Raw genomic sequence first — 72,089 nt, 5'->3', positions numbered from 1 at the left:
TGTGACAAAAGAAGGGAAAATTGTTTCTGTAATAGGTTCATTGGAACTGGTAGCTAAGGGTAAGAAATTTGCAGAAGATGATGATTCGGAGTTTAAACTCTCTAATTGCGAACTTTCTAAAGAAGAGCTCGCAATGATGGTGTCCAACCCAAAGAGGTTCCCAAAGAAGAACCTCAAAAGGAACAAGAACCGAAACCGGCAAGGAAGCTATAGCTCTGAGAAAGTAAAAGAGGTAGGCAAAATGGATGTGGAAATTGTTGTTGTACTACGAAGGAAGCCCTCTGTTCTGCCTAAAGAAGTTCCAGAAGGTTTTAAGAAGTTGAAACCTGGGAAGATACACAAGGAAGGATGGTATGTGGTATTTTAGGTGCGAGAATGAAACGATGCAGACTTTCATAACACATGTTTCTTCCTCCCTGATAAACATTTGTACACTACCTCTTGCCTGGAGTATATTTTGTACATGGTCAACAAATACAAGGGCAACAACAAGGGAGACAAAAAGTGTTTTTTGGATATGATTCAATGGTACATCCAGGTTCGCAAGGTTCTGCTAAGCGTCATTCCGAAAGTTTTTGAAGTGCGGAAGCGAACTCAGCCTTGATGGACTCTTGCCTCAATTGATGCAAATGGGGAGATTGTTGGGTATATGTGTTGCGTCATTGTGATTATTTATTTAGTCTATTTTGTAAACGGGCTTGGGCTTGTCCACCCGTCATTTATTATTAGGGTTGTAGTATTTAAGGTGCATGCATGCACCATGTTTTGTAACTTTAGAAATAGTCTTGTAACTCTACACGCCTCTACAGTAGCAATTCTTCATCGAGTTCTTCTGAGGTTGTGGATTATAATCATTCAACATATTTTGATCTATTTACCTTATTCTTATTCTTTACCTATTTGAATCTATTCGATCTAACTAGGATTTAATCCTATCATAAATCCAAACCATTCATTCATTATCCTAAAAGACGATCAGAGAAAAATCATAAACAATCATTACGGAATAAATCTCCAGGGGATGCAGTGCGATCAAGCCAGGCTCTTCCTTTTGAAATCGGAAGTACCTGAAAATGTTTAAACCACAAAACCATATGCACGAACCTTAGTGAGTTTCCCCCAAAATAGCACATGCCATACATACATTGCCATGAGCTACCCCCATGGTCTTACATACAAGTGTTATGAGCTACCCCTATGGTCTTTTCCCAAAAATGTCATGGGTTGCCCCCGTGGTCTTAACATCTAGGTGTCATGGTTGCCCTCATGGTCTTTCATGCAAATACCATCGGATACCCCCATAGTCTTTCATACAAATTCTACGGGCTACCCATATGGGCTTTCATATAGTGCTATGGGCTGCCCCCGAGGTCTTCCATGCAAGTATCACAAAGACAACTAGCATCCTATATAACATAATCTAGTGGGCTGAAATTGGTGCCTTCGACCCATGAGTACAGTGATAAGACTCACAAAAACCGAGCCTTTATCCAATGGGGATACTTTTCTGGCGTTTTTTTGAAGATCCATCTGCGATCGAGAACCCTTGAAGGCACTGAGGAACTCTAATCTTCAATCTTTTGAAGAATCAAAGCAACTAGGTTAATCATTCCACTTAGCTTTAGGAATTAAGTATGTTTAGCCTAGTTAAACATGTTTTTATGTTTGTTTTTACTGCAACTATGAGCTAAATACGTTTTTGTTTCTGTTTGGGGAATACCAAGGAACTCCTATGGTTTAATTCTTAGCTTTTGATTGATTGTTTATTGGTGATTTATTAAATTAAGTTTGTTAAAGAACCTTATGCATTAATCACAACTATTTTCTGTTAATTGGAACACAATTAAGCTGTATGAACATCTCTTAGTTGTTAACCTCATATGTCTATGTGAACACTTACCATATCTTAGGAATAATGATTATGAAACTAAGATTAACAAGACACTAGGAAGATTAATGTGTGAGCTTGTTTGAGAAACCATCAAACAAGAGGTTAATTGAACCACTAATTTGATTAACCACTACAAATCTTATTTAATCCAAATTATTAATCTAGGGAATTAATTAGTTTAAACACTTGATCACTGCTTGAATTAATTAATTGTCTAAGGGTTAGGAGTAATGAACATGAACCTAACCACTATAATTGGTAGCCAATAACAATTAATTTATCATAAATACAAAATAACCATAAGAGTGAATTGGTTGAACCTAAATAGAAACATCTTTATCAAATTTGGTGAATTAGTTGTTTGCTTTAGTTACTTAGTTAATTAAGTGTTTTCGTGGCGTGTTTAAGTTTCTAGTCTTGCAAAACTAGAGAAAAACCTTTTACTTTCATTAATTGCCTAGTTAAAATTAGCCATTAGTTTAATTTTTTGTTCCCTGAGTTCGATACCCTACTTATTCAACTATACCACTAAAAGACAGGTTCACCGCCTTTGTGTGCTAAATTTATTAATAAAAAGTAGGAATAAAACAAGTGCATTTTACACACATCAAGTTTTTGGCGCCGTTGCCGGGGAGCGGTTCTAAATAATTAATCTAATCCCTAATTTTTTCGATCCTTTGTGTGAGTTTACTGGCACAAAGTTAATTTATTGCAATTTAGTAGTTAGAAATTAGGTTTTAGCATCTGTTTTAGTTTTAATATTAAGTTTATAATTTCTTCAAAATTACACTATTACTCGCCAAGTGCAGTCGCACCTACTCGGCGAGTACAAGTGTATTTGGCAGATTAATTTTCGATTTTTTAGTACACTTTTTTGTTCTTTTTACGTTTTTATCTTGTTTATTTCAGGACTTTCATGACCAGAGGATCAAACACCCCGCTAGTACCCCCGTTTGAAGATCCCGAATCCGCATTGAAAAGGAACAAAGGAAAGGACGTAGAGAGCTCGAGTACACCAAAGAAGTCACCTTTGTCCAATTTGAAGACTGTTTTTGGGAAAAAGAAGAGCAACAAATCAGGAGCATCCGGCGCTTCTTTAGTAATCGACGAACCGGTTAAGGAAGATATTGAGTACGAGACCGACGAAGAAGAGGAGCCTACATACGAGCACAAATCCGATTCTGAGGAAGAGTTAGCTATTACTATGGCTAACATTGATGAAATCCCCATGGGGGAATGGAAGAAGAGGATGCACGACGACACTGGCCCGGGACTTGTGCAACCCGCAATTCCTGCAACTGTTACTTTTGAGCTCAAGGGTCATATCCTAGCTTTATTTAAAGAAATACCTTTTTATGGAAAAGACCACGAAGATGCCTACAAGCATTTGGATGAAGTCAATGATGTAGCTGACTATTTCATTGTTCCAAATGTGCCTCGCGAGACTCAGCTACTTCGCATGCTTCCGGTGACATTCAAAGGTGCTGCAAAAGACTGACTCAAGTCACTTCCTCCCGGATCAGTCACCACATGGGCCAAGATGAAGGAAGAATTCATTGATCACTTTTGCCCACCCTCCAAGATAGCCAAGTTGAAGAAGGCCATTGCTAACTTTGAACAACAAGCTAGAGAGTCGCTATATGAAGCTTGGGAGAGATACAAGAGCTTACTAAGAAACTGCCCACACCATGACCTAAACAACCAGCAAGAAGTCTCCATCTTCTATGATGGAGTCAATGTCACAACTAGGCAGTTACTTGACTCGCAAGGCCCGCTCACAAAGAAGCCACCCCCGGTGATCAAAGAATTGATTGAAGAATTCTCTAAACACTCTAGAGAATACCACAACCCTAGACATGATGTCACTAGGGGAGCCGCATATGCAGCTACTGAAGACCTATCCGCGGTCATGGCTATGCTAAAAACCATGGATAGGAGGATGGATAAAATGGATCAAACGATCCATGCTATTCGGGTGGGTTGTGAAAACTGCAATGGACCTCACCTCACTAGAGACTGTGATTTAGATGAGAATGGCAACACGAAGGTGCAAGCTTGTTACTCAAGTGGAGACCGATATGATGAAGACTGGCGCAAACAAAAGAAAGAGTGGCTCCCATATGAAGAGTACAAGAAGGCCAAGGAGGAAAGGTTTAGGCAAAAAGGGAGAGGTTTCTACCAAAAGGAAGAGCCAGTACAAGAGAGAAAGCCAAGATTGGAAGAAATTCTCACAAAATTTGTAGCCGCTTCAGAAAAAAGACATAGTGATCATGATGCTGCCATTCAAGAAACAAGGACCATGCTAAGGAACCAGTAAGCATCTATACACAATATAGAAACACAGCTTGGGCAACTTGCTCAACAAATCAACCAAAGGTCATCGGGCGCTAGCAAAACTGAAAATAACCCACGAGGCGCGCACATAAACATAATCACAACAAGAAGTGGGAAAATAATCACTCCCCTGGCACCTATTCAGACTGAGGCATCTAAGGAATCACAGAAGGAGGAGGCAGAAAAGCAAGCAAAAAAGCAAAACTTACAATCTGACAGCCCTACTCTCCGAGTACCACGTATGGACTCGGCGAGTACACCACCAAATTCAAAAGAGTAGGTCCCTAAAAAGCTTTACCAGCCTCCAATGCCATACCCAGCCCGAGCTAAGAAGGAGAAGCAAGAAGAGGAGTATCAGAAGTTTCTAGATCATATCAAGACTCTTCAAATCAACATACCCTTCATTGAAGCCGTCATGCAAATGCCCAAATATGCAAAGTTCCTTAAGGAACTTCTCACTAATAGAAGGAAGATGGAAGAAGTGAAGAAGGTAGTCCTCAATGAAAACTGCTCAGCTGCTATGCTAAATAAGCTACCGAAGAAGAAGGGTGACCCGGGGAGTTTGACTTTACCTTGCCAATTTGGCAACTTGGCTACTATTCATGCCTTAGCCGATTCGGGAGCAAGTGTGAACCTAATGCCATATTCATTCTTTAAGAAGCTGGATCTCCCGGAACCAAGGCCAATTCGCATGGCAATTCACTTGGCAAAGAAGACAGTCACCTTTCCAAGAGGCATATGCGAAGACATACTAGTCAAGGTGGACAAATTCGTCTTTCCCGCCGATTTTATCATTCTAGACATGGAGGCGGATCCACAAGTGCCAATCATCCTTGGAAGTCCCTTCCTCAACACGGCAAGTGCTATAGTAGATATGAGGGACTCGAAGCTCACCTTGCGGGTAGGAGAAGATTCAGTCACATTTGGGGTAGACCAAGCTATGAAGTATGCAAGGAACAGTGACGACACGGCATTCTCAATTGATGTGCTTGACGAATTATTGGAGGAATGCATAAGTGAAGATTCCAACAAGTTCACAACTGATGATGAAGAATTTGATCCAGAAAAAGACTTAATGGAAATTGAAAGGCTGCTGGAAGAAGCTGATTTTGAAGAATTAGTAAAGCAAACTGACAGCCCTACTCGCCGAGTAGGACCGATCTACTCGCCGAGTTCTTCCTTAGAAAAGGCAGAAGTCGTGTATACAGCCACAAACTCGCCGAGTACCTTACCTGCACTCGGCGAGTCCAACAGTCAGAACCAAAAATCTGAGCTCAAAACTTTACCAGAACAATTGGAGTATGCTTTCCTTGAAGAAGGCAACCAAAAGCCTGTAATCATAGCCACTGACCTGTCCAATTCTGAAAAGGAAGAGCTCGTGCAAGTGTTGAAGAAGCGGAAGCGGGCCATAGCATGGAGCATCACCGACATCAAGGGAATAAGCCCATCTTATTGCTCCCACAAGATCAATCTGGAAGAAGGAGCAAAGCCGGTTGTATAGCACCAAAGAAGGTTAAACCCAAATATGCAAGAAGTAGTCAAGAAGGAAGTGGTTAAACTCTTAGATGCGGGAATTATCTATTCCATTTCCGACAGTCCGTGGGTGAGTCCGGTCCAAGTGGTGCCCAAGAAAGGAGGGATGATGGTCATAACCAACGAAAAGAATGAGCTAATTCCGACACGAACGGTAACCAGTTGGAGAGTGTGCATCGATTATCGAAAGCTAAACGATGTCACTCGTAAAGACCATTTTCCCTTACCTTTTATTGATCAAATGTTAGAAATACTATCGGGCCATAGCTACTATTGCTTTCTAGATGGATTCTCGGGTTATTTCCAAATACCCATAGACCCAATGGACCAAGAAAAGACCATATTTACTTGCCCAAGTGGGACTTTTGCTTATAGACGCATGCCCTTTGGGCTATCCAATGCACCCGCAACTTTTCAAAGGTGTATGACAGCCATATTCCACGATATGGTGGAAAAATTCATGGAAGTTTTTATGGACGGCTTTTCCGTTTTTGGATCTTCTTTCCATGATTGTCTCACAAATCTTGACTGAATGCTTGCTAGGTGTGAAAAAACCGACTTGGTCCTCAATTGGGAGAAATGTCACTTTATGGTCAAGGAGGGTATAGTTTTGGGCCACAAGGTTTCCAAAATGGGAATTGAAGTGGATCGGGCAAAGATTGACACCATTGCCAAATTACCCCCACCAACTAATGTGAAGGGAATTAGAAGTTTTCTAGGACACGCGGGTTTTTACTGGCGTTTCATAAAAGATTTTTCCAAAATAACTAGACCTCTAACACAATTACTACTAAAAGATGCACCATTTACTTTTACTAAAGAATGTTTTGAGGCATTTGAATGTTTAAAGGAAAAATTAACTAATGCCCCGATCATTATTGCACCAAATTGGAACTTACCCTTTGAGATTATGTGTGATGCTAGTGACTTTGCATTAGGAGCTGTCCTTGGTCAAATGGTTGATAAGCACTTTCGACCCATATATTATGCTAGCAAGACTCTAAATCCAGCCCAAGAGAATTACACCACCACTGAAAAGGAATTATTAGCTGTGGTGTATGCCTTTGACAAATTCCGCCCTTACTTGGTTTTATCCAAAACTACTGTTTTTACTGACCACTCGGCTATCAAGTATTTGTTTGCCAAACAGGATGCCAAGCCAAGACTGATACGATGGGTGCTACTTCTTCAAGAGTTTGACATAGAGATACGAGACAAGAAGGGATTGGAGAATGTAGCAGCTGACCACTTGTCAAGGCTTGAGAACCCGCAATTGCAAGAAGATAAAGTTGGAGACGACTTCTCGGACGAGTACATTATGGTGACCGTGGGAGAAGAGCCATGGTTTGCAGATATAGCTAATTATTTAGCTACAAAATACATCCCAAAAGATTTTAGCAGTCAACAAAAGAAGAAATTCTTTTCTGAATTAAAATATTACTTTTGGGACGAGCCATACCTCTTCCGGAGCTGTGCGGATGGGATCATACGAAGATGCGTATTCGGGAAGGAAAGCCGTAAAATATTAGAGCATTGTCATAGCGGGCCCACGGGTGGACATCATGGAGCACACTACACTGCAAAGAAGATCTTTGACATTGGGTTCTATTGGCCCACAATTTTTAAAGATGCAGCCCAATTTGTCAAAGAATGTGATGCTTGTCAAAGAGTGGGAAACATTTCATCTCGAAATGAAATGCCACAACATAGTATCCAAGTGTGCGAGGTGTTTGATGTGTGGGGAATCGACTTCATGGGACCATTTCCCATGTCTAAAGGAAACAAATACATATTGGTGGCGGTGGATTATGTATCCAAATGGGCGGAGGCACAAGCGTTACCAACAAATGACGGTCGGGTGGTGGTGCGGTTTTTGAAGAAATTATTTTCACGATTTGGAGTCCCGAAAGCCCTTATAAGTGACCGAGGCACACATTTTGCCAATTACCAATTGCAAAAGGTGTTAAAGAAATATGGGGTAACCCATAAGTTTTCCACATCCTACCATCCACAAACTAGTGGACAAGCCGAAGTGACAAATCGAGCTTTAAAGCGAATTTTGGAGAAATCGGTGGGGAGCAATCGCAAGGAATGGTCGGATAAGCTAGATGATGCACTTTGTGCTTTTATTACAACTTTCAAAACACCTATTGATACTACACCATATAGGTTAGTTTATGGAAAACAATGCCATTTACCGGTGGAGCTAGAGCATAAGGCGTTTTGGGCTTTAAAGATGTGCAACTTCAACATGGAGGAACTCAAGAGCAACCGGTTGATGCAAATGAATGCTCTTGAGGAGCTTAGAAATGATGCATACTCTAGTTCGTTGATTTATAAAGAGAAGACCAAGATGTGGCATGACAAAAGGATAAAAGAAAATAAAGAATTTCATGAAGGCCAAAAAGTGTTGCTCTTTAATTCACGACTAAAGCTTTTCTCAGGAAAACTCAAGTCAAGATAGGATGGTCCTTTTCTGGTGAAGACGGTGTTTCCACATGGTGCTATAGAGCTATTGTCAAGAGATGGAACACCTTTCAAGGTCAATGGCCATAGGGTCAAAAAGTATGAAGAAGGAGTCCCCCAAAATGAAGGAATGGAAGAGTTGCTGTTGCTGGACGGGATTGCAACCACGTAGAAGGGGAGGAGTCCAACTAATGACTCCTTAAAAAGAAGCGCTTCTCGGGAGGCAACCCGAGTTTCAAGTTTGCATTTTCTTTCCTTTTTTTTAATTTAATTTTTATTTTTTTCATTCGTTTTCTTCTGAGAATATAATTGCTTGAGGGCAAGCAATGCCTAGAGTGTGGGGTGGGTGGCTAAAAGAATGAAAAAAATACATTAAATTTTCAAAACATTAAATTTTTTTCAAACTGCAAGGATTACTCGCCGAGTAGGTCGTATACTCGGCGAGTACCTGCCCGAGTAACCCAATAAAACGCGTAAAGGCATTTCTACTCGGCAAGTAGCCAACTTACACGGATGAGATATAATTCTGTAAAAAAAAGGGGTTTTCACCCATTTAACCCCCATACTCGCCGTGCACAGCGTGTCCGCAAGCATCCCTGCGATTTCTTGCGATTTCTTCAAATCTCTTCAATTTTCCACTTAATCTTCATCTTTCAAAGAAAAAGGTAACATCTTTACACTTAAAACTCATCAAAGGTTCAATCTTTATCATAGATTTGCCCCCTATTTTGCTTAATTTCGGATTTGGGGGTTTCCTCAAATTCTAGGGTTTTAATTTAGCCATGAATTAGGTAATGTTAGGAGGAATTTCTTTTGGATTTATGGTTAGATAACTCATTACAACAAAACCCTGTGAAGAATTTGGAGTTTTGGACAACCTATATATGACCGGCACCAAACAGTTCCCGATGTTCATCCTACTCGCCAAGTAGGTTGTGTACTCGGCGAGTAGATGACTATTCAGACCTGATTTGTTTATTTTTAATTACTGGGTATTGTTTGTTTGTGTGCTTTTGATATTTTTATGCAGGTATCATGGCCAGAAAGGGGCATTCTTCTAGGGGGGAAGCCAAAGTGATATCCCGTGGCTTTTATTTCAACAATTGACTTCCAAATCATCCCAAGCTCGGGCCAAAAATAGATTAGAGGCGCTCAAACAGAAGGAAATCCATTTACCCAACGCTATTGACTGGGATTGGTTGGGAAATGTGGGATTGGAGGAGGAGCTCACACCTTACTTGGCGAAGGAGTGCAGTTTGGGGTATACCACCATCACATGCGATGGTTGGTTACAATTATTCAAGATACAAGAGCCTGTATATGCCGAGCTGTGTAGGGAATTTTTTGCTACCATCTCATTCCGAGGTGGTAGTGAGTATTACAACCCCAACACAATTTCTTTTTCTTTGGGCGGGGAGTTGCGACAGTGCAGCATTGCTGAGTTTTCTTGGAGGCTGGGGATTGATGATCAGAGCACGATGATGACTGAGGACTTTGAAGCTTTTCTGGAGAACTGCCATAAGGAACTTCCCAAGGCAGTGGTGGCTTCTACATGGTGGAACACGATTGCCAACTGGGTATATATTCCTTTCACCGCTCAGGAGGGTCACATTCGCTCACCGATCCATCGCCTTATTCCGCTTCGTGGCTATCACCATCAACATGCGGAAGGATTGGGACAAGGTCCCAACCCTTGATATTTTCTATCTTTGGAGTATTATTACTCCCGACGCTTTCTGCAATCTCCGCTATTGCATTGCCAAATTTCTTGCTGAAGGGGCGGTTAAGGAAAAAGTTAACTCCAAAATAAATGGAGGCATGTTTGTTACCAGGCTGGCCAAGTCGTTTGGGGTCCTAGATTTGCAACAAGCTAGGGCACTCACGGTCATTCACCCTCCACCATTCAACACTGCATTATACAGGAGGGCACGGATCATTGAGAAGTTTGGTGATTCGTTTTCCATTCCACATGTAGACGAACCGACAATCCCCGAGGAGCTGGGAAGGCGGGTACGACAATGCAGCGAGCGGGTACGAGAAGACCCACCGGTTATTCCGGTGGAGGAGGACAACGATGGGTGGAACCAATTGGAGTACCGACGCTATTTGGACGACATTGGACGAGGGGTTAATTATAATAATCAATCTTTTGAATACCTCTGTCAACAAATGAACATTGCCCCAAGACCCGGACCCGGCTATCCATACATTATGAATTGGGACGAAAGAATGAGGAGGAGAAATGAAGAAGGAGGAAGTGGTGCGGGAGGAGCCGATATGGAGGATGATGATTGAAGAAGTTTATTTTTATGTTTCGTGTTTTTATGATGTTTTGTTTGTTTTTGAACAATTGTTAAACACTTGGATGATTTTTATTTTTGTTGGGATGGTTATTACTTTCACTTTTAGTTGTTTATTTTTCAGGGATGGAAGATTAGAAAGCATACTAAATTGTTAAGGGTCAAGTAAGGAATGAGAGATTTTCAAGAAAAGTATGGAGTCTTGTCCTTAGGATTGAGTCCGTGAGAGTCGAGAGAATTGGAGAGTGTTGCTGCTGAGGGATTTAGAGTGAGGTCAGTGGAATTTCCAATTTCAAAACCTGAGTCAAAAGGAACATCAACTGGATCAGTTTTGGCAATACAACGCCTACTTGCCGAGTGCACAAATTCTACTCGGTGAGTACATGGGATATTACACGCTATTGTTCCAAGTCAAGAGATACTCGCCGAGTCCGCGCCACTACTCACCGAGTAGACCTGCAATCTTCGATTTCCAGAACTGCTTTGAGCACTTTCACTGCAGCATTTATCCACTTTTGTGAGGAATTGTTACTGGAGATTTTCTAAGAAGCTTGTTCCGTGAAATTTTCGAGCTGTCAACCACACAAGACGCATGACACCCAAGACATGGATGAGTTGTTCCCATGTCTAAAGTCAAGTGAAGATGGAGCTGAAGAAAAGAGTATCAACCTATCGACTACTACCCCAGGGGAGTTTGTTCCAATTCTCTCTATATTTGCATTTTTATTTTTGCATAATATGCAATGAGGGCATTGCATAAAATAAGTGTGGGGTAGGGGGTTGGTCACATATTAGAAAATTTAGAATCTTAATTTAGGCTAATTATAAAAAAAATTGTTGCATACCAAAAATATTACTTAGGACTTAATTTAGAAAATTTTGGTAAAAGCAAATTAGGATTCCATGTTAGAATTGTGTTGATAATTGCATGAAAACCCAAATGTTTAGTTGAGCCTATACATGTTCTAGTGCATTTGTGGCTTCCTTATTCCAGTGAAATTATGGGACAAAAACAAGACCCCGCTCAGCCTGAGGGATGCAATATGTTTAGCAGCCTAAACCTGAAATGTATCCAGGAAAATTATTATCGTTAGCCAATAAAGGTTGAGGTTGAGTGCCCCTGCTTAAGCATGTAGGTTTTTGAGTGAAAAAAGTGAGGTACATGTAAAAAAAAAAGAGAATTGCAAGAAAAGTTTGAAGAATTTTGGAGCAAATAAAGTGAAGATCAAAAGATCAAAATTCCAAGAAATCCAAAAGTTGAAGATACCAAAAAGTCAAACAATAAAGGTGGTGAATTCAAAGAGATCAAAGATCAAATTATCAAGAAAGTGAAGAATTCAAAAGAGCTCCATATTGGTATCATAAATTGTAATTCTAGATTATGTATGCTTGGGTTTCTCAACTAAAAATACCTTGAGGGTAAGAGGTTTTCTGCGGATGGATTCGGAGGGATGCATAAAATGAGCATAGTTCGGGGTGAGTGTTTATGAGGATTGTGAGTATTTGGAGTATGGGGGGTATTTAGGACAATTTTAGACACAAATGCATGCGTTGCGGTCTTGGCATAATGGTTGGGTTAGATTGGAATTGTTATATGTGATTCTAATATGTTTAAAATTCAGTTTTGCTTGGGGGCAAGCAAAAGACAAGTGTGGGGTATTTTGATATGTGCATAATTAGTTAATTATTTAGCATACATTTTTATTCATTTTTAACTAATTATGTGTATAATATGGACAAAAGGTACTTAATATTGTTTAAATTTTGTTTTCAGTCCAAAATACATGTTTGGGAGTGAAAGGGAACAAGGGGAAGCAATTAGAGACCAAAGAATGAAGATTGAGGGACAAAAGCTTACCTACTCGGCGAGTACACGAGCCTACTCGGCGAGTCCATCAGAATATTCCAGAAGATAGCCACGACTCCTGATTTGAGACGGATAATTACGAACCTACTCGGCGAGTTGAGTCTGCTACTCGCCGAGTACACCCTGTTTAGAGATAGTTATAAAAACCGAGCCTTTATCCAATGGGGATACTTTTCTGGCATTTTTTGAAGATCCATATGCGATTGAGAACCCTTGAAGGCGCTGAGGAACTCTAATCTTCAATCTTTTGAAGAATCAAAGCAACTAGGTTAATCATTCCACTCAGCTTTAGGAATTAAGTATGTTTAGCCTAGTTAAACTTGTTTTTATGTTTGTTTTTACTGCAACTATGAGCTAAATACGTTTTTGTTTCTGTTTGGGGAATACCAAGGAACTCCTATGGCTTAATTCTTAGCTTTTGATTGATTGTTTATTGGTGATTTATTAAATTAAGTTTGTTAAAGAACCTTATGCATTAATCACAACTATTTTCTGTTAATTGGAACACAATTAAGCTGTATGAACATCTCTTAGTTGTTAACCTCATATGTCTATGTGAACACTTAACCATATCTTAGGAATAATGATTATGAAACTAAGATTAACAAGACACTAGGAAGATTAATGTGTGAGCTTGTTTGAGAAACCATCAAACAAGAGGTTAATTGAACCACTAATTTGATTAACCACTACAAATCTTATTTAATCCAAATTATTAATCTAGGGAATTAATTAGTTTAAACACTTGATCACTGCTTGAATTAATTAATTGTCTAAGGGTTAGGAGTAATGAACATGGACCTAACCACTATAATTGGTATCCAATAACAATTAATCTATCATAAATACAAAATAACCATATGAGTGAGTGAATTGGTTAAACCTAAATAGAAACATCTTTATAAAATTTGGTGAATTAGTTGTTTGCTTTAGTTACTTAGTTAATTAAGTGTTTTCGTGGCGTGTTTAAGTTTCTAGTCTTGCAAAACTAGAGAAAAACCTTTTACTTTCATTAATTGCCTAGTTAAAATTAGCCATTAGTTTAATTTTCCGTTCCCTGAGTTCGATACCCTACTTATTCAACTATACCACTAAAAGACAGGTTCACTGTCTTTGTGTGCTAAATTTATTAATAAAAAGTATGAACAAAACAAGTGCATTTTACACACATCAAAAAGCTTTTTGTAACATCCAAAAAATCAAGGAAATTTAAAATTTTCATAATCAAACATTTAACATCATTGTTTTACAAAGAGTATTTTTTTCCAAAAACATTATTTCAAAATCAGAGTTTCCCAAGACCTAATGCCATAAAAACATGAAGCTGTGTACGATCACGCCTTTGCCTTCCCACGATCCTTGGAAGTAACTGAAACCATAAACTAAAATTAGAAGCCAAAGCTTAGTGAGTTCCCCCAAAATAGATAATCATATAACCATTTAACAGACTAGCAGACAGATCTATAAATCACTACCGTATAACAACATCCTATATACCAGGATACATAACTAAAGGGCCCGACATTGGTGCCTTCGAGCCACAAGAACTGTAAGGAAACTCACATCACAGTCTGACGAATAACCGAACAATACACTACTCCGAATACTGTCTCTATAGGCCACCTATTCAACAGATAGAGACCATGGCTTAAATATAGCTCAAAATACCCAAAATACCCCTTAAGTCAAACTTGGTCAACCCTGGTCAAATTCAAAGTCAACGGTCAAGGCCCAAAAGTCAATACCCCTTCCCAGCGGAGTGTGCCCTTCATCTACACCTCGGGCCACTTAGACGGTCCTCCCTGGAACTTGATCCGAACTAAAAGTTGGATCATTAAGCTGACTACCTTCCCATACTACCCTTAGCCCAATCTTAACAAAACTCACAACACCCTGACCAATAACGAATCCTTAACCCCCTAACTTTTACCACTTAAGAAAACCATCACAAATCCCACAAAATCTGGAAGTCCAATACCTCGACTGACTCTCGAGCAAGCATAATTATCTCGAAACACAATTACTATGACTTCTCCTTACAATTCGAACCATACGGGCCCCTTCCGACCCTGAATTACCTTGGTGATACCACTAGGAAACAAGACTCTCGACCATTCACTGTTGTTGAACCCTTTATCCGAAAACAAGGCGACTCCCACCACGAGCCTTATCTAGATAACCGTTGTAGGCAAACACGCGGAATGAAGTACTTAAAACACACTTATAGCGAATTTCAACCATTCTAAATCCATGAGATGTAACCAAACCTTAAATATACCATTGACTCCCTAACACGCCATTACCAACCACTGCTCCTATGAGGGAAGATGATTAATCCAAGAGTTTTCACATTGCATCTACCCTTATCAGCTGTGACAAACCGAAATTTCTATCTTGTACAACCATTCAATTCAATCAAAGTCAAACTCGTTTATGCTATCTTTTAGCATTGTTTAGGGTCTATCTGAGTGTTCTAAGCCTAGTACATTCAAGGTTTGGGTTGAGGGATGAGTTATCTTATGTTCATCATATTACATTCGAGCCAAGAACTCCTTCAAGAGGAGTGTACGGCCGTACACTCAAAGTGGCCATGAACTCATGCCCATATATAAGTCCTTCCTTCTTTTTCCTTCACTTTTCACACTTCCAAGTCAAGAAATCCGATTCTTTCTCAACTATCATCAAGCATTTCATCTTGATCTTCAAAAATTTAAGTATTTCTTCCATTGATTAGTTGATACATTACTTTATCTAGTGAAGATCCATGATTTCATCCATGAAATTATCTCTTTTGGGTAGATCTTCAAGTCTTCGTCACTTTCACCAAGAACACCCATAACACCTACTTGTTCTTGGTCGTGAACTCCATAAGAACCCTCAAAAGTGTGAGTATCTTTTCTATCTTCTAGTTAAGCTTGAGAAACACTTGATTCCTAGCCTTGAATTAGCATCTAATTCATGAACTCCAAGGGTGTACGGCCGTACACCCCTTTTATGGTAGTAAACCCTTGTTTAGTGCATGTCTTGGGCGAAATCTCATCTTATGTCCCAACATAGGATCTTGAAACATTTAATGGATGCTAGAAAGGGCCATAAACACCCTTTTTGCATGTTTCTTCCATGAGTGTATGGCCGTACACTCCATGACAATACACTCAATGGTCGTACACCACATTGACCGTACACATTTGGCCGTATACACCCTAGTGTAGTCGTAAACCCATTTGATGCAATCATATGTGATTGTAACACTTCAATCTAAGTTTTTCCTAGTCCCTAAGGTGGTTTCCTTGCATAATTAGTTGTTATAAACACTAATTATATACATATATGTGTCATTATATGCTTAATAGGATCCGTTTGTGCTCGAGACTTCACTTGACACTCAGCTTCCTATATCGATCTTACATTCGTATCACTCACTACAGGTGAGTTCATACCCCTTAACTTATATTTTAAATGATTTTAACTGCTTTATGGGGGGGGGGATACATGTAGAAACATTATAGTTATTATATCAATCACATGTGATTAATAACTATCAAACAAGTGGATTTCTTATACTTCAAACTGTTTTATCAAGCAAACTATTTCAAAACATTTTATAAATTGACATCAAGTCATCGATAGCCATTCAAATGGTTAAAACTCTTTTACATGCAAAACTCTTTATTAAACTCTTTTAAAACTTATATATTGTCAAAATCATGTCTATATAGATATAGTTATATAAGTAAGGTTGAAAGGGCTTAGGACTGATACCTCACTTTATTTCCTGTTCCTTGTTTGATTGTGGACTTAGGGTGTCCGGTTGTTTGTCCGAGTGTCGTTTGAATCTTAGTTTTATATTATGTATATGTGTATAGATATAAAAGTTCTTATCTCAGTTCAACACCTTTGGGTAGAAAAGGTGTACAAACATACTCAGTCATTCAAACAACATTACTAGTAAACTATAACAGGTATAGTTTAGGGAATTACTACTCACTATTTCTAGTACAATGAAACATACAAGAGTCAGTTCATTCAAGATTCAATACAAACATACTATAATGAGAAACAGAAGGAACATACAATAATGAGAAACAGGGAGGAACATACTATACACTAGAACAGAGAGAACATATAATACACTAGAACATACTATACAAACACAAGAATACTATAACATTAATGTGAGCCACTACTTCATGGCATGGAAATATACTGCTGTGTCACATTTTGCAACCAGTGTCTCCTGGAGGGAGAGCGTGAATTTGTATATAGATCTATATGGGATTGACCATCCTACACCTTGCTGTTAGCTATAGTGGGACCTGCAGGTCTATGGGTGACGCATGTCATACCATTTTCGACGTCTTTGATCGGCGTGTTTTACTAGTCAATCAAGTATGGTTACAACCTCATCACATTTTACCTTAATTAAACAAACTGGTTTAAGGTAGTTAGTACTAGGGATGAGATTTTGAACCGGAAAACCGGACCGGAACCGGAACCGTTAGAACCGGAATATATAGAATCGGTTCCGGTTCCAGGTTTAAAAATTGGCTTTATCCGGGTTCCAGGTAATCCGGGTTTGGGTCCATCGGGTCTGGGTAAACCGGGTCTAAAAACCGGAACCGGTGTTCGGAACCGGAACCATTTTTAGGACCGGAACCGGTTTTTGTGAAATATTTAAAAGATGCATATCTCATTCGTTTCTACTCCGATTGATATGCGGTTTTTTCCAACATGTAGTTTAGAGTTTTTACATGTCTTTAGACTATAAATTTTCCATATTTAGTTTTATATTCATTGACTTACAGTCCCCTAAAGTCGAGATATCAAAGCTGGAAGTTTTTAGTTTTTCAGTTTTTTTGTATTCGGTGAAAGTTTAAAACATACATATCTAATTCGTTTGAAGTCGGATTCACATGTGGTTTTTTCCAACTTGTAGTTTACAGTTTGTGCATGATTTTAGACTATAATTTTGTCATTTTTGGTTTAACATTCAATGATTTACAGTCCTCTGAAGTCGGGATATCAAAACTGAAAATTTTCAATTTTTCAGCTATTTGTTTTTTGTACTTTGTATTATGTGAAAATGTTAACACATGCATATCTCATTCATTTAAAGTCGGATTGACATGCGGTTTTTTCCAGAGTGTATTTTAGAGTTTGTACATGATTTTAGACTATAATTTTGTTAATTTTGGTTTCACATTCAATGAGGTATATTCCCCTAAATTTGGGATATCAATATGAAAATTTTCAAAGCTCAACCCACTAAGTAGTAAGTAATTACCAAAAAATTATGGGTTTTCCGGTTCTAAACCCACTTTATCCGGTTCCAACCTACCCACTTTGATGTTTCTGGGGTTTTCGGTTCTAGACCCACTTTACCCGGAACCGAACCGGAACCGGTTCCAATATACCGGTCCGGTTTCCGGTTCTACAAAATCCCGTTAACTGGTTTCGGGTTTTCCGGGACTGGGTCCATCCGGTCCGGGTTTGGACCCACTTTCATCACTAGTTAGTACATTGGTAGTTAACTTATATACAATACTACAGTACATCTTTATCTTCCCATTGCATTCACATTGTAATCTTCTCACATAAACGGTAATGTAAACTATATTTTGGTAATGATAGTCATACTTGGGAAAAGCGTTCACTTTTACAAAAGAACAAACATTCAGAACAGTCGGGTCTTGGTAGAAGACTACATTTCATAATAAAGTAGAAAATATAGGATTTTCTTGGAGATACGACAATTACATCAAACTCTTACAAACATTTGCAAACACTTTCATACAAATCAATGACACTAAATAATTATGAAATCGCCAGCTTAAATGTTGATCTACTCTTTCAAAATAACTTTTATTCTTAAGTCACCTGTAGACAAGTACAGTTGGCCAGGTTTTTGAGAAGACAGAGCGCTCTTAAGACTCGTCTTTATTTTGGTTATTCATTTTTGGTGTCTTATTACTATACACAGAACACACATATATTGAATTACACTATTAATGCAATGGATGATGTTGTTGTTTGTTTACTATTATGCATTGTTATGATACTGTACATGACGTCCTCCGTCCCATAACGTTTCCGCCGTTCTGGTTTTGGGGTGTGACATCAACTCAGGTGTACCCCCACCTGGAAAATCACTCTAGACATTCAAAATGAACTTCTCGAGACTCCATAACCAATACCCAACCTTGGTAACCAAACCCCTAATAACACCTCACAAACAAACGAGATCTATAATGCAAACACTCTGCATGAGATTTTATGATGCACGACTGATACTCCCAACAACCCTTAACTACTCTCTTTATCCAAACCAGCTGGTTCGTCACTCTCCCGACTTCCAATAATGCACCAACACCGAAAGTACCACATGCAGAAGAGATGAATAATCGTGATCACTGAGCCCACAACCTATATCTAGAATGCTCCCAATATTATGTTGATGTTGTCTACATTCCATCACTCGCTTAAAAACTCATGACTTACACCACGGGGCCTATGGATAATCAACCTCAATCCACCGTCCTGCAAGAACCTAATCAACGTCCCTCTCAACACTAACCGAGCGCAACAATGTCATGCTCTTTCACCACACAAAATTCCTTTCATAGTACCAACTACTACCAACGCAAAATCCGATGAAAAAATGGTTGCACACAACTTGAGAATGGGATAGACAGTCGCACTCTTGATCCAATTTAAAGGCTATAACCCAACCAAGAACCATGCATATAATACGAACCAAGTGCTCCATTGCTATCTTGCTCAGCCCACATACACCCCTCACGACAATATCTAACGAACTTGCCACAAACACAACCTTGGTGAACCTATAACCTTACCTAAAAGGGGAGAAGTACCAGAGTCCTAACGAAATGGCGAACCTCGAACATTAACATTAGACATCCTCACGAACAATCGGAACAAGACCCCATACCTTGATTGAGACTGAGAAAACCCCATCAATACGTAACTATCTCGATAAAACTTTTAAGGTTATCCAAAAATGTTGTTAAGACTCTAGTCAGATCCCTCCAAATACCAACACTGCCAACACGAAATGCCAAAAAAATTAGATTCGACGTAGATCTACTGTCATGTCCGGAAAATTGAGCAACACTACACCAAATTCTAGACTCACAATTACCAAGGACATCTTCTAAACTTGATCCTATATTGATGATAAGTTGATGAATCCGCTGAACTTCAACTGATATAACTCAAAACTTCTAAAGAATCTCCGCTTGATGATGTATGAAATGGCCAATGATCGAGAATGCATTGACAGATAATCCAGAGAACCAAAACCCACACAGAGCTAAACATACCCATCTCTGAAACTAATTTACCGATCGACAACTGCCCAATCCATACTGCAAATAGCCTTCCATACAACGAGCTGACAAGTCCCCCAACAACTGATACTCAACCTAAGCGATCCTAGCGCCTCCGCATCTATTCATTGGCATCCCAAAAGGAATCAATGGCTACAATGAGCTCCTTGACCATCAACTTCCTGCTACGAGACAACTCGTGTATTTTCTGAACCCATACATCCGATAGCCACTTGCTCTACACCCCTGAATTGACAAAATCTTAAATCAAAAGTCCGCGTACTCGCACTGCAGATCCCTAAGAACTATTCTTCCGACACAACAAACTCGAACAGGTCGATAAACCTCCAAGCACAATACATAATTCTCCTCCACTTAGGGTTTAAACTACCACCCATTGGTGTTGTAACGAAACCATATTTCAATATGGCTCAACTAGGTACAAACCATCCCTGACTCTTGTAATGTATAACACTCGCAGGATGATCTTCCAGACAAGTACCAAGCAAGCCCTAAGAGGTTATGAATCTCAGATGAAAATCTCTAAGATTTCCAATCATAACCACCTTTAACATTAAGGATTTCATGCAATTAAGCAAAACACTAACTTAGTATCGAAAACATACACTCCTTGCCTACAATCCTAATCGTCAATCCATTGCAAAATTGTCCATAGATATCAAAAGGCATTATTCTCATAGTCAGGATACATCATAGACAACAAAAGTTGTCGCTCCTGATTCCCCTGAAACCATCAGCTAGCACCTGACCTGCCTATATCCCAAGAAGAAAACCCTTGGTCTCATCACAAGGCATCCATACCACAACAATCTGTTGGATTTGGTGTCTAAGCCCAAAACTATAACTGGTATGTACTTGACCCGATTGTAGCATGGTCCTTTTGGGTTGCCTTCACCAGTGCAATTTGATAGGATGAAGTTTAAGAATAAGGTTATTTATGGTTTATTAATATATTACAAGTACAATATATTAATACCAAATTATTTAATTAGTATTGATCAATAATCAATTTATTAATCTTGTGATCAAAAGAGACTAATTAAATATATGGTGATTGATTATGTAAATCAATCATTCTTGTAGTGTGGGCTAATGATCCATGATTATGGGCTAAACTAATCCATGGATAGTCCATGGAGGTTAAACCCATGGAGCATGAGAATGTGGAAAGTCATGGATTATTAGGGTTTACCAAGTGTAACCCTAGGATGTCCAACACTATAAATACAACCCTCCACAGACCAAAATTGGTTGCCTCTTCTCTTTGAGATAAATAGATTATTCTCTGAAATCATCCTCTTGCATATTGGTGTTTGTGAACCATTAGAGGCATCACAATTAAGGTGCTCAAGCTTTCAAGGGTCAAGAACTACAAGTCCTTCAAAAGGTATGTCATCTAACTAGATGTTTTATTCAACTGGCAATTTGTATGCTAGTTAGTACAATGCTTTGGAAAAATTGAAAATATGCATGTATAATAGAGAAAACATAGATCCAAAGCATTTAGGGTTGCATGTGCACCATAGGAGTGTTATAGTGCTCAAAACCTAACAATAGTATCAGAGACTAGGATTGTTTTCAATTATATTTGATATGTACTCAAAGCTGAAAAAGTCGAATTTTTTGCCTCTGACTGGTGAAATCGCTGAGTACATGAACAGACTCGACGAGTCCACTTAGTAACAGAGCAACTCGTCAAGTCCAGTTCATGTACTCAACGAGCTGGAGGCTTTGTGTGAAGAATTTCAAGTTTCCTGGACTGGTTTGGATTTGAAACACTACCACAAACTATTTTCGATCATTGGAAATGTTTTTTATGATATGGTAGTGCTTGTTCTCATCCAATCACAAGATATTTGTCAAAGTTTTAAAATAATTGTTGTTTTTATATGATAAACAAAATTGCTTTCAAATTGTTGACTAGAAATTATATTGATTATGAGTTTAGTTAGATCATAGATTATGTGATAATTTTAGTTGTTAGAATAATGATCTAAATGCATTTTAATGACCTCCATAACTTCTCTTCAAGTTATGGAAAATGAAAGGTCTCTTCATTAAAATCAAATTAAACTCATAGGTTATGAATGTGAAGAGTTTTGACAAGTTTCAAAACTTGCCCTCAAGTTTTGGAATTTGCAAAGTCTCATTAAATGAAACTTTAATTCCAAACCCTACAGTTTTAAAAGTTAAAATTCAACCCTTATACTTAATAATATTACAAGTTTAATATATATATATATATATATATATGTGTGTGTGTGTGTATGTATATGTATGTATGTATGTATAAGACAAAGTCAGTCTTACCGTTAGTATGCCTCATTCACGAATCACAAAGTCAATCTATAAGGGGGGTATAAGGTTACTACCTATAAAATGGTAGTTTAATGGGTGTCCACTCTCACCACCGCTTCATTGACTGGTGGAGGGTTGTTAGTCGAACGGGTAGGATAGGACAATAATTCTCCCTCATTAAAAGTATAATGATAAAAAAATATAAAGTAACTAAACTTTTATTAAATTTCCAATCTTAGTTACTTTAGGAAAAATGTGAAATTGTGCTAATCCATGAAATTATGCTTTGCACATTGTTAAGTCGTTAGTGGAGTGTGTGTGGTTAACCGACACACTAATCTGGGACTGACAATGTGTGGCAAAGGGTAACTTGGTGTTAATCATAGATCAATGGAGCGTGTGTGGTTAACCGACACATTGATTAGGTGATTTGTAACATTGGGTGTACCAAGCTAATTTGCATGGTTATTCACTCCTTGTTTGTGATCCTCGGCATCCCAGTCACAAACTTGAAGGGCACAATCGAGATTTAAACATGCCATTGATGAAGGGCTCAAGTTAGTGATTTGGTATAGGCTTTGCAATGTAATAGTAGTTTGGTGTAGTTGGAGCATGTTATAACTAGTTTACGGTTGTAATGAGTTTACGGCCGTAAACACCTTACGGCCGTAAACCCTTCTCGGTCGTGGTCCCAATAAATAGAGGGTTAGTCAGATGTTTTGTGGTTGTTGATGCCTTATTGTTCACGACTTTTCATCGAGTTGTACCAGACGTTTATAGCTATAAAACGTGTGCAAGCTTGGTTTATTTTCTTTTCGCATCTATTCTTGTTTTGTGTGATTGTGTTTGCAATTGATCACTGGTAAGATCCGTTCGTAGGACTTTACAATTGGTATCAGAGCAGAACCAGCGTCAAAGGCATTCTACAATCGATTTTGGAGCGAGTTCTTATTGGCTTGAGACTAAGTTCGTGTTTTTCTGCAAGAGGGTTTTTGGTTTCATCGAGAAACTGCAAAAATCGTTGTTTACGGCTCGAGCTTACGGCCGTAATCTCTATTTACAGCCGCAATCTCATCATAGTTCTTCATAGTTCTTCAACCATGAATTGCATTCTTGAACCGTAAACCCGGAATCGAAGATTGAGTATTCTTGCACCGTGAACCTCGGACCGTATTCTCTTTTCGACCGAAAACTTAGAGTTTACGGCCGCAAACTTACTATTTACGGCCGCAAACTAATTTTGGCAGTAAACTCTTTTTGACAGTAAATCAGATTTTAACTGTGACAAAGAACTCAATTTAAATTTTAATTAATTTGTTTTTTTTCTTCACACTTATTAAACAATAAAAATGGAATCTCAAAGTCAAAATCATTTTCAAGAACTTGATGCTGTCATGGGCACCACTACACGAATTCCAAGGATAATGTCTGCTGATGGTTTTCCCGAGTGGAAGTACAAAATTGAGAAATACATAAAAATGAAAGACTTCAAGATATGGAAATGCATCATCAAGGATCCAGTCAGAATAACCACTACAGTTGCAGGGCAAGTGGTTGACAAAAAGATAGAAAATTACACTGATAAAGACTTTTAGAGTGTGGAAGAGCATGAGAAGGCGTTGGCCATCTTGACCATGGCCCTGTCACCAGATATTGTTCAAGGGTTCAGAGAGTATACGTCTGCTAAAGCTTTGTGGGAAGCTCTAATTGAGGTTTATGAAGGGAACGAAGACATGCGAGAGAGTCGCCAAGACATGCTGTGACAACGATTCAATATGTTCAATTATGGTCCTGGAGAGACTCTTGAAGCACAGCTGCAGCGGTTCACAACTCTCAATACAGAAATGACTGTGGCTGGTATTTTCTATACAAAGTCAGAAATAAACAAGAAGCTATTGAATGCTCTCCTAAAATCTTGGGACATGTATGTAGCTGTCATTAAGAAGACTAAGGATCTCAGCCGTCTCTCTCTCTCTCTCGCTGAAGTGATGGCAGTCATCAAGGCGTGTGATATTGATGACAAGCAGTGGGAAATCAACCATGTGAACTCATATTCAGTTGCAAACCTTGGCATCTCTTCTAACAATGCTCTTTCATCTTTTTCTTTTTCTCTTCCTTCTGCAGGTTCATCATTTAATACTCCACAAGCTCAGATTCAGACTTTCCCCACTCCATCAGCTTCCTCTGCATCAGCCATGCCTTTCTCGCAGAATCAATCGTTTGTGGCTTCTCAAGCTGCTTCATCCTCAACTGGAGCTTCTTCTTCAAAGGTAAAGGAGGGTGATGAGAATCTTGCATTTGCTTCGGGGCTTGTCAATTGCTACAATGCACTCGTAGCCATGGATCTTCCACCCCAACTGTCATTTGCCGATCTTGATCAGGTTCACCCTAAAGACATTAAGGAGATGGATATTACATGGGAAATTGCCATGGCAGTCTTTAGGGCGAAATAGTTTGCCAAAAAGACTGGAAAGAACAACTGGGGATGAGTGCTGATAAGAAGGTTGGGTTCAGCAAGGGAAAGCTACGATGTTTCAACTGCCACGAGCCAGGGCATTTTGCTCGTGATTGTCCACAACCAGACAAAAGATTAAATAGTGATAGAACAATTGTTGCAGTCGGAAACAATCGAAGTGACACTTAATTGAATAACGAGAAAGCTATGGTCGCTCAATCATTTGACTGGGAGGATCAGATGTAGGCCCAGAACTTGTCTGGACCTGAAACTGCCCACCTGGCACAAGTTTGTGATGATGCCCCAACAGAGATTGTAGCAGCTGAGGATAAGATGATGGAGCTACAGTTTGCGTTGATGGTATCTTCTTCTCATGAACCTAATTCAACCGAGGTAAGTCTACCATCATGCTCTCAAGCTTGTATTGATTATGTTAAAACTCTGCATGAGAAAATTGAGACATTAGGCAGTGAAGTAGAAAGCCTTAAGATTCTTCATGAACTTAATGACTCATTAAAAAGGGAAGTAGAAGACCTTAGATATGAAGGGTACCAACTTAGAAAATGTCAAAAACCACTTAAAGCTCAATTGGAATAAAAAATTAAGGACTTTAGGAGACTTCAGGAAGACTGCAATAATAAATGCAAAAATTATGATTATGTAGTGAAACAGAACGCTGAACTAGTGGTTGAAATTGAATCTTTAAAGGGAAAATTTGAAACCGCTGATTTTGATTTTAGAAAATATGATCTTTCAAGTGAGGTAGTTGCAAATATGATAGACCACTGCATGCAATTTAAGAAAAATCAATCAAAAGGTCTAGGTTATAATCAAGTGCCCCCTCCCTTCAATCATTCATATCAGCACAAGCCTTTGTCTAAAGAAGAGATTGGTAATGAACCATTTATGGTTTATGGCAAGCCATCTGGTTTTATTTCGGGAGGATTTATTAATGTTGAAAGTACTAACATTTCTACTTCTCCTGCAGATCAATCCTTGAATCAGTCAAAGCACGAAGTTGAAGGATATGTTTCTGAAAATAAAATCAAGTCTAAACCTGAAGTTTTAGTTTTGAATAAAGACAATATTTTTTCTGATGTTTCAAATGACAATGTTTTTTTTGGTGGTGTTTCTATTACTTCTGATATTGTTTTGAATGGTTTGAAAAAGTCTAGTTTGAACAATTTGGTTGACAATTCTGATGTGTGTGATAATGATTTTGAGAAACCACCAGTTTCATAAACTTCTCCATCTAATGTGCCCTCGCTTGCCTCACAACCTAATTCATGTTCATGTTCTTGTGAGATAAGCAAGGGTGATAGTATGGAAAACAAATATGATCAATGTAGCACAAGTTATAACAATAACAAACAGATTTGTTTCAATTGTGGTGTTGGTGGTCATATAGTTAGAAATTGTCAAAATCGTATGTTTGTGCATTTCGAATTTCCAAGAGGAGAGAACGAATATAGAGGAAGGTCTTTAACTAGAAAGTCCTATAGAAATCGTTCCCGGAATGGTGATTGGAAAGATGTTCGAAGTAGAAAACGAGCCATTTTTCAAAAGCATAAAAAGGTTTTTTTATCACAAAGTCCCAGGCAGTTTGCCAAAACCGAGCATGGCCAAGCCAAGGTCGGTTTCGTGAAGAGGCAGCAGTCAGTTTTCAACCAAATCTGGTAGAAAACCCACATGCCTTAAGCGAATTGATACTCATTCGATCTCAAAAACACCCGGGACAATTAGAAAACCCAATTATAAATGGCTGCCCAAACTTGTCTCCAATTCATCTTTCGTGCCCTCTAAAAATTCCGAAAATTATCAATCTGGAAAGGCATCGGGGCCACCCATGAAAGTAATGACCTGGTTTCCCAAATCTAATTAAACCCGCACATTTTGCAGGGACAGTTGCGGGGAAATGTCGTCAGACCCTGGTTCGTCGACAGCGGCTGTTCCCGACATATGACAGGAGATATCGCCCAACTGCACAACATTCAATCATTTAATGGGGGATACATCTCCTTTGCGGGTGGAGAAGGTGGTAAAATCACTCAACAAGGAACTATCTCGAATGAGGTTTTAAGTTTCGAGAATGTTAATTTTGCTCCCGAGCTGAAGCATAGTTTGTTAAGTGTTTCTCAGATTTGTGACAAGGGCTATTCTACACATTTCACTAATAAGGAATGCATGATTTTCAAGCCAGACTTTGTCATCCCAGAGGAGAGGATTCTTGTAAAATCTAAAAGGGATGGGAATGCCTATATCATTGATATGAATAACAATCTTCCAGAACAAGTTACGTGCCTTTTCTCCAAGATCTCCGAACAAACTGCAATGCTGTGGCACAGAAGACTAGGTCATACTAATGCCAAGAACTTGAATCGTCTTGCGAAGAATGAGATGGTCCGTGGATTTCCTGTCAAGGACTTCGTTACGTTTGAAAAATGTGTGTCATGTGCCCAAGGAAAGCATCATAGAAAACCACACCTGCCAAAACAGGTCAACTCAATTAGCCAGTTGCTTCAATTGCTTCATATGGATTTGTTTGGACCAGTAAATGTTCTTAGCATCAACAGAAATTCTTATTGCCTAGTTGTGATTGATGATTTCTCTCGGTTTACGTGGGTTTTCTTTCTATCCAACAAAGCTGGAGTTGCTGATTTGATCAAGAAGTTCATTGTATTAGTTGAGAACCAAACTAACAATCAAGTGAAGGCGCTTCGTACCGACAACAGAACATAGTTCAAGAATTCTGTACTCGATCACTTTTGCGCAGAAAAGGGTATCCTGCATCAATTTAGTTCTGCTCACACACCCCAACAAAATGGTGTTGCTGAAAGAAGGAACAAAACTTTAAAGGACGCTGCAAAGACGATGTTGTGTGATTCAAAGTTACTAGTTTTCTTTTGGGCCGAGGCGATAAACACTGCCTGTTATGTTCAGAAACGAGTGTTGATCAACAAAGCTCAGATGAAGACCCCGTATGAGATTCTCTATGGTCACAAGCCATCAGTCAGTCATTTCCGTGTATTTGGCTGCCCTTGCACTCTTCTTCACTTAGATGCCAACCCAAAGTTTAATGCAAAGGCCGATGACTATTACTTCGTAGGGTATGCTGCTCGCACTGCCTATAGAGTCTACAATAAGAAGACAAAACAGATTGTGGAATCGTATGACGTGCGTTGGTTGGAAGAAAATGATACGGACGCTAGAGTGGGTCCGGATTGGTTGTTTGATTACACATCGCTATTCAAATCAATAAATGTGTCTTCGAGTGGTTCATCTGGATCTGTTTCTGGTTTGAAGAAGATTTCTGAAGACAAAGACGAAGAAGTTGTCTACATACCTCCATCTGAATCCCCCTCTTCATTCAAAGGGAAATCTCCGGTTTCATCTGAGGGGGAGCCCTCTCCTATGTCTGAGGGGGAGTCCTCTGCTATGCCTGAGGGGGAGTTCTCTGCTTCACCAGAGAGGGAGTCATCTGTGCAACTTGATAGTCCTAAATCTCCAGTCCAAAATGATACTCCTGATGCTGAAGCTACACTATCTACACCTATAGAGAGAGAGAGAGAGAGTTCATGCCCAATGACGCTTCCGCAACCACCTCAACCTTTATGAAACTACTCTTTCCTGAATTTATTTCTAATGAGTTCGTGGCAGAGCCTTCTGGAGCGGCTCAATCAGCAAATGAAGGAGGTATCAACATTCACACTCTTCCTGTCTCTCTCAATGATATCAACCAAGAGATACCTTCAAGAGTTCAACGCGATCATCCGATCGATAACATCATTGGTCAGCTGGGCGACGGTGTTAATGATGGGTTTTGAGCATTCTAACACTTCCTAAGTGTACATGCAACCCTAATAACCTTGGATCTATGTTTGTCTAATTATCATGCAAAGTTGAATTCCAAGGTTATATTCCTATCTAGCATACATGGGGAACAATTTTAACTTGAATCATAGATAGAATAACTTACCTTGTTGTTGCTTGAGTTCCTTGAAACCTTGTGAGCCTAGCACCCCAAGTGTGATGCCTCAAATGCTTCACACAACACCAAATGCTCTTGGAAAGACTCTTGAGATAACACACACTTCTCAAAATCGGCCAAGCCCTTTAGTTTCTTATGTCTAGCCGTTTTTGGTGGAGAATGGGATCCTTATATAGTGTTGACACATCTAGGGTTACACCATGTAAACCCTAATGTGTCATGACTCTTCATTTCCATGACCCATGGGTTTGTAACTCCCATGGAGCATCCATGGAGCATCCTATGGGTAGAACCCAACTTGATAATCCATGGAGCCTCTTAGCCCACTATACAAGATATGGATGAACCCATATATTTAATTAGTTATCCTTTGATCACTTAATTAATTCCAAATTAATTCTTGATCAAACTAATCAAATAATATTATTAATATATTAGAACTTATAATATATTAATAATCTCCAAGTGTTATTTCTCTCATTTAGTCTATCCAATTGCATGGTGCCATGCAACCCAAATGGACCATGCCGGGTCGGGTCAAGTACACACCCGAAATAGTTATGGACTTAGACACCTTATCCAACAGTCTCCCACTTGGATAAGTCTAATAACTATATCTCTAGTACTTCAGGAACCGACCGGCAATCGTAGCTCTTTCAAGGTCTCTCGGAACTGAGAAGATGACGGTACGCCATTTAAGATAAGTGATCATATAATCCTCTGTTCTAGATATCAGCCGGACAAATACATGGAACACGTCTTGCTTATTGTCCAGCATTTGTTTCCCGATTTCCGATTTGTTTGACATAGCACTTAATTGAACACATCAACTTAGTTCTGACCGGGCCCGGTACATGGGTCAAAACAAAATCATCGAGGGGCCCAGATATCAGCTTCTAATCCAAGAAGGAACAGATAAACTTCGACTCATATGTTTGTTCTACCACTCATTGAATTACACACAAAAGTACGTTTTATAACATCGAGTTACCAATGCGGTTTCGTACAGTCAATGCATAACCAACTTGTAAGTAACAAATCATATCTCTAGGTTTGAAGACTTATATGATATTACCGTCTCACGATCACTCGAGATAAAATTCCATGAAGTGATTCCAGTGAGCGTGGGTTGAATCCAATGCTCAGAACTTATGAGCACTCATGATTGTTGTAGCCTTGTCCAAGACCTCTACAACCAAACATGACAGTCTTGATTCATATCTACTTCCAACATATGACCGACTGTGGAGGTTTGAATAATATGTTATACCAAACAAAATTATTCTGGAAGTCAAAACATGCAAAAGAAATATAGTAAACGATTGACAAGAGATAGCAACACTTTACTCATAAATAAAACATGTTTTATTCATCATCTAATGTCAATTACACTTTACAAATTTCGAGATTATCTAACTACTAAATCTAATATCATCCTTCAGCCCTATGCTCCGAGCATGCTGAAGATGCTTAACCCGAGTCAATCCCTTTGTGAGGGGATCTGCCGGATTCTCATCTGATGATACCCTCTTTGCCACGAGGTGTCCTTCTTCGATCCGATGTCTTATGAAATGGTATTTTCTGTCGATGTGTCTGGATCTCCCATGATCCCTTGGTTCCTTGGCTAAGGCAACAGCACTTTCACTATCACAGAAAATTTCCATTGGCTCTTTAATAGCTGGTACAACTTCAAGGTCTCCAATGAAGTTCTTCAGCCATATCGCCTCCTTTGCTGCTTCCCTAGCTGCAATATACTCTGATTCACAAGTAGAATCTGCCACTGTCTCTTGCTTGGAACTCTTCCAAGAAATTGCTCCTCCATTTAGGGTAAAGACCCAGCCCGACTGAGAACGGAAATTATCCCTATCAGTCTGGAAGCTAGCATCACTATACCCTACAACTCTCAAGTCATCACTCCCACCGAGGGTAAGGACCCAGTCCTTAGTCCTCCGTAGGTACTTGAGGATATTCTTTACCGCAGTCCAGTGTGCCTTGCCAGGGTTCGCCTGATACCTGCTAACCATGCTCAAGGCAAAAGCTACATCGGGTCGAGTACACGTCATAGCATACATGATCGATCCTACAACCGAAGCGTAAGGTGTTCGACTCATTTCTGCTATCTCAGCCTCAGTGCTAGGGCTTTGTGTCTTACTCAATCTGGCGTTACTCTGGATGGGTAACTCTCCTTTCTTGGAGTCCTGCATGCTGAATCTCTTCAGCACCTTATCCAAGTAGGTACTCTGACTAAGTCCAATTAATCTTTTACTCCGATCTCTCAAGATTCTTATCCCTAGAATATAGGCAGCTTCACCAAGGTCCTTCATAGCGAAACACTTCCCAAGCTAGGACTTTACTTCCTGCAGGGTTGGAATGTCGTTTCCTATGAGTAGTATGTCATCCACATACAATACCAAAAAGCTAACTATACTCCCACTAGCCTTGACATACACACAAGATTCATCTTCACTCCTAGAAAAGCCAAATTCCTTGACCTTTTCATCAAAGCAAAGATTCCATCTGCGAGGTGCTTGCTTCAATCCATAAATGGATTTCTCAAGCTTACACACTCTATTAGGGTACTCGTTGCTGACAAAACCCTCTGGCTGACTCATGTAAACATCCTCAACCAACTTTCCATTAAGGAAAGCGGTTTTGACATCGATCTGCCATATTTCATAATCATGAAATGCAGCTATGGCTAACAGAACCCGAATAGACTTAATCTTGGCTACCGGAGAAAAGGTCTCATCATAGTCCACTCCAGGAATTTGAGAGAAGCCCTTTGCAACTAGTCTAGCCTTATAAGTGTGTACTTTACCATCCATGTCGGTCTTCTTCTTGAAGTCCCATTTGCACCCTACTGTCTTACGACCTGGTACATTTTCAACCAAGTTCCAAACTTGATTGTCATACATGGATTGTATCTCGCTATCCATAGCCTCTTTCCATTTAGCAGACTCGGGGCCTGCCATGGCTTCCTCGTAGCTGTTAGGGTCATCTTGACTTACTAGTGTTTCATCACTAATAAGTGTCTCACCTTCTGCAGTAATATGGAATCCATAGTAATGCTCAGGTGCACTCCTAACTCTCGTGGAACGTCTCAGAGGTACAGATTTGTCAATTGGCTCAACAGGAGTTTCCTCCTCAAGTTGAGGGCTAGAGTTTGAAGTTCCTTCACCGCTTGATTCTTGAATTTCTTCAAGATCAATTTGCCTCCCACTGTCTCCTTGGCTTATAAATTCTCTCTCTCGAAAGACTCCTCTTCTTGATACAAAGACCACATTGTCACTAGGTCTGTAGAAGAGGTAACCAAAGGATCGCTGTGGGTAACCGATGAAAATACACCTCTCGCTTCGAGGTTCGAGCTTATCATGAGTCTCGCGTCTCACGAAAGCCTCGCAACCCCAAATCTTGATGTGGTCTAGTTTAGGTACTTTACCAGTCCACATCTCGTGAGGAGTTTTGGCAACTTTCTTTGTAGGGACTAGATTAAGAATATGGGCGGCAGTCTCCAAGGCATACCCCCAGAATGAGATTGGTAGCGTAGCTCGACTCATCATGGAACGAACCATATCTAACAAGGTTCGATTACGCCTCTCAGCCACACCATTCAACTGTGGTGTCCTGGGAGGTGTCAATTGTGAGACTATCCCACATTCCCTTAGATAGTCGAGGAACTCTGAACTAAGATACTCACCACCACGATCGGATCGAAGCATCTTAATGTTCCTGCCCAATTGATTCTCGACTTCCTGTTTAAATTCCTTAAACCTCTCGAAAGTCTCTGACTTATGCTTGATCAAGTAGACATATCCATATCTACTATAATCATCAGTAAAAGTCAAATAATAACGATTAGCATCCCTTGTGGCATGTTTGAATGGTCCACACACATCCGTGTGTATAAGGTCCAACAAACCTTCACCCCTCTCACACGAACCTGTGAAGGGTGACTTTGTCATTTTTCCAAGTAAGCATGATTCGCAACTATCATCTGACTTTAGGTCAAACGACTCCAAGACTCCATCCTTTTGGAGTTGGCCTATGCGTTTCTTGCTTATATGTCCAAGACGACAATGCCATAAGGATGCTTTATCCAAGTTATTATTAGTAGAATCAATACACAAAACATTATTTCCTAAGTTATCAACAACAGATACAGCTTCATACACACCATCACAAGGTAATGCTTTAAAATAAAGAACATTATTAAAGAAAGCATCAATAGAACCAACTTCATTATTAAATGAAAAGGTAAACCCTTGTTTGTACAAAGCATGGAAGGAAATAATATTTCTTGCCATTCCTGGCGAATAACAACACTTATTCAAATCTAAACTAAACCCACTACTTAGCGATAAAGTATAAACTCCAATCTTGGTAACAGGTATAGCTTTCCTATTCCCCATGATCAAGTTTATCCTTCCTTGCTCCACATCCTCACTTCTTCTTAGTCCCTGCAAGTCACAACAAATATGAATACCACAACTGGTATCAAGGACCCAAGAATTAGAATGGGGTGAGTTATTAGAAATGATAGTGTAAATACCTGCATGGTTGGGTTTAACTTTCCCATCCTTCACATCTTGCTGGTATTTTGGGCAGTTCCGCTTCCAATGAGCTTTTTCATGGCAATAGAAGCATTCAGAGTCTTTTGGGTCAGAAGAAGGAGTAATGAAACCTTTCTTGGTTCCACTTGAAGAAGAGCCATCAAGGGTCCGAGCCTTGGTACCCTTAGAAGAGCTCTTTCTCTTCCTCCCTCGACTTTTCCCGATTGCCAAAACCGGAGTAGAGTTTTGAGTAGGAGTGATAGCAACCGACTTCCCCTTAAGACCTGTTTCTGCGGTCTTGAGAAGTCCCTGAAGTTTGCTGAGGGTGACTTCTTCCTTGTTCATGTGATATGTCATGCGGAATTGATCATAGCACGATGGTAAGGAATGCAAAATAATATCTATTGCAAGATCCTCCGGGAAGTTCACATTAAGCTTCAGCAAACGATCCACATACCTTTGCATTTTCTGCATGTGGCTCGTGACGGATTCCCCGTCCTTCATCATGGTTGTTATCATGGAGCAGATGATTTCATACCTCTCTTGTCTTGCACTTTGATGGTATCTTTCCATCAAATCTTGGTGCATGTCATAAGGGTAGAAATCCTCATAAGACTTTTGGAGTTCTGCTGTCATCGTGGCCATCATGATGCAAGCTACTTTCGTAGCATCCCTTTCATGTGCCCGAAATTCAGCGATCTCCTGAGGAGTTGCAGTGGACTCATCAATCTCCTTAAGCTCCTTGTCAAGGACATATTCTTTGTCCTCGTAGCGGGTAATCATCCTGATGTTTCTGATCCACTCATTGAAGTTGGATCCATCAAAGGTGACTTTCCCACACAAGTTCATAAGGGTAAAGGAGCCATTAGGATTAGAGCCAGAAGCATTGTTGAAAGACATCTGAAGGAAAGAGGACAAGATTAGTTTAGATATAAGAGAGTCCTTAATAAAACACCCAAATGTAGTATTAAGGCTAGGATCCAATCACAATATAATATAACTTAGAAGAGGTATGCCGTAATCTAAGCTATATCATATTTGAAAGGTAGGTGAATGACGATTCACCAATTTCCACCACGAAAACCGCAATATTTTAGTATTAGGTTTTTGAATGGTTCTTAGAAATTCCTAGATTCTTTGAGATTCAATGAACTTTTCAAAGGCATGTTTCAATCTCGAGTGTGCCCTCCAAGTTTTGTGACTGGGATACCGAGGATCACAAAACGAGGTGTGAAGTAACCATGCAAATCACTTGGTACCCTTAAAGTTTATCACTCAATCGATGTGCCGGTTAACCACACACGCTCCATCGATACTATAATAAACCCTAAGTCACCCTTTACCTACCTTGTTAAGTCCAAGTTAGTGTACCGGTTAACCACACACGCTCCACCAACGACTTAATCAAAGTGTAAAGTGTAATTTCATGGAATAGCACCTTATTCACATTTTTCCTAAAGTAACTAAGATTGGGAATTTAATAAAACATTTAGTTACTTTATAATATTCATCATACTTTGAATGAGAATTAATAAGTCCTTGTCTTACCCGTTCGGCTAACGACCCTCCACCGATCAAGCAAGCGGTGGGTGAGAGTGGACACCCATTAAGTCACCATTTTATAGGCAACAACCTTATACCCACCTTATAGACCGGCTTCGTGAATGAGGCGTACTAGCGGTAAGACGACTTTGTTCTTATACATATATATAATTCTTAAATCATAATAATATAAGTATAAGGGTTGAATTTTAACTTTTAAAATTCTAGGGGTTGGAACTAAAGTTTTAACTCAACTTTACTTGTTCCAAAACTTTAGGGCAAGTTTTGTAAACTTTCAAAACTTTTCATTTCTTGTAACTTATGAGTTTATTAGAGTAATAAAATGAGGACTTTTCATTTTTCCTAACTCTTGTGTTCTTTTAATGGTTTTTAATCCAAGAGACTTTTGGTTTTCCATAACTTGAGGACAAGTTATGGACTCCATTAAAACACATTATGATCATGAATTAATCTACCACATAGGTTACAAATAATTCCTATGATCATCTAAACATCATAAGAACAAGAATATGAATATGAACACTTTCAAGAATCAAAATCGCATTTAATCTTTGTAATTTTGATAACTTGTTGTTGTAAATGAGTTAGAAAAGACATTACACCTTCTAAAATAAGTTTTCAAGTACCAAAACATTTTAGGGTAATGATTCTAATTCATTTCCAGCAACTCAAGTCAAAATTCTGCACTCTGTCGACCCTACTCGCCGAGTGCATAAACCTACTCGCCGAGTAGGTTGAAGATACACATGAACTCGACGAGTCCTCCCCATGGACTCGCCGAGTCCATCAGTCAGACAGCAGAATTTTCGACTTTCTTCAACTTTTAAGCACAAATAACAAACAAACAAGCCTAGGCTCTGATACCACTGATGGGTTTTGAGCATTCTAACACTTCCTAAGTGTACATGCAACCCTAATAACCTTGGATCTATATTTGTCTAATTATCATGCAAAGTTGAATTCCAAGGTTATATTCCTATCTAGCATACATGGGGAACAATTTTAACTTGAATCATAGATAGAATAACTTACCTTGTTGTTGCTTGAGTTCCTTGAAACCTTGTGAGCCTAGCACCCCAAGTGTGATGCCTCAAATGCTTCACACAACACCAAATGCTCTTGGAAAGACTCTTGAGATAACACACACTTCTCAAAATCGGCCAAGCCCTTTAGTTTCTTATGTCTAGCCGTTTTTGGTGGAGAATGGGATCCTTATATAGTGTTGACACATCTAGGGTTACACCATGTAAACCCTAATGTGTCATGACTCTTCATTTCCATGACCCATGGGTTTGTAACTCCCATGGAGCATCCTATGGGTAGAACCCAACTTGATAATCCATGGAGCCTCTTAGCCCACTATACAAGATATGGATGAACCCATATATTTAATTAGTTATCCTTTGATCACTTAATTAATTCCAAATTAATTCTTGATCAAACTAATCAAATAATATTATTAATATATTAGAACTTATAATATATTAATAATCTCCAAGTGTTATTTCTCTCATTTAGTCTATCCAATTGCATGGTGCCATGCAACCCAAATGGACCATGCCGGGTCGGGTCAAGTACACACCCGAAATAGTTATGGACTTAGACACCTTATCCAACAGTTAAAATGAGAAGTCAGAGTGGAGATGTTAATACTTGTCTCTACTCTTGCTTTAATTCTCAAATAGAGCCCAAGAATGTTGAAATGACTCTAAATGAACCCAGCTGGGTAGATGCAATGCATGAGGAACTGCATCAATTTGAAAAACTCAGTGTTTGGAAGTTAGTTGAGTTACCAAAGGGCAAGAAGTCTCTTGACACAAGATGGGTTTATCGCAATAAGCAGGACGATTCAGGGGTTATTGTGCGAAATAAAGCTCGATTGGTGGTCTGTGGGTTTCGACAAGCCGAGGGTCTTGATTACATTGAAGTTTATGCTCCAGTAGCTCGCCTGGAGGCTATTAGTATCTTTCTAGCATATGCTTCTTACATGAACTTTACCGTGTATCAAATGGACGTCAACACTGCCTTCTTGTATGGCAAGGTGAAGGAAGAAATCTACGTTGATCAACCTCCTGGGTTCGTTGACTCAAAATTTCCTAATCATGTCTATAAATTGGACAAGGCATTATATGGGTTACATCAAGCTCCTCGAGCATGGTACGCAACTCTAACAAAGCATTTGCTCGAGCATGGTTATTCACATGGCACCATCGATCAGACCTTGTTTATCAAGCATGTCGGAAATGATCAAATTCTTGTGCAAATCTATGTTGATGACATCATCTTTGGGTCAACCAGTCCGCAGCTCTGCAAAGAATTCGAAGGTGTAATGAAGAAACAGTTCGAAATGAGTTCGTTGGGAGAAATGACCATGTTTTTGGGGCTTTAGGTTAAAAAAAATTCAACTAGAATCCTGCTTCATCAAGCCAAGTATGTGGAGGATATTCTTGAGAAGTTCGAGTTTCACGATGCTAAATCTGCTTCAACACCAATGGCTGAACGACCTCTTCTGACTCCAGATCCTGAAGGCGAATCTGTAGATCAGACTCACTATCGATCGATGATCGGATCGCTGATGTATCTTACTGTAAGCCGACCTGACATCATGTTTGCAGTTTGTCAATGTGCACATTATCAGGCTAATCCTAAACTTTCACATCTTATTGCTGTCAAAAGAATCTTTCGGTATATCAAAGGGAGCCCAAAATTGGGTCTTTGGTATCCGAAGAATTCTAAATTTGATCTTTATGTTTTTGATGACAGTAATTATGGAGGCTGTGAGCTTGACAGGAAATCAACCTCAGGAGGATGTCAATACCTAGGTGACAAACTAGTTTCGTGGCAATGCAAGAAGCAACACATTGTCTCAACTTCCACAGCGGAGGCAGAATACGTTGCTGCATCGGCTTGCTGCTCTCAAATTATCTGGATCCAACATCAGCTGTTGGACTACGGTTTGAATTATTTAAAAACCCCCATTTATTGTGATAATAAAGCTGCTATTCAAATTGCCAAAAACCCAGTCCAACACTCTAAAACCAAGCACATCGACATTAAAATTCATTTCATCAGAGACTGTTATGAACGTTCGCTAATCCGGCTGGAACAGGTCCACACTGATAATAATGTGGTGAACTTGTTCACAAAGCCATTTAACAAAGCACGCTTCGATGTGCTTGTAGGTTTTCTGAAAATGATTCGTTTTGAGGATTAAGTTTTTTTCTTATTTTTTTTCTTCAACTCTATTTTCAAATTTATTTTTATTTTTATTTTTATTTTTTTTCTCTTCTTTATTTTTATTTTTTAATTTTTTTTTTAATTTTGTAGGATAGATTAAATTTGCGCATTTCATTTTCTTTTATTTTTATTCTCACCCATGCACAAATTTAGGGGGAGAAATAATCAAAAATCCAGAAACATTCCAAAAATAAAATAAAAAAAACTCAGAAAATTAAAAATATTGTTGATAGTTTTGTTTGTAGGTGTTGTGACGGGAAATGAAATTAGCAAGTGATAACGGGCAATCTGAATCGGCGTAACGTACCTAAGTTGAATCGTCTACGCTCTGTGTTCGATGCGTTGGTAGGCACGAAAGATTTTAAATGGACCTGACTAGGGAAAGTTGAACCTAATGAATTTAAGGACTTGACAAACTTTGACCTAGTTAGATCCGTTTAACTTGATTTCACGACGCTCTGATAGGTTGAGCAGGGAGATATACATGGGAATCTACCAGTCACATTAAATAACTCGTATCTACAACTGTGGATTCACTTTTCCTCGATGTGCGGATTTTGTCGTTAATTCCGGTTGGATGGGGAGATTGGTAAATTCCGATAAATTAGGTCTGTAGAAAATTGTTTTCTTTCTTTCTGTGTGTTAGTCATATGTTGCCTCCTCTGCGTGATCGGGAGATCCGACCTGGACTGTAACATATGCAACTCTATTTCTCTGCATATTATATCTATGGAATTCCTCTTATCTGTTAGCCATATGCTGTCTCCTTTGCGTGACTACCAATCCGACCTGGAACACAGCATATGCAACCTTCTACTTCTCAATTCCTCTAGAACAATAAGTAATAGCAATCTGAATCTATCCTCTCTCCGAATGATTGTTTGCTCACCCGGTGTAAGGAGTACTCTGGAAGTCCTTGATGGCTGGGGCATATCAGGAAGCGGGAAACACATTCTAGTACACTTAAAATTAAACACATACAGATTGTCTGTAGATCTCGCTGCTTGATTTAGGTGGACAACAATATCCCTGGTTGTAGTCAGTTAAATGGTCATAAGAAAATTTTATTTAAGAATTAGGGCCAATCATGATAATAAAGTTACAATTAGATATACGCATGTATCATGTCATTGGTAAATTGTCCAAAATTGTCACAAATTTTTCGTGTTTAAGTGGACCACAATACTGGCGATCGATCAGACGAAGATGTGAAGATAAGGGTACCGACAAGTGGAATAAGACTGTCCAACAACTTTGATCGCAGCGTCACAAATTCAGTCACAGTAGTTAAATTTTGAGATTATGTTTTAGTTGAAGTAAAATTATTTTATTTTATTTTTATTTTTTTAATTAATTTTATTTTTATTTCAATTTTTAGCTGTTAAAATTTATAAGTTTTTATTTTTTATTTTTTTAATTTTATTTTATTATACATAATAAGTTTCTTTTATTTTAATTTTATTTTTAAATTTTAACTTTATCTTTAGTAAAAATCCTCAAAAAGAATTATTTTAAATTTTTAACTGTGTTGGACTCTGCTCTATACTGTGTGGTTATCAGGTAAATGGTAAATGGGCATAAAAGGGAGTTTACCGCCGTAATCTCCTTCATTCTCAAGATTCCGGCCGCAAACTTCTCTCCCACTCTCTCTCTCTCCTCAAAAAAATTCGTCAAATCTTGCAAATCTAATCCGATAGTCTCGAAGGTAATGAGTTCTAGATCAGAAATATGTATTTTATTGTGTGATTAACCGAGTTATCGAATTAGAAATCGAGAAAAAGGATTCGACGGAGTTTATGGCCGCAAGCTTGGGCCGCAAACTCTGTTCTTGGGCCGTACACTAGTGTTTGACCGAAAATTGCTTGCGACCGCAAACTTCGATTAATTATTGTCCCGATTTGCGACCGTACACTCTTAATTAAGTGTAATCCTCATGTTTTGATCGTAAATTTTGTTCATCGACCGTAAACTCAGTTCTACGGCCGCAAACTATGTTCTTGGGCCGCAAACTGTTGTTGACCGAGAATTAATGTTGACTGCAAATTTAGATTTGATTTAAATGAATGTGTTTTTTAATTTTTGACCCAAATTTTTAAATAAAATAATTAATATTATTTTTGGGATAAAATTAAAATTAAATTTTTGTTGTTCTTTTGGCTTGTGTTTTTGTCTTACTTAGGATGGTTGAGTGTAGGATAATGGCGAACCTGAAATTTGCGGATATGCACAATCTTGCTATTGTCTTGGCGGATCCTCCAGCTGTTCACTCGGATCTTCGGTCGATGATTCATAGACTTCGGGAGTGCTGTTTGACTTCTGCTATTACAGTAAATCTTGTTGTTTACCATAATTTAATTAGAGAATTTTGGGCGACTGCCAACATGGACATGAGTGATGCCGGTCATTTTACTGTTAAAGCTATGGTTCAAGGACGCGAAATTGTGATCAATGAAAGCTTTATCAGAGAGACGTTGCTGATTGACGATCAACCTAATTTTCCTACCGAGATTGGGATTGAAGACACTCAAAGAATTATGAGGAGAATGAGTTATGAAGGCACTTCACCTCCAACTTTAAAGAAGCTCTTACATTCGTATTGGAGATTTTTAGCACACGTGTTTGTTAGCTGCATTTCAGGGAGAAGATCGGGAGCATATGAGATTTCTCAAAGGAATACCGGTGCAATTGTTTCTCTCGCTGCAGGAGTGAAATTCAACTTTTCGAGATTCATCTTGGATGAGTTTGTTGTGAACATTCGAGCTTCAACTCGAGATACTTTCTTATTGTATCCCAGATTCATTCAGTTGTTCATCGATGCTCAGTTTCCAGATGTGAGAAAGGAAGGTGATATTTTGGATATGAAATCATTAGGTCCTCATACTGTAGGACTCATCAAGCAGAATCATAGAGGAAAGGTTATTTTTCAAGGAAAATACCCGCTTGAAAAGTTTGGAAAGTTTACTGAAATTAATGAACCTATAGAATCTTATGGTTCATCTGACCAGGCTTCTTCTGAGCCTGCATCTTCTGAGAAGTCATCCCCAAACAACGTTGTTATTGATGTATCTGAGGATGAAAGTACTAAAAAGGAAGATACTCCTACTCCCGACACTCATGTGGCAGAGGAACATGGCGAAATGTCTAATCGTGCTCAAGGTGATGATTCAGGAATGAATGGGGAGTTTAAAGCAAATGTGGAAGGTGACAAAAATGATTCCTTTAGTGATCTTGATCTCACTGGTTTTGATCATGATGATATTACAGCTTCTCTAGCCATTAGTGCTAACTTGGTGTCGAATGAGAATCTTGACACAATCTTTAACAATGTCGATGATGTTGTCCTTCCAACAACGGAGACAAGGGAGTCTAATGAAGTTTTTGAAACTGCAACCCATTCTAACCAAATGGCAAGTGTTTCCATTCCAATGGAGACGGTTATGGGATGTTCCCCTCCTGTTACTGTTCCTCCTACTTCAGAGCTATTTGTGAGTGATTGTGCAACAACACAAACTGATCAACCTCCGTTGAAAAGACAAAGAAAGGATCCGAGGCAGAGTCAGTTAATTGCAAGTCTCATTAGCGGCCTCCCAGTACCACCTACTACTACTCCCAGTCTTACCACAACCAAACTTTTTACTGTGGGTCCAGACACTACTTTTGATGTTGGTGGTCCCTCTATTCCACCAGGTTTTACTCCTCCTCGATCTGATCACGATGAGACTTCTGTGAGATTAGCCATGCATTTGGCTGAGGAGCAATTTCTGATGCCATCTCCTCGTGGTAAAGGTATTGCTATAGGGAATGGTGGTTCTGGAGGAGACAACCTAACTATCTCAGGGCTACAGAAGGAGATATCAGTGCTGAGTCAGAAAAACATTGAGCTTGACATTCGCGTGTCAGGTCTTCAAGCTGAAAATTCAAAGCTTAATGTTCAAGTGTCTGAGCTTCAATCTGATAATTTCAAGCTTGGTATGCAAGTAGCTGATCTTACTAAGGACAAAGATCTAAAGTCAAAACAGATTTCTGATCTCCAAGATCACTTCAATCTCTTGACTTCGAGCTATTTTGAGCTAAAGAAGAAGCTTGAGGAAGACCTCGGTGATAAATACCAGACGTCTGCTGATGAATACAAGATCAATCTACATGTCCAAGCTTTTTTAGTTTCTTTGCCAACTGGTCAAACATCAGGAGCTGTTAATCGTGTTGAAGATGAGACTCCTCAAGCCCCCCATGTTTCAGCAACCATTCGCGATGCAAAAGAGGAAGCAGCTAAGAAAGGGCAACTACTGTTTAAAAGAAACCCTAATCAGAATGCTTATTGGGATGAATCTGCGATTACAATGACTGATCTTGAAGTCGTTCGATTCAGAGATACTTTCGGTGATAGGTCGGGAATTTTTTTGTGGGGATTTCATGATCCTCTCAAGATGTGGATAGTGCTAAGGAAAAGTGGTAACTCTGAGCTTTACAGAGATAGTCATGATTTCAGTTCATGGACTAGGGTCGATCTATCAGAATTGTCTCGAGCTCCTTTCTCTAATCTCACAAACAATCCACAAGCGACTCAGTTCAAGCACTTCCTTGAAGATCAAGTTAAGAAAGGGTTTCCTGCCATGAAAACTACTGAGTCCGTCATAGTAGAGCATCCTGACATCATTGATCCTAAAACTGACAAGCCTTTGCAAGTTGTGATGTGGCCCGCAACCAAGTAGGTCAAACAGTTCCCTGTGCTTCAAAATTATCAAGATGGATCTCTAAGTTCAATGGAGTGTTGGGTTTTCGATGAAATTACTTCCGCTGCGGTCATCAAGCTCAAGAATGGATGCATTCGACTCTATGATCGAAGAGATTTATTACAGTTTCGAAATTGGGATATTCATCACCTAAGCAACTTTCAAATTTTGGTGGCGGAGGATGTTTTTGAAGATGCTGCGAAGGTATATACGACTATGGTTTCTGAGATTCTTAACAAGCGCATGTGGAATGGGGCAATGGGGCAAGCAGACGTTATGGTGGTCAATAAAGGTTGACTTCAAGCTAGCACCAAACCAATGGGGAGATTGAAGGGCTCAAGTTAGTGGTTTGGTCTAGGCTTTGCAATGTAATAGTAGTTTGGTGTAGTTGGAGCATGTTATAGCTAGTTTACGGTTGTAATGAGTTTACGGCCGTAAACACCTTACGGCCGTAAACCCTTCTCGGTCGCGGTCCCTATAGAGGGTTAGTCAGATGTTTTGTGTTTGTTGATGCCTTATTGTTCATGGCTTTTCATCGAGTTGTATCAGACGTTTATAGCTATAAAACGTGTGCAAGCTTGGTTTATTTTCTTTTCGCCTCTATTCTTGTTTTGTGTGATTGTGTTTGCTATTAATCACTGGTAAGATCCGTTCTTAGGATTTTACAATTGAAAAGATTTAATGAATCTTAAAGATCTAGGAATTTCAAATCCAATTAAAACTTAATAGTATATTTTGTTTTTCATGGTGGTAATTAGTAAATCGTCATTTACCTACCTTCAAATATTTTACAATTGGATTACGACATCCCTCTTCGCAATTGTAGAATATTGTGTTGGGTCCTAGCCTTAATATTTCATATTGGCTGTAATATTAAGGATTATCATCTAATCTAAACTTTCTTCTTCTTTTCAGATGTCTATCCCAAACAATGCTTCCGACCTAATCTCTTTAGGCTCTTTCTTCCTCATGAACCTATGTGGGAGGGTCATTTTCGATGGCTCAAACTTCAATGACTGGATTCAAAACATCAAGATGGCTATTCGTTATGAGGACAAAGAATATGTCCTAGATAAAGAGCTTAAAGAGATTGATGTCACCATTGCTACTCCTGAACAAATCGCAGAGCACACTACTCATGAGAGGGATGCGACTAAGGTGTCATGTCTAATGATTGCAACCATGACTGTTGAGCTGCAGAAGTCCTATGAGGACTACATCCCCTATGAAATGTATCATGACTTGATGGAAAGATACCATCAAAGTGCTCGAAAGGAGAGGTATGCGATCATTGCCTCCATGATCACAACCAAAATGAAGGATGGTGAACCCATCACTGCCCACTTGCAAAAGATGCAGAGATTTGTGGACCTCTTGCTTAAACTAAATGTCAATTTTGATGAAGAGTTGGCCATAAATATCATTCTACACTCTTTACCTTCTTGTTATGATCAGTTTCGTATGACTTATCATATAAACAAGGATGAAGTCACTCTTAGCAAGCTTGAAGGCCTTCTTAGGACTGCAGAAAGCAACCTGAAAGGCAAATTGGTAGCGTCTACTCCTACTACTTCTTCTGCCCCTGTTCTGACAATCGGACATGGAAAAGGAAAGAAAAGGAAGGCTCCCTACAAGAGCCGCAAGGGAAAGTCTCTTGATGGATCATCTTCTAGTGGGACCAAAGCTAGTTCTACTAATTCCTCTAATCCGAAGGATGCAGAGTGCTTCCACTGTCATGATACAGAGCACTGGAAACGAAGCTTCCCCAAGTACTTGCAATACATAAAGGATGGCAAGATCAAGCCCCCCTTTGCAGGGATTTACATTATTCAATCTAATAACTCATCACATGCTAATTCTTGGGTCCTTGATACAGGTTGTGGTATTCACATTTGTTCTGATTTGCAGGGATTAAAAAGAAGTAGGGATGTGGAGCACAGGAAGATAAACTTAACCATGGGAAACATGAAAGTGTCGCCTGTGATCAAGATTGGAGTTTATTCTTTATTGCTTAATAATGGTTTAAATTAAGATTTTAATAATTGTTTTTACACGGCCGATATGGCGAGAAATGTTATTTCCTTTCACAGTTTGTATAAATAAGGTTTCACCTTTTCATTTAATAATGAAAATGGAGGTATTTATGCTTATTGTAATGGTGTATTTTATTTTGAAGCATTACCTTGCAATAATATGTATGAAACTGTGATGATTGTAGATAACTTAGGAAATAATGTGTTGAATATTGACTCTTCTAATGAATTGGATAAAGCATGCTTGTGGCATTGTCGGCTTGGACATGTCAACAAGAAGCGCATAGCCCAACTCCAAAAGAATGGAGTTTTGGAGTCATTCGACTTAAAATCGGATGACACTTGCAAATCTTGTTTACTTGGAAAGATGACCAAGTCACCCTTCACTGGTACTTGTGAAAGGGGTGAAGGTCTGTTGAATCTCATACACATTGATGTGTGTGGAGCATTCAGAACCGCCATAAGGGATGCTAACCGCTTCTATGTGACTTTTACTGATGATTATAGTAGATATGGGTATATTTACTTAATCAAGCATAAGTCGGAAACTTTTGAAAAGTTCAAATAGTTTAAGCAAGAAGTGGAGAATCAATTGGGCAGGAAGATAAAGATGTTGCGATCCGATCGTGGAGGAGAGTATCTTAGCATCAAGTTCCTTGACTATCTTAAGGAATGTGGAATTGTTTCACAATTTACGTCACCTATGACACCATAGCTTAATGGTGTGGCTGAGAGGCGCAATAGAACCTTGCTAGACATGGTTCATTACATGATGAGTTGAGCTTCGTTACCTATCTCATTCTGGGGGTATGCCTTAGATACTGCCACCCATATCCTTAGTCTAGTCCCTACCAAAAAGGTTTCCAAAACACCTCACGAGATGTGGACAGGGAAAGTTCCCACACTAGATCACATAAAAGTTTGGGGTTGCGAGAATTTTTTGAGAAAAGAAATTCACGACAAGCTCGAACCTCGGAGTGAGCGGTGTATTTTCATCGACTACCCACAAAAATCCTTTGTATATCTCTTATATAGACCGAGTGACAATGTTATCTTCGTTGAGAGGAGAAGAGTCTTTCGTGAGAGAGAACTCATAGGCCAAGGAAATAGTAGGAGGCAAATTAACCTTAAAGAACTTCAAGAGTCAAGCGGTGAAGGAACCTCAAACACTAGCAATCAACCTGAGGAGTAAACTCCAGTTGATCCAATTGACGATTCCTTACCTATGAGGCGTTCAAGTAGAGTTAGAAATACACCTGAGTTTTATGGTTTCCATATTACTATTGAAGGTGATACATTTATCAGTGATAACACACTGGTAAATTTTGATGAACCTAACAACTACAAGGAAGCCATGACAGGCCCCGAGTCTGCAAAATGGAAAGAGGCTATGGATAGCGAGATTCAGTTCATGTATGACAATCAAGTTTGGAACTTGGTTGACAATGTACCGGGTTGTAAGACAGTCAGGTGCAAATGGATCTTCAAGAAGAAGACCGACATGGATGGGAATGTACACACATAGAAGGCGCGACTGGTTGCAAAGGGATTTACTCAAACTCCGGGAGTTGACTATGATGAGACCTTCTCACCAGTAGCGAAGATTAAATCTATAAGGGTTATGTTGGCCATTGCTGCATTTCATGACTATGAAATATGGCAAATGGATGTCAAAACCGCTTTCCTTAATGGAAAGTTGTTTAAAGATGTTTACATGAGTCAGCCAGAGGATTTTGTTAATGCAAAGTACCCTAATAGAGTGTGTATGCTTGAGAAATCCATTTATGGATTGAAACAAGCACCTCACATATGGAATCTTTGTTTTAATGAGAAATTCAAAGAGTTTGGATTTTCGAGAAGCGAGGATGAGTCATGTGTATATGTCAAAGCTAGTGGGAGTATAGTGAGCTTTCTGGTATATATTGTATGTAGATGACATACTACTCATAGGAAAAGACATCCCAACCTTGCAGGAGGTTAAGTCCTGGCTTGGGAAGTGTTTCGCTATGAAGAACCTCGGAGAAGCTGCTTATATCCTAGGGATAAGAATATTGAGAGACAGAAGTAAAAGGCTAATAGGACTTAGTCAAAGTACTTTCTTGGACAAGGTGTTGAAACGTTTCAGCATGGAAAACTCCAAGAAAGGTGAATTACTTATCCAATGCAATGCCAAACTGAGTAAGACTCAGATTCCAAGTACAGAGGCTGAAATAGCAGAAGTGAGTCACATACCATATGTTTCTGCAATTGGTTCGATCATGTATGTTGTGACTTCTACTCGCCCTAATATGGCCTTTGCTTTGAGCATGGTCAACAGATATCAAGGGAATCATGTTAAAGCTCATTGGACTAAGAACATTGTTAAGTACCTGCGGAGGACTAAGGATTGGATCTTTACCCTCGATGGGAGTGATGACTTGAGAGTGACAGGGTATAGCGACGCCAGCTTCCAAACCGACAGAGATAATTTATGCTCTTAGTCGGGCTGAGTGTTTACCCTGAATGGAGGAGCAGTGACATGGAAAAGTTCAAAGCAGGAAATTATAGCTGATTCAACATGCAAATCAGAGTACATAGCAGGAAGCGAAGCATCGAAGGAGGCGATATGGTTGAAAAACTTCATCGGAGACCTTGGAGTCATTTAATCCATAAAGGAGCCTATGGAGATTTTCTGCAATAATGAAGGTGTGGTTGCCTTAACCAAGGAACCGAGAGATCATGGTAGATCCAGACATATCAAAAGAAAATACCACTTCATAAGACATCAGCTAGAAGAAGGGCACCTCGTGGTAAAGGGGATATCGTCAGAGGACAACCCAGCAGATCCTCTTACAAAATGACTGACTAGGGTTAAGCACTTGAAGCATGTGCGGAGCATTGGGCTAAAGGACGATATTAGTTTTAGTAATTAGATAAATCGAAACTTGTAATAGCTAAATTGTAATTGGCATTTGATGATGAATAAAAGGGGTTTTATTTATAAGTAAAGTTATTGTCTTGTGTCAATTATTTACTATTGTTTCATTTTACATGTTTTAACTTCCAGAACAATAAAATTATTATTATTATTATTATTATTATTATTATTATTATTATTATTATTCAAACTATCCACATTCGATCATACTTTAGAAGTAAGTATGGAAGAAGACTGTCATGAGTTGGCTTGTAGATTTGTCTAAGGAGTTAGACATAGCAACAAGTTTGCTACACCATTCATGAGTACTTTTGAAATAAGATTTGATTATTGGATCAACCCGCACTCACTTGAATCACTTCATGGAATTTATCATGAGTGATCGTGCGACGATAATATCATATAAGTCTTCAAACCTAGGTATACGAGTTGTTGACTACAAGTTGGTTGTGCATTGATGATACGAAAATGCATCAGTAACTTGATATTATAAAACGTATCGGTGTGCATGATTTGATGAGTAGTTAGTACAAGCATATAATGTCGAAGTTTATCTATTCTTTTTATCCTAAGAGGATTAAAAGCGATATCTTGGGCCCCTCGATGATTCTGTTTTGACTTATGTGTCGTGCCCGGTCATAACTAAATTGATGTGTTAAGTTATGTTCTATGTCAGACGAATCGGAAATCGGGAAACAAACTACTGGTCAATAAGTATGACATTGTTCCATGTATTTGTCTAGCTGATATCTTGAGAACAGAGGATTATATGATCACTTATTTGAAGGACGTGTCACTGACTAGGTCAGAGTTCGACAACGCTTTTGAAAGATTACGATTGCTAAGTCAGATCCTGAAGTGCATAAGCAGTAATAGTTATTAGACTTATCCAAGTGGGAGACTGTTGGATTTGCTGTCTAAGCCCATAACTATAATTGGTATGTACTTGACCCGATTGTAGCATGGTCCTTTTGGGTTGCCTTCACCAATGCAATTTGATATGATGGATTTTGAGAATAAGGTTACTTATGGTTTATTAATATATTACAAGTATAATATATTAATACGAAATTATTTAATTAGTATTGATCAAGATATAATTTATTAATTTTGTGATCAAAAGAGACTAATTAAATATATGGGGATTGATTATGTAAATCAATCATTCTTGTAGTGTGGGCTAATGATCCATGATTATGGGCTAAACTAATCCATGGATAGTCCATGGAGGTTAAACCCATGTAGCATGAGAATGTGGAAAGTCATGGATTATTAGGGTTTACCAAGTGTAACCCTAACATGTCCAACACTATAAATAGAACCCTCCATAGACTAAAATCGGTTGCCTCTTCTCTTTGAGATAAATATATTATTCTCTGAAATCATCCTCTTGCATATTAGTGTTTGTGAACCATTAGAGGCATCATACTTGAGGTGCTCAAGCTTTCAAGGGTCAAGAACTACAAGTCCTTCAAAACGTATGTCATTAACCAGATGTAATTTGTATGCTAGTTAGGACAATGCTTTGAAAAAATTGAAAATATGCATGTATAATAGATAAAACATAGATCTAAAGCATTTAGGGTTGCATGTGCACCATAGGAGTGTTATAGTTCTCAAAACCCAACACAATCCTCCTACGCGTTCACACGTTTTCATACAGCCGCCAAACACTGTAGCCAACTAGCCCCATGTTGGTTTTACATCCCAAGTCTGAAGTGTTGGATTAGGTGTCTAAGCCTATAACTATAATATGTATGTAGTTAACTTGATAGTAGCATGGTCCTTTTGGGTTGCCTTCACCAGAACAAACTGATAGGATGAATATTTGAGAATGTGGTTATTTATGATTTATTAATGTATTATAAGCATAATATATTAATGGAGAAATCATATTATTTAATTAGTATTGATCAATAATTAATTTAGTGGTCAAAAGAGACTAATTAAATTAACAGATACTAATTATGTAAATTAGTGATACATATGGTTTAGGCTATTGATCCATGATGGACTAAGTTTATGTGAGAGTCCATGAAGAGTTAGTCCATATGGGTTATTGGATCATAAGCCTAAGTGTAAGAATTAGGGTTACATATGACTCTTGGAATTCTACACTATATATATATATATATATATATATATATATATATATATATATATATATATATGTAACCGCTTGGCCAAAATCAGACACACAAGTATTCTAGCAAGAGTATAGTCGATTTTAGGTGCCTAGAAGCTCTCTCTCATTTTCCTCCAATTATTGGTGGTGTTTGTGACTTATTAGAGGCATCACACTTGAGGTGCTAAACTCTTGAAAGGCCAAATTCAACATGCTACAACAAGAGGTAATCTTTTAACTAGTTTTAATGATTCATATATCAAGTTGTATGCTAGATAGGCTATTAGGCTTCATGCTTTGGAAAAATGTAATTTGCATGTATAACTAGAGAGAACTTAGATCTAAAGCATTAGGGTTGTATGTGCACCATAGGGATGTTATAGTGCTCAAAACCCATCAATGGTATCAGAGCCTAGGGTAGTTTTATGTTATATTAATGCACGGTTGTTTTTCAAAGCTGAAAAAGCCACATTTCTGGCCTCTGGCTGATGGACTCGACGAGTCCAATGATATGACTCGACGAGTTCACTCACAGACTGACAACTCGACGAGTCTAGTTCATGCACTCGACGAGTAGAATCTTCTACTTGCAGATTTCGAGCTTTTTGGCCAGAATTAGATTAAGATCATTACCATAACTGTTTTGTATCATAAAATTCGTTTTTTCTGATATGGTAGTGATTATCCTCATCCAATTAAAAGACAATTATCAAATTTTAAGATAATAAGTTGATTATTTGTATTATTTGATTTGAATTTCCTTGCTATGTGAGTTAGATTAGATCAACTTGGTAAATAACAAATTATATGATAATTGAATAAGTTATATTTGATCTAAATGGTTCTTGAAGAGAGTTTCATAACTTGTCCTCAAGTTATGAAATATGAAAAGTGTCATTCATAAACGTTAAACTTATAAGTTATGGAAACCAAAAGTTTTGAAGTATTACAAAACATGTCCTCAAGTTTTGGAATTTGTAAAGTCTCACTTATGAAACATTTAATTCCAAACCTTAGAATTTTAAAAGTTTAAAATTCAACCCTTATACTATTATAATATTAAAAGTTAATACTTATATATATATATATATATATATATATATATATATATATATATCATTTACCTATATGCGAGACATTATTTTGGATGTTAAGCCTATGCACGTCATTGAGGAGCTTCATCTCGTCACCTGCCCGACTGCCTTCTTCAACCTTGCCTCATCAGTACTTTAATGTGACTTCACATAGGGACTCAAGAAACGACATCGTTTCCTGATGGAGAGGCGTCTGCCTGCTTATTTCTGGTGACTTGGAGGTGAATTTATTTATTGACAATGACGTTTTCCCCAAAGCAGCTTGCCACCTCCTATATATTTCAAGCGTCGATGCAACATGCCTCTGCTTCCCTTTGTCGAGTCACCTATATTAAGAGCTCCATTCTCCACCTGATTCCCCTTTCCTGCCTCAAATAGCCAACTCATCTCTCTTTTCCCTCAAATAGCCGACTCACCTCTCAATACAATTTTGGTTTCGCCCTATTACTTTGCCTGGACAGAAAATCAGAAGAAAAAGAAGTCGTCGCCTCAATAAGAGGCGGGAGACTTCTCGGTGGGTTTTCTTTCTTAGCGTCGACGTTTCCCCCAAAACTTCTTGCCACCTACTGCTTGCTTCGAAGTGCCGATGCAACGTGCCTCGCTGCCTCTGCTTCCTTTTGTCAAGTCACCCTCTATTAAGAGCTCCAGTCACCATGTCTTATGCTTTTCAAGGTTTGATTTTTATTTCTATACCGAGTTCGTCTAATTCTTTTCTTTCTCTTCGATTTTTGCTACTTTTCTCTCTAGACAACGCGTCGGGTGAGTCATTTCGACCTCAAATCGAAGCTATAAAATTACGTTTTTTTTGTTTGTTTATTTCGTTTGTTGGATTCTCATTATTGGCTATCATTGTTTGAAATTATATTACTATTTAATTGTATGTCTTATGACACTAACCCCTTCTGAAACGTTAAATAAGGTTCTTTTTTTTATTTTGTAAAATAGGGTTCTGGGTTTGGTTAAAGAGGTCACTTATATATATATATATATATATATATATATATATATATATATATATATATATATATATATATATATATATATATATAAAAGACAAGTCAATCTTACCGTTAGTATGCCTCATTCACGAAGCCGGTCTATAAGGGGTATAAGGAAATTGCCTATAAAATGACGATTGAATGGGTGTCCACTCTTACCCACCGCTTCCTTGACTGGTGGAGGGTCGTTAGCCAAACGGGTAGGATAGGACATTAATTATCATTAAAAGTATAATGATAATTATAAAGTAACTAAATGTTTTTATAAAATTCCCAATCTTAGTTACTTTAGGAAAAATGTGAAAATGATGTTATTCCATGAAATTGCACTTTGCACCTTGCCAAGTTGTTGGTGGAGCGTGTGTGATTAACCGGCACACTAACTTGGACTAACAAGGCTGGCAAAGGGTAGTTTGATGTTTGTCATAGATCAATGGAGCGTGTGTGGTTAATCGACACATTAATTGATATTTGAGATATACTAATATTGAGTTAAGTTCGAAGAATAAGAGGTCCTATAGAACTAGGGGCCCTAAGCCGTAGCTTAATAAAAAAAATATAAAGTTGAACCGTCCCTATTGTCGACTTTTAGTTATCATTTTCTTCCTCCAACTTGAAAACACAAAATAAAAATAATTATCCTTTCGTTTCTCTTGAATTCGGAAAGAGAAAAATACTCATTATTTTACTTTGGGTTAATGTCATAAAAATCATCAAGTTTTCAGGGTTTTGTTGGTTTTGCCCAAAGTTGAAATTTATGTCCGTTTTAACCCAAACATTTTCGAAAAAATGTTCGGTTTTACCCTTTTACTGGTGATAACATGTTTTCCAGGTTACCATTATATTAAATTTGCAAAAAAAAAAATCCTTAAGTTTACCATTTCTTTTACGTTTTTACCCTTAAGTTTATAATTTTTTTTTTACACTTTTACCCTAAGTATATATTTTTTTTCATAATATACATATTCATGCAGAAAAATCGTATTTATTTGTGTGTGTGTGTTTGTTTTTGCATGATTATACCATTTAAAAAAATAAATAATATTTTTAGAATTATGAATATGTGTTTTATAGATATAGTTTTTAGAAGTATAAATACATATTTTTACATTTTTATATATTAATATGTATCTATACTTCTAAAAATATATTTATACTTAAAAAAAACATATATCAAAATACATATTTATACTTCTAAAAATATATGTATATACTTATATACACATGTTTATGAATGAACAAGTTTTTTTTATTGATATGTATATTTTTAAATACATAAAAATACGTATTTATAGTTCTAAAAATATATTAATTTGTTTTTTTTACATCTTAAATGGTTTATCCAACAAAAAACCCACACACACACACACACACACATATATATATATATATATATATATATATATATATATATATAAAGAAATAACATTAAAAAAAATGTAAATACAATATTTAATTAAAAAATTTTCGTATATAAATATGATTTTTCTGCTTAAATACGTATAATATGAAAAAAAAATACATAGGATAAAAGTGTAAAAAAAATTATAAACTTAAAGTTAAAAACGTAAAAAAAACTATAAACTTAAGGTTTTTTTTACGAAGTTAATATAATGATAACCTGTTATCATCAGTAAATAAAACCAAATATTTTTTTGGAAAATATTAGGATAAAAATGGACAAAAAATTTAATTTTGAACGAAACCAAAAAAAAAAAAAAAAAAAAAAAACCCTCACAGTCGCGAGAGAGGGTGTTAGGCTTTGGATGAGCACCTGTCCTGCTAATTATTACCTAACCATTCTTGTTCTTCCGTCTGGCGGACATTGATGGTACTGAATCTTGCAATTTTCCCAGCAAAAACTGATCCACAGCCCACACCTATCTCAGTTAACCTGTTCCGCTGATCTGCAGATTCTGCCTTCTTTGTATTCTAGCCAGAAAGGGAAAGAGAAGGTGACTTTTCAGTCGCACGTCTACCGATTTGTGAGATTCCTAAACCATAATGTTATTGAATTTGAAACCCTTCAATTCATTCGCCATAACGATGCTAGGTCTCTCACTTCTCATTCTTTTTTGTTACATTTTCTTCGATTTTCCCTCCACCACCACTTCTTCAATCCCAATTCCAACAAGTCAAACGCTAAGTCAATTTCAATTACATCCCCAATCTGATCCAGAACCGTTTCAGCTGTTGTTGGCTGCTTTCAGAAAATGGGATTCTCAAGTAGGTTGTTCTAATTTTAAAGCAAAACATGTGGATTTGATGAAACAAGGGTCAAATTCATCATCTTTGCAACGTGATGATCGTGATTATCAATGCAGTGAGTTGAAGATGAATCATGTGGGCGTGTTGATCAAAGGATGGACTTGGATTCCTGATAATTTGGATAATTTGTATTCGTGTAGATGCGGTTTGAGCTGTTTGTGGACGAAATCGCCTGTTCTTCTTGATAAACCGGATGCCTTGCTCTTTGAGACCACCACACCTCCATCTCGAGTACCATTCTTACCCATTAAACACCTTGCATATGTGTGGTTTCTGTGCATCAATTTTGGTACCTTTCAAATTCTAAATTGGTATAAATGTTTTTAGATTCTATATAAAAAAATATTCTTATTCTCATATTTTTCCTGAAATCAAAAGAATTCTTATCAATTTAGGGCTGTTTGGATTTTCATCTAGATTTATTACTGCAAATTCAGAATAATCAGCTTAGGGTAGGTAATTCACAAAAATTGATTATGATTTCAACTTTGAAATTATTTAGGCGAAAATAATCATTCGGGGTATGCCCATTTTCATAAGATGGTTAGCTCAAGGGAGTTTATGTTGTTATTAGCTAGGAATAGGATGGGTGTCAATGCAAATCTAGAACTTTTGTGGAGATATCTTGTCTGCCTCCTAAGAAATCAATCTTGTGTACTTACGAAAATGCCCCTAGTCATTCTTTCTTATTTTTCAAAACTGAACATAAGATGCACTTTGGTTTGTAGAGACGCAAGGGAGATCCGCTCCGTGTGTATATGGATCTTGAGGCGGGTCGAAAAAGATCCGGTTTTGAAGACATTTTTATCAGCTACCATGCCAAAGATGATGTTCAGTCAACTTATGCTGGTGGCCTCTTTCATAATAACCGTAATTATTATCTTTCTTCCTATAAGAACAACGTAAGTGCCACATGCTTTCACTCTTTATAATAATCATCAATTTGATTGGGTTATATTCTTGTTTTTGCAATGACATAACAAAGTTGTTTTTTAGACAAAATGTAAAACCATGTTTCAGTCTAGGACCAAAGTATTTAACATGTTGAAACAGTTGTAAAATCAGAGCCGGTTACATAGATTGGTACTAAAAAAAAGTTAAACATTATTGGGTAAATAAACTTTTAACCAACGCCATGCCATTAGATAACAAGTTTCCAGTTACAATGTGGTAAGAATAAAATGTAGTTGCATATTTCGGCTTTTGTAGCATAAATTGGGAAAATGTGAGATGTTGTTGCAGAAACAAGCATGTAATTGTAACCCATTTTTAAAGTTCTGAGTATTGTACACATCACAAAGTATAACTGTATAAGTTGATGGTCTGCAAATGCATACCACGGATAATAATGCTTAAAAGGGGCTGAATGCAAGATTCGTTTACATTTCATTGTATTACAATGTACTTGTACTTTTTTGAAAATATGCCTAATTACTTTGATTTTTTTTTCCAACCATACTTTGAAAACTCTACCCAATAATTATAGGGTAGATTTTTCGGTAGAATGATGTAACAAAAATAAATTGAAAGCTACACTAAACAAATGAATGAAAGTAGATTGCTGCCTTTTGCATTTACCCCACCCCAAATCAAAATAACAAATACAGTATTTTTTATGGTAGAATGCTGTAATAGAAAAGAAAGAAAGAAAAATAATAAGAATGTTGGGTGTGATTATCAGGAAACTCTGGTTTATTGGTCATCCTCACGGTGTCTCCCTGAAAGGAATAAACTCGCGAAGACAATATTCGGTTTATTATCTCATCATTCATTTGGCAAGTGCTTGAACAACGTAGGTGGACTCGACATGGCACTTTCTCTATACCCCGAGTGCACTAAAGACCCGAATTCAGCCCCTCAATGGTGGGACCATCTTCATTGTGCCATGTCACACTATAAATTTGTTTTAGCAATTGAAAACACCTACACCCAGAGCTATGTAACCGAGAAGTTGTTTTATGCGTTGGATTCGGGGGCAGTTCCCATATATTTTGGTGCACCGAATGTGATGGATTTTGTGCCTCCACATTCCATTATTGATGGGTCAAAGTTTAAGTCAATGGAGGAATTGGCTGATTATGTCAAGGCACTTGCTAATGATCCGGTTGGGTATGCAGAGTATCATGCATGGAGACGCTGTGGTGTGGTTGGGAACTATGGGGACACACGGGCCACGAGTTTGGACACACTGCCGTGTCGCCTCTGTGAGGCTGTTAGCCGCAGAGCTGGTAGGGATGCTACAGCCAGGTGATGGTGCCTGCTTGCCCTTTGGGCCCTTTTTTGTTCAAAGATTTTGTTTTAGGTATTAAATGGGAGAGATAACACCATATGAATATCATCTCATGTGTCTCAGTGTCATACATATATATAAGCTTGTTTTTTTCTTTTACATGTATTATCTTCTTCTCTGTGGACTTTGACACGTGAGTTAGTTGTGTATTCCAAACAAAGGATTTGCTATTAAGAATCCAATTTTGAATCCAGTTGCCATGTTATGTGCATATCTAAATCAGGCAATACTAGTTTTACATATCATTGTTTAAGAGGTAAAACAACTTCACTTCACTTCCATTTTTTTTTATTGTTGTAAAAATAATTTTAAATTTCAGAGTCATAACACTTAATTTAAGAAATCCAGTAAGCACTCAAGTTTTTGATGTTCCATCCATTTGATTGGAAGTTGGACAACATTAATTAAGTAGAAATAAAAGCTGATCACAGACTACATTATTACATCATCGAAATAGTGGGTTATTCCATCAAGTTTACGTATTATGACATCACACCTCTTTCTACAGACATTTTAAACGTACTTGTCGTCGTTTTATGTTTTACAACATTTATACTAGATATTTGTTATAAATCCATGTCTTTCATATTATACGTCATAATCCAAATCAACAAATTTTGCAAGAAGCAAGACTCTAGCGACGAGCTCAACAAAACATTTTGATTTTTGTCTCATCAATATCATTATAACCATCTTTTTTTTTATATATTAACAGAATAATTATTTATTAGATTGCCAATTTTTAATTATTAGCGTCAAAATAATCATATCTGGAAAATAATTGTTGTTACGGTTTCAATATTAAAAAATAATAATAAATAAATAAAGCAAAATCCGGTAGATTAAGAAAGGAACTTTTGAGGTTTTAAAGTGAGACACCAGTAGTGCCATACATACATGTATATATATATTATTCTATATACAAATAGAAGCAGACTTGGTAAATTTAATAAAGAAAAGAGGTCAGGCGGGTTTCCAAACCGTAAGCACCTCCTGAAACATTTCCTGTATGAGTTCCCTCTCAGCAGTCCTAAAAAAGATATTAATCTCATCTTTGATATCATAAATCTTCCCAAAATCAAACAAATACGTCAAACACCCTTTCTTGAGTTTGTCAAGCTGGTAAAGCCAGGCCTCCTGCAACCTCTCGAGCACATTCCCTGAGTTTATATCCTCCAGCAAACTCTCCTCACACAAATCCTTCAAATTCCCAATCCCATACTTATTGGCCGCACTCAGGAGTGGGACCCGGTGACGCCAGAACTCCTCCTGCTTGATGCTTCCATACAAGTAAGACAGAAGTGCAGTGCAAGACTCCAAGGACATGTCCTGGATGTTAATGGTGGAGGATTCTTTTTCCTGGAGGTTGTGGAGGAACATGCTGTGGAAGACGGGTGAGCTGGCAGAAAGTATGGCTTTGTGGGCTTTTAAACTCCCATCACACGTGTTGATGGTCACGTCAGCATCGATGGACTCCCGGAGCATCCGGGAAAGGCAACGCAGAATGCTGTCCGTTGCTGATGACCGCAGCATCGTGTCCCGAGGCCATATCGAACTTGCTTCCTCTCCCTGCCCAAACCAAAATTATTACTCTATTATTCTTTATCTTCTTGCTACCAACTCGGCAACAATCTACTTACTCATTCATAATACCAATATACTTATGTTTACGTAACAAATAAATAGAGCCTCTTCTTCTACTTTATTTTTTGGTACATCCCCAAACAATATTGGTTGTTATGACTTATGAAATCCATTATTATTGGTATAAAAAATCTAATTATGTTTGCTTATTATGGGTAATAAATGTAAGTACATTGCTTATGTAAAAAGTTGCTACTTCCTTCCTATGTTACTACTCCATTATGGAGTTGTTCAGTAAAGCATGAAGAAAATATTTCTATTTCATATTCTAAATTATGGAGTATCTAACACCATAACTATTAACTAACCTAACCCAAGTGCAATCTGTAATGAAAACCAGAAAGACCTTAAATAACTAATTAAACAAGGGGAAGGAATTAGAAAATGAAGATATCATAATCTACGTTTTGTTGTTTATTTTAAATAATATTTTTATTTATTTCAATTTATATAAACAATGGGTCTTTTAACAATAAAGGGAAAATCCCCCAACGAATGTGAAATACATGAAACCGTCCAACAAAACATCCCATGTTATGATTTATGAAAAAGGTTTGGTTTTTCTGCATATGAAAAGTAATAGTAAAATGAAGTTGCTTACATTAGCCGAATAAACCTGAAGGTCCAAGAACTCGACATCTATGATGAATCGACCATGGAAAGTAGAATCAACAGGCCACACAAAGTCTTCACTTGTCCGAAGAAGTCTCTCATGAACTGCAACATTAATCAACCAACTTTACTATTTCAAGCTAATATAAAGTATCTGCCAATTTGCCCAAAAGGAACTCATGTCAAACTTTACAAAGCATGATTATTTTACTTTTTTTCAGAAACGGGTTCGGATAGCAAAATCTAGCATCTGGAATTTCAGATATCCAGGTTTGGCATATTTCCATAGTAAAAAGGATGAATTTAGTACAAAGGATGAATATATATATTATGTATTTTGGATAATCCGGAAATACATAATTTGGACTTTTGCAGTCATAGAGCATACTAATCCAAATATAGGAAAATCACCATTCAAAATTTTGGATTTCGGATTGAATAGATTCTTTGATTTTAACACCCGGATAGTGGTTACTGGTTACTAATTGTCTAATTCATAAGATAAGAATGTCATTAACTGAACACACTAGGAAACAATGCTTCAAATGGGAAGAAAATAAAAAAAAAAATTCTTGGTCTTATATAATATCGGCAAAATACATGCACCTATATAGGACCAACACAATGTGTCAATGCCTAATATCTTATTGGGATGAATTTCGTCATGAATGATTGGCAAAATTGCTCAAATTAGCAATGTACTTTACTCTTGCTGCCAACATAGATCATGATATCTTTTAACTATTATAGCAACATACTTTTCTCCACCTATAATAAAAACATATTTACATTTCTTTACTAAAACTTGTAAAATGCATACAAGCTTCACGTTACATATTGCTGGTATCAGTTAAAAGATATAAGTATGTTCCTATTATGGGTAAGGAATTGTTTGTGTCTTCATATATTGTGTAAATAAAAGTAAGTATATTACTATTATGTGTAAAAAACGAATTACACTCTACATGTTTCAGGTTACATATGGCTATTATCGGTAAAAAATGTAAGTTGGTTAAACAATATAAATAGTTTGCTATTATGGGTAAGGAATTGTATGTACCTTGCTGTAATGTGCAATGAAATGCAAGTAATTTACTATTATGGGTAAAAGTAAAGTACTTTTTAGAAGTTTCAGGTTACATATTGCTATTATCAGTAAGAAGTCTAAGTACGTTGTTATTATGGGTAAAGAAATCAAAGTACATTGCTATTATGGGTAAGAGAATAAAGTACATTGCTCATATTCGTAAAAAGAGTAAACTTCATACGCGATTATTGCCTTAAATATAACAGGATGATATCAATACAATTTTTACTCTTGTAATAACTAAATCACCTATAATTTTAATATTATTAAAACTAATTTTGCTAAGTATTATTAGAGTAACTGTTAGTACTTTTCTTTAGTATTCATTCTTTTTGGCTTTAGGACAAGTGGCAAGTACTAATATTAGCATAAACATTTAAGTACACAGTTATATAGTAAAAAAAAAAAAAAAAAAAGGTAAACCAAGGACATCACGTGAAATAATGTTATATAGTCAGATACGTTATATGTACTTTATATACATGCATAGGTATGTATAGACATAAATATATACAAGTATTTACACATATGTAATTATGTATGTGTGCATATAGCTTGTAATCCCAAGATACTATTAGAAATCGGATACCAAAACACTTGGAAGATATTTTCTTTGATTGTGTGAAACTATCACCTTACACCTCTAGGTGATATGCCTTTGGTTGTCTTGGGACTGATGCTCTAGAGATAGTACTAGTTCTTTATGAGAGAACCTATAAACCTAGTTCCTTTATTGTATTCCTACGTCCCCAAGTATCCATAATTGAGATCTTAGGTTCTACCTTGGTATGCCCCATGAAGTGTAACTACTCAGAGCTTCAAGAGTGATCTATCTGTTGGATTTGATTCTCGTATGGTCTACAAATGGGGAAACGATCCCTCCCCTTTACACTTAAACCTGTTCCCAAATTTGCTATAGTTTTGTTTACTGATTCCTCGCTAAGCAATAGTGATTACTGAAATACCTTTATTAAATTATCTGTTGATACGCATACAGCAACTCGTAGATATTAATGAACAAACCCTAAAAACTTGTTATGTAGTCACAAATTCCATTAATTCAAAAGTCAGTAGTATTCCACAAGACTTGAGACTGCTGATGCGTGGAACACTGCTAATTGATAAGTATTAAAGATGAGAAGACACGCATAAAATAAGAGTGCGTACTTGGTGAGATGTATGGTCTGCGATTGGATCCCGCGGTGGTAACTCGAATTATGAATTTGGCAATCGGCGGCTGTTCTTTCGATAGGCGAGACGGCTCTGGAAACAGACGAACGTAAAGATGTCGATTCTTCTCGACTGATATTTGCCTATTTCATCATCTCAATCAAATATCATGAGGAATAAGATATAAATAAAGCAGTCGAGATGATTAATTATGGACTATGGAGAGAATGATTTGTTACCAATTCCATATGCCGATTTTGAAAGGTTCTGATCTTTTGTAAGTACAAGGTCCAAAATTGTCGATCCTCCATTGAGCCAACCTGGATATGGTCTCTACCTTGGTATCAACCATCCCCGAATCAAGAGCTCTCTGCATATACCTCTAACTCTCGTGTTGGAGTATCAAAGTAGATGCTACCTTCATTCCAGCGATACCCAAGCAAGTGAAGCAGCTCACGACTGATAATTCATAAATAAGCCTACGACTTTACCCATGTTTTATTATTTTTTAATTTTGCCTATGATTTATTCTTTATAAATTGAAGGGATATACTAAACTAGCTTTTCCTATAAACTAACTAAACTTATTATTAAAAAGGGAAAATGACGAAAAAAATATTATATATATATATATATATATATATATATATATATATATATATATATATATATATATATATATATATATATATATATATATATATATATATTCCATTTTATTATCCTTTTTTTCTGGTTAAAAAACCATCCATTTTTATATAAAAATTCTATGATAACCATTTGTATTTGTTCTAAAAAATTACTAATTTTCATTTGTGCTACAAAAAACATTCATAAATTGGTGATTAAACTGAATTTTTCAAAAATATATTGTTTTTTAAAAGGGTAAATTACACGGATGGTCCCTAGCAATTTTTTTTAACTCGGACCGTCCCTAATTTATATTTTCGTTACACGCTTGGTCCATGTCCGTTATAAAAAGACTATTTTACCCTTAATAATTTATTATTTATTATTTTACTTTTTTATATTAATAATATATTAAAAAAAATTAAAAAAATAAAATAAAAAATCCCTAAAACGCTAAGCAGCGTCTCCAATCCCTCATTGGCTCCCTGTTCACCCATTGTCTTCCATCATCACCATTCACTAGTTGCATCACCGATCAATTGCATCTCCGGTGACTCCAACAACATCACACATGGTTAGTGAGAAAATCCTTCATCTCCTTCCCCTCTTCACTCATGGGATTAACCCGTCTCTCTACTCTGCCACTCTTTATTTCAATTGAAAGCAAACGACACCTAAAAATCCAATTGCCTCACTCATGTTTTCCTCCACTAACATCTATTTCCAGCACCACCAGAAAAGGCGGAGGTGATGCAGGCACTCGAATCCGACGAGACAATACAAACTTGAGCAGTGGCCTCTTTCTTTGTCTCGGACCGGAAAGCATGTTACCGAACCAGAAGTGATAAATACAATAGATTTCATGTTTGATATCAGTTTCGGTGCCCAAATCGACTCTACAACACCGGTTAGGTTTGATTTCAGGTTTAATTTTCAGTTTAATATTTGATTGAGTTATAGGTTTGAATTAATTTCCGCATTCAATTTTCAATTTGATTTCATGTTTGATTTCAGTTTCAGGTTTGAATTCAGATTTGATTTTGAGTTTTGTGTTTGATTTCAGTTTCATATTCGATTTTAGTTTCAGTTTTAGTTTTGCATCTTGGATCAATTTAAGGTTCGGGTTCCATTCAATTTTGTGTTTGATTTCAGTATCAGATTCGATTGTAGCTGGAGAAGACAGCTATGGGGGAGGTGAAAGTGCAGCTAGAGAAGACATTGTTAATGTGTGAGATTTTCCGACGAAAGGAGTGAGATTTTCCAACGATTGAAAACAAGGAGGGAAGGGAGGGGAAAAGGCTTCGGTTGTGTAGGTTCTTGAATGAGACCAAAATATTTTTTTAATTAATACTTTTTCCACATTTAATTAATATTTTTTTAACTAATTTATAATTTAAAAAAAAAAGATAAAAGAAATCAGTAAGGGTAAATTAGTCTTTTTTGAATGGTTAGGGACCAAGCGTGTAACGAAAATATAAATTAGGGACGGTCCTAGTTAAAAAAAGTTGCTAGAGACCAATCTAGCAGATTACCCTAAACTACAGGGACCATCCATATAATTTACCCATTTTAAAATTAATACATAACTAATATGGCTATAACAAGTAATAGTGGTTGCGTTGAAATGTTCACCAAAAAATAGTATGTTTTTTTTTAATTTATTAAAAATGGTTGGTTAAACAAAACTTTTGGAAAAATATAATGTTTTTTTTTTTTGTAATAAACCTTATTAAAATAGTATTTTTTTTAGTTTTTGGAAAATGATAATCTTTTTAGTTTTTGCAAAGTGATATTTTTCATACTTATACATCAAATTTTCATGTTTATTTTGAAATGTCAAATATTATTGTTTTTCAATTTCATATATATATATATATATATATATATATATATATATATATATATATATAAAGGTTCTAGCACAACAGTATTTGGTGTTGTTCACCTTTTTTTAGATTGAAGGTTCAAGTCTTATCGTTGACATATGTGGATTTAATGAGTAGTTTATAAGTAGGTTAGACGTTTCAAAAAAATATATAGAAGTGTTCATTAGAAATTTAAAAATAAATAAATAAATCTTGAGATTTCTTTTAATCATATATGATTACTTGATAATCATATAATATTCTCAATGGAACCAATATATATATATATATATATATATATATATATATATATATATATATATATATATATATATACACGTTCTATGGAAAACAAAAAACACCTAAAAATCATAGAAATGCATAACAAAAATACTTAGAGATCACAAATCTATTTTTTGACTTTATATTCCTAAAAATCACAACATTTTATATAATTTCACTTAATTTTGTTTTTGAAAAAACGTTCGATGTTGGCTAGTCAGTGGACTATGATTAAGAGATTAATAGGCTAGGTGAAGATTAATTAGGGGACCCCAAATTGCTTATTCATTGAGTTACAAAAAATGACTAATATCATAACAAAGTTCGTAGATACTAGTATCATAACAAAATAAGTTAATATGATTAATACAACACTAATCGTTTATCAAATAGTTTCTATTGAGATAGAACTCTTCAAATTGTTAAAATTCCATTGTTTTCTATTGTTTCGATCATTGTGTAAAAAGAGATTAATTGCTAGACGTCTTCTAGTCAATTGAGTAGTACCTAGAGACTAATGGAAGATTAATCAAGACTTCATCAGAACTTTTACAAGAGTAATATATATACTTTACATTTATTATGTTTTTTTAACATTTTGTTAGATTTCAATAAAAAATGAAGTATTATTTTTGAAAACTGTAATTCGGATAGGAATCTAAAATACCGACCTAAAACATATTTATTTCTCAAAGATATTTTTTATGGTGTTCGCAGTGGCAGAACTAAGAAGAGGACAAGAGTGGTCATGGCCACCCTAGTTTTTTAACTTCTAACTACCGAATATTACTGAGTTAATAACTAGATATTTATTTTCTAGAAATCTAAATAGCCAGCCTCTCTACTTTTTTTTCTTCTAAATTCCTATAACTTTATTTTAAACCAAATCAAAACTAGCATTATCTTATTTGAAAACTTATCAAGTGAAAATCAAATTTAACCTGTAAACTTATCAGATGGAAAAACATTTTACAAGAAAACTTATCATAAGGACAACTAATTTAACCTAAAAAACTAAATAATTAACACTGTAAAAATACCGAAATATTAGTTACTTGTTGGGATTTGATACGAAATAAAAGTTTGTTTTTCATAAAAACTGACAACAGGGGACTTTAAAAATAACAAATTTATTTTTAGTTCATAACAAAACCAAACCATCATGTATCCATTTATAGTGGTTAGAATGAAATAAAAACAACCATATTATGTTTTAGAGATAACATTTGAAGCCTTTGAACCCACCTAGTTTTGGGGTGTTGATGAAGATAACAAAAATCAAAGTGTATGGTTTCTCTACAAGTATCCACCATCAAGAGTAAAGCACTTGGAATGCTAGTTCCTTCTTGTATTCTTGAGTGTCTTAAGCCTTTAAGTGTTTAACTCAAATAAGCACTAAAGGAACAACTCAAGAGGTCTTCTAAACCACCAAACTAACTTCAAAAGAGAGAGAGAGAGAGAGAGAGAGAGAGAGAGAGAGAGGAGGAAAAGAATAGAGAGTTTCGGCCATGTGCTTCAAGAGAAGAAATGAGACCAAAAACTTGCACATTTCTCATTCATAAGACACTATTATATAGTCCATGAAAGGTAAGGCCTAACAATTAAAATAATCTAAAGTAATGGTAGCCTTTAGAAACATGAGAGACAAAAGGTGGAAGGTTGACAAGCAACCTCCCACACCTTTACCAACTTTCGGCCATGCCTCATTTTATAAGAAAGATTCTTTATTTTTTATAAATGCCAAGTTTATAAAATATAAACTTTGTCTTTAGGTAAAAGACAAAAGAATCAAACTAGTCCAAAATATTGTGTATGACTTCTTAATTCATACCATATGAAATAATAACTAGTTATACTCTCTTACAATTATTATTTTCACAAAACAATAATTATTCCCTAATTAAAATACAAGAATTGATATTATATATTAATAATCATATTAATAATAAATATACAAAATGTGCCAACTTGATAAAGGTGTGACCCTATAGGATCATATATTATTAGCAATATCACTCCATAATGATTCTTGGGCATATAGATCCAACAATCTCCTACTTGCAAAAGATTCATTATAGACTGACATAAACAGTAGCTGACATCTAGGAACAGACTATTGCCCCTAACATCATATAAAGGGTGCCATTTCATCAACAGCCAATTCCAGGAGCTCTAAGCTACAATTGTTACTAAAGGTGTGGTATAAATTATTCATTTATCTCAGACATCATGTTGCACATGAGATATGGATCACAATCAATCTAATTTAATGTTCAAATTTAACTAAGGCCTTATATGTCATGCTCTCAACGAATAAGAGGGACAAATCCCATCTTGACTACATACGCCCATTAATGTAGTTCATGTCATACCCAACGATGGCCGTTATGACTGCCTTTTACGAAACAACGTTAAACCATGTCAAAGCTTCCTACACACCAAATCCTAAATGTGTATATTAGGTCTAAGAATACAAAGATCATCTCGACTACATATGTCTATCAATGTAGTTCATTTCATACCCAACGATAGTCGTTATGACTGCCTTTTACGAAACAACGTTAAACCATGTCAATACATAATGATACCTACACTTCAAATCCAAATATGTGTTGGATAAGGTGTCTAAGTCCATAACTATATTTGGTATGTACTTGACCCGATTTAGCATGGTCCATTTGGGTTGCATGGCATCAGAACAATTTGGATAGACTTTTGTGAGAAGAGGATATTTATGATTTATTAATATATTATATGTTCTAATATATTAATATGAATTATTTAATTATTATTGATCAAGAATTAGTTTGGAATTAATTTTGTGATCAAAAGAGACTAATTAAATAAATGAGGATTGATTTGGTAAACCATTCATTCTTATATAGTGGGCTTGTGATCCATAGTTCTTCATGCTGGGCTAAACCCATGTGGTGACCCATGGATGCTCCATGGAGGTTAAAACCCATGGATCATGAGGAATGTGAAAATTCATGAGTTACATGGTGTAACCCTAATGTGCACACTATATAAAGAAGCCTCATACTAGCAAAATCGGCACTTAAGATACACAAGTGAGGGCTAGCCAATTTTGGTGCAATATAATCTTCTCTCAAGTTATTCCAATTGTTGGTGATGTTGTGTGAAGCATTTGAGGCATCACATTTGGGGTGATAGGCTCACAAAGTCTTAAGGAATCAAAGCTACAAGAAAGGTATGTCATTCTACTAGAATTTTGTATTACATATACCCCATGATATGCTAGTTAGGATGAAACCTTGGAAAAATGAAAGTTTGCATGTATAATAGAGAAAAAATAGATCCAAGGTTTATAGGGTTGCATGCACGCCATAGGAGTGTTAGAATGCTCAAACCCAACAGTGGTATCAGAGACTATGCTTGTTTTCAATTATACTTGATGTTACTTGCTAAAAAATCGATTTTCTGCTCACTGTTCTGTGAACTCGCCGAGTCCATAGGGGGGACTTGACAAGTCCATGTTAAAATTCATCCAACTCGTCGAGTTGGTTCTTGCACTCGACGAGTTGGAGGCCCTGAGTGCAGAATTTCGAGCTTCAATGCTGGAATTGGACTAGGATCATTACCCTAAACTCTTTTTAGATTGTTAAACCTATTTTTGATGTGGTAATGATTGTGCTTACCCAATTTCAGAGATAATTGTCAAAGTTTCAAGTTTTATATTAAGTTTATATGATTCTTGAAAATTGTTGATATGAATTATGCATGCTTATGAGTTTTGTTAGATCATAGAAATTATTTGACATGCTTGTTAGTTTAATTGTTGATCTAAATGCTTTTTAATGGACTCCATAACTTGTCCTCAAGTTATGGAATTCCAAGAGTCTTTTCCATTAAAATTATTAAAACTCATAAGTTATAGAAATGAAAGGTTTTGAATAGTTTCAAAACTTGCCCTCAAGTTTTGGAATTTGTAAAGTCACTTTAGAATACTTTAATTCCAAACCTTAGAATTTAAAATTTTAAAATTCAACCCTTATACTATTATAATATTATAAGCTTAATATATATATATATATATATATATATATATATATATACATATATATAAGAACAAGTCAGTCTTACCGTTAGTAGGCCTCATTCACGAAGCCGGTCTATAAGGGGGGGTATAAGGTTACTACCTATAAAATTGTGGTTTAATGGGTGTCCACTCTTACCCACCGCTTCCTTGACTGGTGGAGGGTCGTTAGCCGAACATGTAGGACAAAGACTATAATTCTCATTAAAAGTATAATGATAAATATAAAGTAACTAAATGTTTTATAAAATCCCAATCTTGGTTACTTTAGGAAAATGTGAAATTGATGTTAACCCATGAAATTACACTTTGCACCTTGCTAAGTCGTTAGTGGAGCGTATGTGGTTAACCGACACACTAACTTGGACTAACAAGGGTGGAAAAGGGCGGCTTAAGTATTATCACAAATCGGTGGAGCGTGTGTGGTTAACCGATACATAGATTAGGTGATAGAATTAAGAGTACCAAGTTAATTTGCATGGTTATTCACACCTTGGTTGTGATCATCGGTATCCTAGTCACAAACTTGAAGGGCATAATCGGGATTTAAACATGCCATTGAATTGTTCAATGAATCTCAAAAGATCTAGGAGTTTCAATCCAATTAAAACTTAATAATCTGTTTCGTTTTTCATGGTTGAAATTGGTAAATCGTCATTTACCTACCTTTAAATATTTTGTAGTTTGGATTACGACATCCCTTTTCCAAGTTATAAAATATTGTGTTGGGTCCTAGCCTTAATATTTCATTTGGGTGTCTTATTAAGGACTTTTTATCTAATCTAAACTTGTCTTTCTTCATTTTCAGATGTCTTCAAACAATGCTTTTGGCTCAAACCCTACTGGCTCCTTTTCTCTCACGAATCTTTGTGGGAGAGTCATCTTTGATGGGACTACTTTGCATGATTATTCACACCTTGGTTGTGATCCTCGGTATCCTAGTCACAAACTTGAAGGGCATAATCGAGATTTAAACATGCCATTGAATTGTTCAATGAATCTCAAACGATCTAGGAGTTTCAATTCAATTAAAACTTAATAATCTGTTTCGTTTTTCATGGTGGAAATTGGTAAATCGTCATTTACCTACCTTTAAATATTTTGTAGTTTGGATTATGGCATCCCTCTTCCAAGTTATAAAATATTGTGTTAGGTCCTAGCCTTAATATTTCATTTGGGTGTCTTATTAAGGACTTTTTATCTAATATAAACTTGTCTTTCTTCCTTTTCAGATGTCTTCAAACAATGCTTCTGGCTTAAGCCCTATGGCTCCTTTTCTCTCATGAATCTTTATGGGAGAGTCATCTTTGATGGGACTAATTTCAATGATTGGATTAGGAACATAAGGATGGTCACTCGCTATGAGGACAAGGAGTATGTCCTTGATAAGGGGCTAAAGGTTATTGATGAGTCTTCTGCTACTCCAGAGGAGATTTCTGAGTACATGAGAAGGATGCCACTAAGGTATCTTGTATCATGTTGGCTACCATGACAACAGAACTCCAGAAATCCTATGAAGATTTCTACCCTTATGAGATGCACCAGGACTTGATGGAAAGATACCATCAGAGTGTTCGTCAGGAAAGGTATGAAATCATCACCTCCATGATAACAACAAAAATGAAGGATGGAGAGTCTATCACGGGCCACCTGCAGAAAATGTAAAGATTCATGGACCGTTTGCTAAAGTTAAATGTGAACTTTCATGAGGAGTTAGCAATAAATATCATTCTACACTCCTTACCCTCCTGTTATGATCAGTTCCGCATGATCTATCATATGAATAAGGATGAGGTCACACTTAGCAAACTTCAAGGACTTTTGAGGTAAGAATGTTGTTACCACTCCTACTACATCCCCTGTTATGGCAATCGGGCAAGGTAAAGGGAAAAAGAGGAAGACCCCTTCTAAGGGTACCAAGGGAAAGTCTCTTGATGGCTCCTCTTCGAGTGGAACCAAAGGTGGTTTTGCTACTCCCTCTTCCAACCCGAAGGATGCACAATGCTTCTACTGTCAGGAAAAAGGGCACTAGAAGCGAAGCTGCCCCAAGTACTTACAGGATGTTAAGGATGGAAAAGTGAAACCCACTCATGCAGGTATTTACACTATATTGTCTATTAACTCACCATATACTAATTCTTGGTTCCTTGATACAGGGTGTGGAATTCACACTTGTTCTGATTTGCAGGGCCTAAAAAGAAGCGAGGATGTGGAGCATGGGAAGATAAACTTGATCATGGGGAATAGGAAAGTTTCACCTGTCACCAAGATTGGAGTTTATTCTTTATTGCTTAGGAGTGGATTAATATTAGATTTGAATAAATGCTTTTACTCATCTGAAATGGCGTGAAATATTATTTCCTTTCATGGTTTATACAAACAAGGATTTACTTTTTCATTTGATAATGAATGTGGTGGTATTAATGCTTTTTATAATGGTGTTTTTTTTATTTTAAAGCATTACCTTGTGATGGTGTATATTAAACTTTGTCGGTTGTAGACGACTTAGGAAATAATGTATTGGATATTGATTCTTCCACTAGTTTGGATAGAGCATCCTTTTGTCATTGTCGTCTTGGACATGTCAACAAGAAGCGCATAGGACAACTCCAAAAGGCTCCAAAAGGCTGGAGTCTTGGAGTTATTTGACTTAAAGTCAGTTGATAGTTGCAAATCTTGTTTACTTGGAAAAATGACTAAGTCACCCGTCACTGGCACTTGTGCTAGGGGTGAAGGTTTGTTGGATCTCATACATACAGATGTGTGTGGACCCTTCAGAATCGCCACAAGGGATGCTAACCGCTTCTATGTGACTTTTACTAATGATTACAGTAGATATGGTTATGTATACTTAATCAAGCATAAGTCAGAAACCTTTAAGAAATTCAAAGAGTTTAAACAAGAAATAGAGAATCAGTTGGGCAGGACGATAAAGATGCTCCGATCCGATTGGGGTGGTGAGTATCTTAGTATTGAGTTCCTTGACTATGTTAAGGAATATGACATTGTTTCACAATTGACACCTCCTAGGACACCACAGTTGAATGGTGTGGCTGAGAGGTGCAATCGGACCTTGTTGTACATGGTTCGTTTCATGATGAGTCGAGCTTCATTACCAATCTCATTCTGGAGGTATGCCTTAGAGACTTCCGCCCATATCCTTAATATAGTCCCTACCAAAAAGGTTGCTAAAACACCTCATGAGATGTGCACTGGGAAAGTTCCCACTTTAGACCACGTCAAGATTTCGGGTTGCGAGGCTTTCATGAGGCATGAGAATCACGAAAAGCTCGAACCTCAAAGTGAGCGGTGTATTTTCATCAGTACCCGCAAAAATCCTTTGGTTATCTCTTCTACAGACCGAGTGACAATGTTGTCTTCGTGGCAAGGAGAGGAGTCTTTCGTGAGAGAGAATTTATAGGCCAAGGAAGCAGTGGGGAGGCAAATTGACCTTGAAGAACTTCAAGAGTCAAGCGGTGAAGAAACCTCAAACACTAGCAATCAACCTGAGGAGGAAGATCCTGTTGAGCCGATTGATGAGTCTGTACCTCTGAGGTGTTCCACAAGATTTAGGAGCACACCTGATTTTTATTATGGTTTCCATATTACTACAGAAGGTGATGCATTTATCAGTGATAGTACACTAATAAATTTGGATGAACCTAACAACTTCAAGGAAGCCATGGAAAGCCCTGAGTCTGCCAAATGGAAAGAGGCTATGGACAGCGAGATTCAGTCCATGTCTGACAATCAAGTTTGGAACTTGGTTGACAATGTACCGGGCCATAAGACAGTCGGATGCAAATGGATCTTCAAGAAGAAGACCAACATGGATGGGAAGGTACACACTTATAAGGCGCGACTTGTTGCGAAGGGCTTTACTCAAACTCCAGGAGTTGACTATGATGCGACCTTCTCACCAGTAGTGAAGATTAAGTCTATTAGGGTTATGCTAGCCATAGCTGCATTTCATGATTATGAAATATGGCAAATGGATGTCAAAACCGCTTTTCTTAATAGAAAATTGGCCGAGGATGTTTACATGAGTCAGCCAGAGGGTTTAGTTGATGAAAAGTACCCTAATAGAGTGTGTAAGCTTGAGAAATCCATCTATGGATTAAAACAAGCATCTCGCAGATGGAATCTTTGTTTCGATGAGAAAGTCAAATAGTTTGGCTTTTCGAGGAGCAAGGATGAGTCCTGTGTATATGTTAACGCTAGTGGAAGTATAGTTAGATTTTTGGTATTGTATGTGGATGACATACTGCTCATAGGAAATGACATCCCTACCTTGCAGGAGGTTAAGTCCTAGCTTGGGAAGTGTTTCGCTATGAAGGACCTTGGAGAAGTTGCCTATATCCTAGGGATAAGGATATTGAGAGATAGGAATAAGAGACTAATTGGACTTAGTCAAAGTACCTACTTGGATAAGGTG

General features: G+C 37.3%; 2 protein-coding genes and 1 non-coding gene across 3 annotated transcripts; 1 reads left to right on the top strand and 2 right to left on the bottom strand.

Moving 5' to 3' along the window:
• Window positions 1–3,479: 3,479 nt before the first annotated feature.
• LOC145103542 (small nucleolar RNA R71) lies at window positions 3,480–3,586 on the bottom strand. Its single transcript, XR_013706627.1, has one exon. It is a non-coding gene; the product is annotated as a small nucleolar RNA R71 (small nucleolar RNA).
• A 49,900-nt stretch (window positions 3,587–53,486) lies between these two features.
• Window positions 53,487–56,500, top strand: FUT13 (fucosyltransferase 13). The gene is made up of 3 exons (XM_079034524.1): window positions 53,487–54,248; window positions 54,746–54,919; window positions 55,699–56,500. Exons 1-3 carry the CDS (start codon window positions 53,754–53,756, stop codon window positions 56,266–56,268), a joined length of 1,239 nt encoding a protein of 412 aa, XP_078890650.1. The 5' UTR covers window positions 53,487–53,753; the 3' UTR covers window positions 56,269–56,500.
• A 630-nt stretch (window positions 56,501–57,130) lies between these two features.
• On the bottom strand, window positions 57,131–61,288 carry LOC145097041 (BTB/POZ domain-containing protein). Its single transcript, XM_079034523.1, has 4 exons — window positions 61,060–61,288; window positions 60,818–60,963; window positions 58,553–58,668; window positions 57,131–57,876 (listed from the first exon to the last, which is right to left on the bottom strand). The coding sequence occupies exons 1-4, from the start codon at window positions 61,194–61,196 to the stop codon at window positions 57,271–57,273; spliced, it is 1,005 nt and encodes a 334-aa protein (XP_078890649.1). The 5' UTR covers window positions 61,197–61,288; the 3' UTR covers window positions 57,131–57,270.
• Window positions 61,289–72,089: the final 10,801 nt, after the last annotated feature.

Source organism: Lactuca serriola, chromosome 4, assembly GCF_051521515.1.
Source record: "Lactuca serriola cultivar US96UC23 chromosome 4, Lser_US96UC23_V15, whole genome shotgun sequence".
In the NCBI taxonomy this organism is placed as follows: Eukaryota; Viridiplantae; Streptophyta; class Magnoliopsida; order Asterales; family Asteraceae; genus Lactuca; species Lactuca serriola.
This window is presented reverse-complemented; position numbering and strand designations above follow the sequence as displayed.

Coding starts and splice junctions, on each gene's coding strand:
- FUT13 (XM_079034524.1), top strand. CDS start 53,754: ATGTTATTGAATTTGAAACCCTTCAATTCATTCGCCATAACGATGCTA. Junction 54,249..54,745: donor CCACCACACCTCCATCTCGA/GTACCATTCTTA, acceptor TTTGGTTTGTAG/AGACGCAAGGGAGATCCGCT. Junction 54,920..55,698: donor TTTCTTCCTATAAGAACAAC/GTAAGTGCCACA, acceptor TGTGATTATCAG/GAAACTCTGGTTTATTGGTC.
- LOC145097041 (XM_079034523.1), bottom strand. CDS start 61,196: ATGCAGAGAGCTCTTGATTCGGGGATGGTTGATACCAAGGTAGAGACC. Junction 58,669..60,817: donor CAGACCATACATCTCACCAA/GTACGCACTCTT, acceptor TTAATGTTGCAG/TTCATGAGAGACTTCTTCGG. Junction 57,877..58,552: donor TTCAGGTTTATTCGGCTAAT/GTAAGCAACTTC, acceptor TGGTTTGGGCAG/GGAGAGGAAGCAAGTTCGAT.